At 35.0% G+C, this 71,136-nt stretch overlaps 7 protein-coding genes and 1 long non-coding RNA gene across 8 annotated transcripts in view; 3 read left to right on the top strand and 5 right to left on the bottom strand.

The window, feature by feature from the left end:
* Positions 1-2,771, top strand: part of LOC112038287 (4-hydroxy-3-methylbut-2-en-1-yl diphosphate synthase (ferredoxin), chloroplastic) — a 7,919-nt gene extending 5,148 nt beyond the window's left edge. The window contains exons 15-19 of the mRNA XM_065760664.1: positions 507-584; positions 663-822; positions 919-1,017; positions 1,146-1,250; positions 2,434-2,771. Coding sequence (XP_065616736.1) covers positions 507-584; positions 663-822; positions 919-1,017; positions 1,146-1,250; positions 2,434-2,535 — 544 coding nt within the window. The 3' untranslated portion in view covers positions 2,536-2,771. The remainder of the gene's footprint in view (positions 1-506; positions 585-662; positions 823-918; positions 1,018-1,145; positions 1,251-2,433) is intronic.
* A 2,968-nt stretch (positions 2,772-5,739) lies between these two features.
* LOC112038291 (vegetative cell wall protein gp1) lies at positions 5,740-6,228 on the bottom strand. The gene has a single exon (XM_024071091.2). The coding sequence runs from the start codon at positions 6,226-6,228 to the stop codon at positions 5,740-5,742; it is 489 nt and encodes a 162-aa protein (XP_023926859.2).
* Positions 6,229-21,262: 15,034 nt separating this feature from the next.
* LOC112038288 (protein disulfide isomerase-like 1-4) lies at positions 21,263-26,502 on the bottom strand. The gene is given in 13 exon segments (XM_024071088.2): positions 21,263-21,430; positions 21,613-21,669; positions 22,039-22,113; positions 22,115-22,174; positions 22,257-22,337; positions 22,439-22,507; positions 23,629-23,703; positions 23,825-23,911; positions 24,346-24,426; positions 24,573-24,691; positions 24,777-24,942; positions 25,626-25,755; positions 25,842-26,502. Coding segments are annotated over 13 exon segments (1,743 nt in total). The 5' UTR covers positions 26,417-26,502.
* LOC136062062 (uncharacterized) lies at positions 22,627-23,560 on the bottom strand. Its single transcript, XR_010623886.1, has 2 exons — positions 23,131-23,560; positions 22,627-22,946 (listed from the first exon to the last, which is right to left on the bottom strand). It is a non-coding gene; the product is annotated as an uncharacterized LOC136062062 (long non-coding RNA).
* A 5,823-nt stretch (positions 26,503-32,325) lies between the features above and the next one.
* On the top strand, positions 32,326-38,301 carry LOC112002019 (WD40 repeat-containing protein HOS15). The gene is made up of 6 exons (XM_065760670.1): positions 32,326-32,823; positions 34,860-34,925; positions 35,766-35,819; positions 35,931-36,004; positions 37,589-37,663; positions 37,761-38,301. Exons 2-6 carry the CDS (start codon positions 34,860-34,862, stop codon positions 37,978-37,980), a joined length of 489 nt encoding a protein of 162 aa, XP_065616742.1. The 5' UTR covers positions 32,326-32,823; the 3' UTR covers positions 37,981-38,301.
* A 214-nt stretch (positions 38,302-38,515) lies between these two features.
* Positions 38,516-52,145, bottom strand: LOC112002021 (uncharacterized). Its single transcript, XM_065760660.1, has 6 exons — positions 50,151-52,145; positions 45,919-46,192; positions 45,683-45,767; positions 41,909-42,033; positions 41,750-41,813; positions 38,516-40,599 (listed from the first exon to the last, which is right to left on the bottom strand). Exons 1-6 carry the CDS (start codon positions 52,025-52,027, stop codon positions 38,591-38,593), a joined length of 4,434 nt encoding a protein of 1,477 aa, XP_065616732.1. The 5' UTR covers positions 52,028-52,145; the 3' UTR covers positions 38,516-38,590.
* An 8,729-nt stretch (positions 52,146-60,874) lies between these two features.
* On the top strand, positions 60,875-65,937 carry LOC112038297 (uncharacterized). The gene is made up of 3 exons (XM_024071099.2): positions 60,875-61,009; positions 61,130-61,237; positions 65,607-65,937. The coding sequence occupies exons 1-3, from the start codon at positions 60,989-60,991 to the stop codon at positions 65,721-65,723; spliced, it is 246 nt and encodes an 81-aa protein (XP_023926867.1). The 5' UTR covers positions 60,875-60,988; the 3' UTR covers positions 65,724-65,937.
* Positions 65,938-68,133: 2,196 nt separating this feature from the next.
* Positions 68,134-68,439, bottom strand: LOC112038281 (uncharacterized). Its single transcript, XM_024071080.2, has one exon. It carries the CDS (start codon positions 68,437-68,439, stop codon positions 68,134-68,136), a length of 306 nt encoding a protein of 101 aa, XP_023926848.2.
* Positions 68,440-71,136: the final 2,697 nt, after the last annotated feature.

Genomic DNA, 71,136 nt, shown 5'->3' with positions numbered 1-71,136 from the left:
ATTATTGAAAGAAAAAAGGAACATAAATGCACTAGTAGGGATTGCAGGGAATACCAAGTTCGGACAAACATTCCCCTTTGGCTTTTCATAGGTTCAGATGACCTGTGTCTGTTCAGAACACTGATTGGATTCCCCTTGGTGCTGAAATGATGATTTATTTTATGCAGAAAGTTATATGTATGCTCGTGGAGAGAGAGTTACATCAAACATGGAGTCATGTTTTTAGTACCTGAGTTCAATTATAAAACCATTCTTGAATCAGTCTTCTTGTATTCGTCATTGGGTCCACCTCTATTGTCTATTGGTTTGGCTCCAGTGACCTAGACATTTTTCCTTTAAAAATTGCCTATAAGATCCAAAAACCAGTTCTGGTGTGACCCAATGAAGCATTAGCTTTAGGCAGAAGATAGACTATATTTGAAGAAGTTTTCTCTCTTTCTATCCAGGTGCTTAGTCGCAAATTGTACAAATCTTTCCTATCCTGATAATTTTACTTTTATCTGCAGGCTATTTGAGTACCTAGGAGACAATTCTCTGAACTTCCCTGTTATTCACCATATTCAGTTTCCAAATGGGATTCACAGGTAATTCAGCCCACACTTGTTCAGGCAGATGGAATGAATGAGTAGTTTTTGATCATGTTACTTTTCTTCTGCTTGCAGGGATGACTTGGTCATTGGTGCTGGTACAAATGCTGGAGCACTTCTAGTAGATGGACTTGGAGACGGTGTCCTATTAGAAGCCCCAGATAAAGATTTTGATTTTCTTCGGAATACGTCTTTCAATTTACTACAAGGTTGCAGAATGCGGAATACGAAGACCGTATGTAGTTTCTATGCTGAAAAGAAAAGGATCTAACATCTGAGGAATAAATGACACTATTGTACCATTTCTTAATATGCCTAAACATTGTTTCAGGAGTATGTCTCATGCCCATCCTGTGGAAGAACTTTGTTTGACCTTCAAGAAATTAGTGCACAAATACGGGAAAAGACATCACACTTGCCTGGTGTTTCAGTAATTACTTAATCCTTTTGTTCTGTTATCAGATGATACTGAATATCAACTTCCTGTTCCAAGTAACCAAGATATATAATGTAGTTTCTTGTCATTGGTCTAAATTCTTTCTTTCTTTACTGTGCCAGATTGCAATCATGGGTTGCATTGTAAATGGACCAGGAGAGATGGCTGATGCAGACTTTGGATATGTTGGTGGTGCTCCTGGAAAGATTGACCTATATGTTGGGAAGGTTTGAAATCTTTTTGTGGATTTAACTGAAATATCTTGTAAGAAATTTTGCATCCTATAGAAAAATTGAGCAAGACATGCCACTCTCAATTGCAACCTATGATATGACTTGCATGCATAATTAATTTTTTTTTCCTTTTAAATACAGTTCTATGAATGAAGTGTACTTAATTAAACGGAACTTATTAGTTTAATTATGAAGTTGTAGTTAATAATAAGAAGTATGAAAGTTATCAAGTTTCTGAATTAAATCTGTACATTTTGCTTGCTAAGTCAAGGTATCTAACAGCCAAACTTCAGTAGAGTAGGGATACTCTAGGGATACTACGATACAAGGACACAGTATGTCTTCATTATGACCAGGAAGTAACCTGGAACTTCAATATTGCTCACCTTCATGTGCATATGACCATAAGATTTTATTTGGTCACTGCCTGTTGAGGGATGTTATAAAAGCATGCTGTTCATAGAGATCAATAACATACCAGATTCGGGAACCAAGATAGTTATCATGTGATTGTCAATTACTGATATGATCTGGTCAAATGTTAATTACGAACCACTTGTAATGGAGCTCAAAAAATGTAGGAATGAGTGAATAGTAGTGGAATCAACCCCTATGCTCTTATAAAAACAGACTGAGTATTGTTGCTATGTTTGTCATTTATTAGGAACATAAAAACCCGAAAATCATCAATAGAATGAGGAAATTTTTCAGTTAAAAAAATAAAAAAAAAAAAGAAGAAGAAAGAAAGAAACTATATTTCTTTTCTTGAACACAAATTTGGTAAACCATATTGATGCTATACATTGTTGGCATTTAATCCCTTTTATCCTTTAGAGTCCTAAACCACATGGTGGGACTTGACATGGGCTTTTAAATGAATGTAAGTTCCCCAGATCCTTTGTCAATTAATCATGAGACTACTGAATGTATCTCCATAGCTCAGTTGGGAATTTCCCTGGAACATTTATTTAACCCATGACCACTTTTGCCTATTTAGTGATGCAGTGGAATGGTTATTCTTAAAGTACTTTGTTTTCTTAAATCAGAAGGTAGTGCTAAGACATTTTTGAGTAGTTGGCATATCATTTGCAGTACCAGTACTTTGTTGTATTCATGATAATGTGGTTCACAATCTCAACAATTGTGTGAACTTGACGAAAGTTGGATTGTGTTTCAGACGGTGGTGAAGCGTGCAATTGAGATGGAGCGTGCAACTGATGCCTTGATCCAGCTTATAAAAGATCATGGGCGCTGGGTTGACCCTCCTGCAGAAGAGTAAGCGCTAGCACAAGTAGTTCCGGCTGGCTGATAGGAAGTAAGAGACTGTCTAAGGGAAACCACTGTCCCAATCCTGTTATATAACTCTACTCCCCAAAGTGTAGTCAATACAGGATAAATAGAAGAGAAACTACATGTAAGCTTTGCATATGCAATATATGTTCATCAATTGCTATGCAAACATCCGTGTACTACTTCCATCATTAGAAATAAATTCAAGCTGCATATTTTCCCTGATATCTGTGGATCCCTTTGATGCAACTCTATGATTGTAAAATATCTGTCTTTTTCTCCATTTCCACATAAGAACCATACTTAAAGAAGCAACTTAGTTCATGGTGAGGTTAAGCCAATGATTATGAAGCTTTACCTCCATCAACACCATTTTTAAAGAATTCCCTCCTCATCAATCGTAATCATTACCTTGCCTAGGACGCTATATGCACCCTTCTTCCTTAATTCTTGCACGGTTGCACCACAATAAAATTTAAAATATAAAAAGGGATGTGTCAAATATTAGAGTTTCATTCTTTCGTTTTTTTTTTTTTTTTTTTTTTTTTTTTTTTCACGTTTCACACAACCTTTATGAAGCCCAGCAATTTTGTCAGACCAAAGAAAGTAAGATAGTTGCTGTCACTTGCTGCCCCATAGCTCTTTCTTTTACATTTTTTCGTAGGGCTTTACCCGCAGCCTTTTAAGTATGACAAAACTTTTAAAGTAAAAGTTAGAAACTCTCTTTCCAATCTACTCAGTGGAGAAGAAACGGAAACAAATTTTTGGTAATTTTCTTTTTGTTTTAGATCACTTTGAGACTGACAAGCATGTGATATTGGTTACCAAATTTTCTTTTTATTAATTGAGTAAACATTTGGTAAAGTTGAACAATTAGCGTATTCATCCCCCAAAAAAAAAAAAAGTTGAACTATTACCCAATTAGCATAGCAATAGCAAAAGTATCAAATTTCAACAAATTATATTAATGACTTAATAATAAGACTGAAACTGAAAACAAAAACGCCAAGCTGACTCAATCGGTTGGACTTAAAACATGATGACCCAACACCTAAACCGATCCGGATGTTTAAAAATGGACAGTTTCTACATAAGATCCAGTCAACCCCGGCAGATTTGTGGCAATTTGAATAACCCAGAAGAGTTTATATAACCCGATTGGGTTTGTGAAATTTATAAATTACATCTATAGATCTATTTTATTGACTTTTTTTTTTTTTTTTTACTGTTTAATGTATGATAATATGGTAATTTGAAAAATAGAATACTTAAATAATTTTAAAAATAAAATAAAATGCACTTCTCTATTTGTCTACCTATTTCTAAGACTCTCATTCTATCAAAAGACTATTATGTTATTATGAAACATTGATTTTGAATAATAATTGTCAGTTTAATTTAAGAATATGCCGTTTTTTTTTTAATTTACAAATTTATGTTATAATTTATTAAACTTATTTTCATAAATATTAAATTTTTTTTTTTTTTTGATGTTATGGTTCAATTGATAATCCATTAGTTGAATCGATAACCTGACTCATAAACCAGATTAATGTCTAGACTGAGTTTAATAACAATAGGAATAACAACAAAGAGCATTATTAAAGCCTAGATAATCAAATAACTTATCATATATGCTAGTTTCATCAAATGTCTCTTTCATAAAAACTCACATTTCATAGTTTTGAAAGAACCCCTTCTCACAAGTAGGCAGGATTCACGCTCTCTTAGAGTAGGGAATACTTTGTTTCACGCATTTTTACACAAATGCAAAATTGCACTGAAATCGTAATTTGAAGTCGCAATCACCAAACTAGAAATTGTGACTTAAGGTCATGATTTGAAGCAGCCGTAGCATATGTAGACGTTTGGACAGCAAGTTGTATAATTTTGTAATATTCAATCCTCTTTCTTTTCTCTCACCTCAAACAAACCCTCATCAAAATTCAGATTTCAGACACCTTTCAGTTTCACCTTTGAGAATGAATGAACACAGCTGGCCCTTGTCAGTGACAGCTAAAAACAATTTCCAGGAAAAGAAGAAAAAAAAAAAAAAATACAACACTTAAGCACAATAATAGAGAACAGCGTTGCTTTGTGGCTCTCACGTAATTAACAAGTGGTCCCATGAACAATGTTTTACGCATGGAATGGGGGTCATGTTCTACTTCTACCACATGTGCATTTGCATGACACTTTTGACAGGTCTTGCAAGTCGCACGTTAAAATTGTTCTCCATTTTTCATACCTACGCAATGATATTCCAAGATTTGACAAAATTCCCCATTATAATAAAGGTAAGAATCCTTCGTATTCGCATTAAGAAATTTCTAACACCACAAGAACTCAATCATCCAATTCATTATTAACAAAAATAATTAGTGTCAAGAGACACTATAATAAATTTTTTTTTTAAAGACTATAATAATATGTTGATTACAATTATTCAAAAATTTCATAAGAAATTACTTTTACCTATTTTACATTTGCACATTTCTAAACACCTAATATCATATTAGTGACACTTTGACATCAGATTATATTTCACTAAAATATCAATTAGGTTTCAGATATGTAAAAAAAAAAAATTAAATGTAAAATAAATGGTAAAATTATAGATTACTTAGTTACTATAACAAAGGTGAATTTTAAACTTAATTAGCTAAAATGTGATTTTTTTTTCCCTATTAATCAGCAACAATTTACTTACGTTTGGCAGTCCCTTTTCCTCCACCAAACAAAATGGAAGAAGAATCTAAAAGTAGCTTAAAAATTAAAATTAATAGCATAAACCAACCACAATTAAAAAATTAAAAAAAGAAGAAGCAAAAGGTAAGACTTTTTGTATAACAATATTTTTGAACACTAAAACTATATAAACTCAATATCTGAAATTGTAAAGACATTATTGACTAAAAAAAACATATGAACTCCAAATATCAAATCCAAAAAAATGAAGCATGAAAATTCAATTAACTCCTAAACACCAATTCACCATCTCAAAATAATGTACCAATCATTTAAAAAAAAAAAAAAAAAAAAAAGCTACTACAATGATCTGATATAAACTATAAAGCAATTAATTACTATAAAAGAAATTTATAGCGGTAATAATAAACCTCTAAATCATCAAGAAATTTTTGTAGTGTATGAAGTTGAATTCCATTGTTGAGAGAATGAAGAGTTAAGAGTTTCAGAGAATCTCTCTCCTGGCTCCGTATCCGTACTGAGCTCGCTGAATGTTGTCCTTGCGCTTCTTGTACACCAAGCCTCCCACCGCCACCAAAGCGAACGCGAATATCACTCCGATCGCGATCCCGACCTTCTTCCCTCCGCTCATTCCACCGCCGGACGAGTGGTTCGAATCGGAACTCGCCTTGCTGTTGACGTCGCTCGCCACAGCATCATCGGCAGGCGGTGCCGGTGCCGGTGTCGGAGTAGTAGACGATCCTGGTGCCAGAGGAGGCGACGGAGGAGACGGACTTGGAGACTGATTCGTTGGAGAATGCGCCGGTGCCGGACCCGAAGCCCGAACAGGAGCCGGCGGAGACGACGGCGAGTCGGATCCGGGTTCAGGAACTGGAGACGGCGATGTCGCCGGCGGCGTAGATTGAGAAACGGAGAATCCAACCAAGGAAACCGCCAAGAGTAAAACGACGTAGAATTGTGCGAGTTTCGCCATTAGCGAGATATAAGAACTGATAACTTCGTGGATCTGAGAAAGTTGTATTGAGTATAGCAGTGTGGTTCAGCACAATATAAACAAAACAGTTTCAAAACTTTGAAGCAAAATGTAGCACTGAGAAGTAGATGTAGATCTGAACTTCTCGGGCGGAGAGAAAAGCGGAGGGGGCCTAGATTGACGGGAACGGAAATGGATCTAGCCACGTAGGCAGAGTAGAAGAGAAGGGAACTGAGGCAAAGCAGTGGATCGGAAGTGTTTAGAATTTCGAGGTAAAACGGATTCTTGGAAATGAAGGGAATTTGGAATTTGGGGGGGATTTTAAAATGAGAGAAAATGGAGTTAAGAAAGAAAACGAAATCCGTGAGGTGAGGAATTTTGAGTGAAAAAGGGCGAGTGTGATGTTTGTTTGCGAACTGATGATAAGGCGTACAGATGAAGGGAAAGAGACTGCAGAGGAGGAAAAACAAATTTTAACCCTTTTACGGTTTTCCTTTGGTTTCTTTGTGGTAATCTTGTGTGCGTATATGTAGGGGAGGAAAATTTGTTTTTGTTTTTGTATTTGTATTTGGATTTGGATTTCTTTTCACGGGTTTGGGTTTTCTTTCTTTTCTCTCAATCAAAAGCCAGCTATATGCGTGCTGTGGAATGTGATTAGATTTGTACTTGCAAGCTATTTATGGGATATACTTCGTGAATTCGGGTTTGGCCATTTAAGAATGTCTAGTGGATGATGACCCGTGTATCACACGAAAATTTTTAATTTTATATGGATTTTTTTTTTTTTTTGGGTTTAAATATAGAATTTGCTAATGATGATGTTTATTTATAGAAATTTTATATTTTTATTATGATTGTGGATGTATGAGGAACTAAATATCCTAAAGCTAATATTGGTATAATGTTTCCCTCAAAAAATAATATTAGTATAATATACGATTTAAAGAAAATATGATATAGTAAGATCCTATCTTAAATTTGTAGGGTAAAATTTAGAATAAAATTTAAGTTTGATAAAAATATATATCTACTAGATTCATAGCACACACTTTGCGCATGCAATAATGCTTAAAAGTGATATATAAATAATCATGTGTATTTATTTATTTTTACTTTTTTAAAGAATGAGGTAAGGTAATGTGGAATATAAATAATCGTAAGAAGTCGAGACCCAATGGAACATTTGAATTTATTGATTGAGATAAGAATTGTGATAAGTAAAAAAAATTAAGATTTGAACAAAAGAAAGATGATATACATTAGTGTGTATGGATGGAGATTTGTGATAACTATATAGAATTTGGATAACCAAAATTTTGGAATGTTTTAAAGAATTAAAAAAAAAAATTCGGGATAAGAATGAGTAGTTTTTAGGTGAGATAATGGTTTTTTTTTTTTGAAGTAATTTTTTTTTTGGATAAATGTAATTGAAGTATTTTAATTCAAATAGATAACAAATACAAATAAGAATCAAAGACATTTGATTACAAATGGGTGGTGAAAAAAAAGGTTTTTCTTTTTCTTTTTTTCTTTTGTACGTGAGATAGTATTACTATTTTCACATTTTTTACTTTTTTGTAGGAAAAAAAAATTAAACTAAAGTGCATGTTATTTCAGAATTTGTATGAGGATATTTTGGTATGCCAAAAATTGAAGACGAAACAAATGAATCCTCTTATATATAGTATAGATAGTCAGATAGATAGATACTATCTATAAGAGGATTCCTCTCTTTGAACTGAACTTTTATGTGGTTCAGAAATATCCATAGACCTTAAGTTTTGACTTAGGACAACCCGATAAAAATATATCTCAAACTCTAGTTAAAATACCTACAAAATAGGATATTTTCCTACTAATCCATGTCTTCAAAACAAACTTATCCAAAAAATTAATAAAAAAAATAAAAAAAATAAAAAAAAATTCTCAGTCCACTTTAAAAAATGGTTTATTTATTTATTATCTAAACAGTTTAATATACTGCTCTTAAGTTTTTTTTTTTTTTTTTTGGATTAGGTTGTGTCATAATCTAAAAATTGAAATAATTGTGAGTTCTCCCCCTTCGTCCTCAATAACTACTTTCATTTATGGTATGTTGGGAGGTTTTCATGAATTCCATAGAGTTGAGGCATCTCATGTTGGTAGGCAGGGTAATAGGCCGACACATTTACTAACAAAACATGCTTTAAACATTGTTGATTTCTTTGCTTGGATTTAAGAGTCCTTGTTTCTTAGAACAAGCTTTTCTCCATGATGTAATTGTTGCTTCTCACTTTGGATCATATTAGTGGTCTTCCCATTAAAAAAAAAAAGACACAATATTATGAGGTCAATCAAAAGTCAAATAGTTTCAATTTTATTTATATCATAAATGATAGAATATAGATTATAAATTGGTCAATAACCTGTAACAAAATATGAAATTTGATAATTAAGATAGTTATTAATAATATTTTATTTATTTTCTAAATGTAAAAATTTAATAACTACGGTATTTATAGGAATTATGATCGTAGTTATTATAATAGTTTATTTTAATCGGGTTAATAACTTAATGGAGAGTATAAATACATAATATAATTAAATTTATTTAATTTATTTCCAAAATTTTTTTGAATTGATTTAATATTATATATTTTGGACAATGATGTGTAGAATCGTGAAGCTTCAAAAGCTTATGCAACAAAATATTATGAGGTCAATTAAAAGTCAAATGTCTCATGCTTTATAAATACTAATCAACCCATCATGAAATGAAAGTTCAATAAAATATGATTTTTATCTATAAAAAAAAAATATTGTATCTCTTTTATTTTGTATATAAATCTGAGACTTGTTTATAATTATGAATAGACATTTATTTTGATTATGTTTTTATATTGAACTCTTTATTCTATTAATTAAAAAAATGATGATACAAGATTTTAATTGATAGCTTACATATAGAATAAAATTTAAATTCAATTAATATATTAATTAATATATATATATATATATATATATATTAGAGTATTGATGTGTAAAATTATGAATAACAAAAACTTATGTGACAAAATATTATGAGCTTAATATATATTTATTTTTCCTATACTATCCTTAGATTTGTAAACCCAATATCAAATCACTAATTTAAAAAAAAAAAAAAAAAATCTTACTCCAAATAAATAATAACAAACAAAATATAAACTATAAATTCTAACAATTTCATTAAAACTATAGTCTAACAATTTCATTAAAATTATATCAACAGAGTTGTCTTTCCTATTATGTTGCTTTGGTAGGAAGAGATATTGATAATTTGTTTTTTTGTTTTATCTCCATTAGTTAAACGATAAGAAAAAATGGTTAAAATTGTCAATTTATAACAAATGCAATTTTTTTTAAACATGAGAATTTTGATACCCACCTATTTTAAAAAGAATCCACATTCTTGCAAGAATGAGGTTAAATTAGTTAAACGATAAGAAAAAATGGTTAAAATTGTCAATTTATAACAAATGCAATTCTTTTTAAACATGAGAATCTTGATACCCACCTATTTTAAAAAGAATCCACATTCCTGCAAGAATGAGGTTAAATTAGTTAAACGATAAGAAAAAATGGTTAAAATTGTCAATTTATAACAAATGCAATTTTTTTTAAACATGAGAATCTTGATACTCACCTATTTTTTTTTTTAAATCCACATTCCTACAAGAATGGGGTTGAATAAGAATCCAGATACTCTTGACATCTGATTTTTTGATGTAATTTGCAACCAACCATGTGAATTTTTCAACATTTCTAGAAATCCTAAAATATTACCCCTTACCAAACGCCTAAAAGTTGCTATGATTTTTGAGTAAAGTTCGTAGTGTGACTTTATGTTAGAACTCATTTCTCTCTCATTGTGTGTATGTATTTGTTTCTTTAAAATAATAATTAAAAAAAAAAAAAAAAAGACAGAAAAACTAAGTGCTTCTCCTATGTATATTGGTTCTTTGGGAGTTGAGTTTTATCTAGTTGAGGCCCAAGAATCGCTGCTATTCTAGTTTAAACTTACAAAAGTCATTTTATGGCCACCAAGAGGTAAAAAGCTTTGAAATGATCTTTATATTCAAACAACAAGAACTAGACTAGTAAAAGGATTACTTTTCAAACAACTTTATAAACACCACAAAGTCTGAATTTCACAACGCCCAGTTGAGTAGACCCCGACTAGTAATAAGCAAACAAACTTAACACAATGACTGGATTCCATTATATTCCATTGCACATGGAGTCACATGCTCACCTTCCACTTAACACAATTTCAATCAAAGTCTCTAATTTAATGAGAAAAAAAAATATCCTCCTTAATGTCAGGTAAAATATGATATATATTTGAATTCTACATGTTTTGTTTGAAAAAATCAAGAAGTATTCGTTGAGTTATAAAATCTTTAGCTATTATTCTTATGTTAACTTCTACTAATAATTTTTTTGCAAAAAAATCAAATTTTTTTTTTTTTTTTTTTAAGATTCTTACTGTGGGGCCCGTGGGCCTGATAGCCTCGGCCCATCGGGTAGCAGGCCCAAGGCCTATGCCGAGAAACACTGACTATTCAAGGCTAAATTGGGGAAAGTCTCTTTTCCCAATCCATGCCGAGGACCTCCTCATCCTCGGCCTGACAAGGGTGATTTTCGGGAAAGACCAGACCCAAAGTAAGCTGTCACCCTCGTATTTAATGCATTCACCTAACCCCCCTGGCCGCATTAATGAGGATATAACCCCTTAGCAGGGCAACGTTAATCAGAGTGAACCACTCGAGTACTGATAAGGCCTCTGATGGGACGGACGGCCAGAAGAGAGGCAAATGAATGATCAACAGATGGAATAAGGAGATAGGAAGATGAAGACTATGTAAGGAAAGCAAGTAAAGTAAAAAAGGGAGGAGGAAAAAAGAGAAGAAAAAGGCTTCCTCGGCCCATGGCCGAGGAGCATCCTCCCAGTTGTATAGAAACCCTAGGTATCTTTTTATAAATAAAGGTTCATGCTTGATGAACGACGACCAGCGCCTAAACCTTTAACCCACTCTCTATAAATTTATTGTTTGGGCTTGATTGGGCTGAAAACCCATTCACACTCAGGGTCAATCCAAACTGAGTCCCTACAATTGGCGCCGTCTGTGGAAAGGATTAGAGTGCTGGCCGGCGCACCGGGCGATTGTTCTAAGTGGTCATTTTACAGTAGGTCGGCAAAAAAAAAAAAAAAAAAAAAAAAAAAANTTTGATTGGGCTGAAAACCCATTCACACTCAGGGTCAATCCAAACTGAGTCCCCACAATTGGCGCCGTCTGTGGGGAGGATTAGGGTGCTGGCCGGCGCACCAGGCGATTGTTCTAAGTGGTCGTTTTACAGTAGGTTGGCAAAAAGAAGAAGAAGGAAAGAAAAAAGAAGATTCGACAGCAAAAAAAAAAAAGAAAGAAAAGTCTTGATATTATTATTATTTAAAATAGAAACAGTACAGATTACAATCAGAGGCTCAGGCAGGTGTATTTTCACACACAAATTTACAAGCTAATCCTACCAGCTATCTACAATCAGAGGCCCAGGTGGGGCCGCCCTAAGAAAAAACTAGCCGGTGGGAAGTGTCAAGCCGTCCCTTTATTGGTATAAAGAGAATGGGAGAGCTTGACAAGAGGCAGAGAAAGGGGAGGGCCATCATGTTTCCAGGCCACGACAACTACCTTCTCGGCCAGACGGAGCTGGAACAAAGAGAGGAGCAGATGCAGGGGCTCCGGATACCTTCCCTCATGATGTTCCTTGATTCTCTCCAATCCTCACGAGTGTTGCCGTTGGAGACGGTAACACTCGAGCACCGCCATGAGGTGAATTTGCACGTCTTCTTCGTCGGGTGCCGCTCGAGGAGAGACGTTAGGTACTCTAAACACATCCCTCTGGCCACCTTGTAGGCGCCATTGGGGTTACGCCTAAATTCTGCTGCACCGAAAGCCCAGTGGGGCTGCGGCCATACTGGCTTTTCCCAGTTCCAGTCACGATTCCGGCGGGTTGTTGAAAGGGCTTAGGAAGTTGGAAGAATGTGTTCTGTTTTTCTGTTTATGTTGAAAGGTCCAAATTAATATATATATATATATATATATATATTAGAGTATTGATGTGTAAAATTATGAATAACAAAAACTTATGTGACAAAATATTATGAGCTTAATATATATTTATTTTTCCTATACTATCCTTAGATTTGTAAACCCAATATCAAATCACTAATTTAAAAAAAAAAATCTTACTCCAAATAAATAATAACAAACAAAATATAAACTATAAATTCTAACAATTTCATTAAAACTATAGTCTAACAATTTCATTAAAATTATATCAACAGAGTTGTCTTTCCTATTATGTTGCTTTGGTAGGAAGAGATATTGATAATTTGTTTTTTGTTTTATCTCCATTAGTTAAACGATAAGAAAAAATGGTTAAAATTGTCAATTTATAACAAATGCAATTTTTTTTAAACATGAGAATCTTGATACCCTCCTATTTTAAAAAGAATCCACATTCCTGCAAGAATGAGGTTAAATTAGTTAAACGATAAGAAAAAATGGTTAAAATTGTCAATTTATAACAAATGCAATTTTTTTTAAACATGAGAATCTTGATACCCACCTATTTTTTTAAAAAAATCCACATTCCTACAAGAATGGGGTTGAATAGGAATTTAGATACTCTTAACATCTGATTTTTTGATGTAATTTGCAACCAACCATGTGAATTTTTCAACATTTCTAGAAATCCTAAAATATTACCCCCTACCAAACGCCTAAAAGTTGCTATGATTTTTGAGTAAAGTTCGTGGTGTGACTTTATGTTAGAACTCATTTCTCTCTCCTTGTGTGTATGTATTTGTTTCTTTAAAATAATAATAATAATAATAATAAAAGACAGAAAAACTAAGTGCTGCTCCTATGTATATTGGTTCTTTGGGAGTTGAGTCTTATCTAGTTGAGGCCCAAGAATCGCTGCTATTCCAGTTTAAACTTACAAAAGTCATTTTATGGCCACCAAGAGGTAAAAAGCTTTGAAATGATCTTTATATTCAAACAACAAGAACTAGACTAGTAAAAGGATTACTTTTCAAACTACTTTATAAACACCACAAAGTCTGAATTTCACAAGGCCCAGTTGAGTAGACCCCGACTAGTGTAATAAGCAAACAAACTTAACACAATGACTGGATTCTATTATATTCCATTGCACATGGAGTCACATGCTCACCTTCCACTTAACACAATTTCAATCAAAGTCTCTAATTTAATGAGAAAAAAAATATCCTCCTTAATGTCAGGTAAAATATGATATATATTTGAATTCTACATGTTTTGTTTGAAAATATCAAGAAGTATTCGTTGAGTTACAAAATCTTTAGCTATTATTCTTATGTTAACTTCTACTAATAATTTTTTTGCAAAAAAATCAAAATTTTTTTTTTTTTAAGATTCTTACATTTTGGAATCAATCAATTTGATCATTCCGTTAACTTATTATTGAAAAATATTTATGTGACTAATGAAATAATAATAATAATAATAATAATATATTTTTGGATGAATAAAAAATAGGTAAAGGGGATCAAGGGGCAACCTGAGTTGCATCTTTCATCTGGGCCTGACTATAATGCCACCCTACCTACTAGACATGGGCCTACAAAAATAATGAATTCGAATGATCCATAGTTGTGCATTCAGTAATAAAATTTTTAATATATATAAATGACACATCAGCATTTAAAATTGAAAAAAAAAACAAAATTATTTAGTTTCTCAAAAAAAAATCATAATTAATTAATTTCTCAATTTTAAAGACAGAAAAGGAAAAATAAGGAACATTTTCAGGTTTCTTTTTTGCACTTTCTAAGCAACCAAACACAAGAATCAAATTTATCAACTCTCATTACCGAAATCGTTGGATCCGCCACCAACAAAATTAAAATAAAATTAATTACACCTCAAACAAGGAGAAAGACAGTGGAGCATGTGGAGGAACATGGCCCCAATGAAAATTCGGACTTTCTTAATTGACTTTGATTTACCCTCTCTCCTCTTAAGGTACCACTCCCCTTCTTCACAGTACTTCAAACTCACATTATTGGGTATTCCATAGTCGACAATGAATTTGTTCATCATCTCGTCGGACTCAACCAACTTCTTAAACTTACCCATTCCCCAAAGATGACTAAAAGTTCTAAAAGAAGAAAAGGAGGAGTAAAATCAAGGAAATTTGGGGTCGCTAGAAAAAGAAGACTTACAGAAGTATGGCGATTCTCTTCAGGAAGAGTGCAAGTTGAACTAGACTTAAGTCATACGCATCAATGGTTATAAGCGCGAAAATGATGAAACCAGGCGGTTCAAACAGGTACTTATACCCCCCCTTAGGTCCCCAAATGTAACCGCTTGTTCATAAAAGCCAGAGATCATACCGCTGAAAGTGGAAAACGTGGTGCCGCAAAAATTTAATGTGGACACCCATTAAGTCTTGAAACGCTAAAAACGCGCATCGGGTAGTCAAAAAGCCACTAGTATTAACACGAGCCGAAGCGGGGAGACTCGTCTAGAGGGCTTGTAGGTATCAAAACCCTCCTCCCTGTCCGAGGGAACGTGCAGCAGGGTTTTGAGGGGCTATTGTGGGGCCCGTGGGCCTGATAGCCTCGGCCCATCGGGTAGCAGGCCCAAGACCCATGCCGAGGAACACTGACTATTCAAGGCTAAATTGGGGAAAGCCTCTTTTCCCAATCCACGCCGAGGACCTCCTCATCCTCGGCCTGACAAGGGTGATTTTCGGGAAAGACCAGGCCCAAAGTAAGCTGTCACCCTCGCATTTAATGCATTCACCTAACCTCCCTAGCTGCATTAATGGGGATATAACCCCTTAGCAGGGCAACGTTGATTAGAGTGAACCACTCGAGTACTGATAAGGCCTCTGATGGAACGGACGACCAGAAGAGAGGCAAATGAATGATCAATAGATGGAATAAGGAGATAGGAAGATGAAGACTATATAAGGAAAGCAAGTAAAGTAAAAAAGGGAGGAGGAAAAAAGAGAAGAAAAAGGCTTCCTCGGCCCATGGCCGAGGAGCATCCTCCCAGTTGTATAGAAACCCTAGGTATCTTTTTATAAATGAAGGTTCATGCTTGATGAACGACGGCCAGCGCCTAAACCTTTAACCCACTCTCTATAAATTTATTGTTTGGGCTTGATTGGGCTGAAAACCCATTCTACTAATAATTGGGTTGCAAAAAAATCAAAATTCTGAGTCCCTTAACATTCTTACATTTTGGAATCAATCAATTTGATCATTCCGTTAACTTATTATTGAAAAATATTTATGTGACTAATGAAATAATAATAATAATAATAATAATATATTTTTGGATGAATAAAAAATAGGTAAAGGGGATCAAGGGGCAACCTGAGTTGCATCTTCCATCTGGGCCTGACTATAATGCCACCCTACCTACTAGACATGGGCCTACAAAAACAATGAATTCGAATGATCCATAGTTGTGCATTCAGTAATAAAATTTTTAATATATATAAATGACACATCAGCATTTAAAATTGAAAAAAAAAAACAAAATTATTTAGTTTCTCAAAAAAAAATCATAATTAATTAATTTCTCAATTTTAAAGACAGAAAAGGAAAAATAAGGAACATTTTCAGGTTTCTTTTTTGCACTTTCTAAGCAACCAAACACAAGAATCAAATTTATCAACTCTCATTACCGAAATCGTTGGATCCGCCACCAACAAAATTAAAATAAAATTAATTACACCTCAAACAAGGAGAAAGACAGTGGAGCATGTGGAGGAACATGGCCCCAATGAAAATTCGGACTTTCTTAATTGACTTTGATTACCTTCAAATGTTTGGTTTCTTGACAGAGAAGATCATATCTAAGAGAGCTGCATTTGGGTCTAAAAGCTCAACTCTTTGGTCTTTGCCAAGAGCTTCACTTCTCTCTATCCCACAAAATCGGAGAAATTAACTTCCTCTTCATAATTTGCGACTTCATTACCCTTTCACAACTCTTCCATTCCACCTTTCTCTCTTCAATTCTACTGCCAAATCACGTGTTCTCGAAGAATAATCCACCTCGTTCGTCTGCACCCATAGGCCATAGCCAATGATTGTGAGGTGTAAAAAATTTTGTTAATGGCCGGTGCAACCATATTTGTCAATGTGGGTTGATAAATTTGATTTTAGTGTTTTTGTGTTTGGTTGCTAGGAAAGTGGAAGAAAATCTGAGAATGTTGCTGCATTTTTTTTCCCTATTTTTAGAATTAAGAAATTAATTTACGTTTTAATTTTTTTTTTCAATTTTAAATGCCGATGGGGTGTTTTTGTATATATTAAAAAAATTATTTTTATTTTACGAGAAATGTTATATCCACGATATTTTCGCAATAAATTATAAGTGGTAAGTTGTTATTGGTTCTAATTTGAATCTACCACTAAAATTAATTTTTTTTTATTGGAATATAAATTACTTTTTTTTACTCACTAGTAACAACTTATTACTAAAGATTTGTTGTTGTAGGGTATATTTTTTGTGGCCCAAGCCCAGAAGGTTTGGATTATGAGCACAATAAACCCAGAACAATGAATTTGTAAAGAATGAGCGAAAGAACTAGGCTGATTGTGGACTAAGTAATAGTTAATTATGGTGTTAAGAATGAACTGATGAAAAAACACATTTCACAGTCTTTCAATTTAATGTCCAAAGAGGAATATCATTCAATGAAAAATTTATACAACTCCCCCCCAAAAGTCCCCTTTCTTTCTCTAGAAGCTCTTTCTTTATATAGCATCCTTCCTCATCATCTTCATCGTCCACATGTTCTTCATCTAAGTGTCCACTTGAGTATGTGTCACGTCAGATTTCTTCCTTAGCTTTCCGTGAGTGGTGGTAGCTGGATTGACACTGTTCAGGGGGTTTTCTCCACATTAATACAGCCAGAAAAGTAGATGCAGTGCATTTAATGTGGTGGTGGCAGCTTTTCTTTTTAGATATTTCTCCATTCTTCTTATCTCCAGGCATGTCCAAAATTTATCCAGATTGCTGAAGTCATTAGTAAGCTCATTCGAACCCCCCAGATATTTATTTGATCAAGAATCTTCACATCCGAGGAGAATGATCTCTTCGGAACGCTGGTGCTCTCTTCGGATGAATCTTCTTCACTCCCAAGTATCTTTCTTTCATGCGGAATACTCCTCAACAATTTTAGCTTCTTTGGACATACAGGAACCTTCACATAGGGCTTTGGGCTCAATACATAAGCTTGAGTTTCTGCCCTCCACAGTTGTAAAAATGTTGTAAACATATAATATTAAGAGTGTTAGTTGTGCACGTCGTTAACCATGTAGGTATTTTCCCCAAAATGATATTTTTGTCATTTATAAACTCACATTTTTGGCATCTAATTATTATACCAATAAAAAAAACTTGAAATAATTTACTAATAATAGTATAGTCTTTCAATCCAAATAGATATTTAAAGGTGCAAAATGGGTTCGCATAACCTTTTTTTTGTTTGTTTGTTTGTTGTTGTTGTTGTTTTTGTTTTTTTTTTTTTTTTTGAGAAACATAGTCCATTTTTTTATTTAAGAAGATGGAAGATAAGCATGAAATGCAGAAGTAATATTTGGTGGAACAAACTCCATCCAAATTAATAAAAGAATAGAAAAACTTGCTCTTTTAGCTAAGCCATGTGAAACTGCATTAACTTACCTAAAAGTACGAGTGAAAGAAAAACTCTGCATTCTACAAAGAGTTTGATAACACTATAGTGTCTCTAGCTAGATTACCAAAAGTTGAATTCAACTTATCACCTTTATTAAGAGAGTTAATCACCACCTCTGAGTTGCCTTCAAAAATTGAATTATGAATCCCAATTTCTCTGGCAAAAAGTACTGCTCTTCTAGCTACTAACATCTCCAAAGCAGTCATCGATGAGGGTGACACTATTTTTTCAGACATCGAAGCTAAGACCTCACCGCGGGAGTCTCTGATAATAACTCCTATGCCAGTTGAGCCTTCACTTTCGAAGAGAGCACCATCAAAATTAGTCTTGAAGATTTTGGCAGGGGAGGCTTCCAAGGTTTCCTAGTAGGTCGGAGGCTTTTCACAGCGGGCTTATTGTACTTGTGGAACTCCTGCAGATTTGATCGGGCTAACTTAGGCAATCTGTCAAGAGGTAAAAAGTCTCATCAAGGCGGATTTTATTACGCCGTGTCCAAATCAACCAAGCCGTGACAGCAAATAGTTCTATGGACACAGTATTGCCTAGGATTAGTGATACCAAATCAGAAAATGAGCCAAGAGTTGTCGTGTATCAATTCACCCAATTGAAATATTGATTCCACACAGGTCCATTGGCTTCGCCCTCCCACTGAGCATGGAGAATTTTTTTTTTTTTTTTTTGAGAAACATAGTCCATTTTTTTATTTAAGAAGATGGAAGATAAGCATGAAATGCAGAAGTAATATTTGGTGGAACAAACTCCATCCAAATTAATAAAAGAATAGAAAAACTTGCTCTTTTAGCTAAGCCATGTGAAACTGCATTAACTTACCTAAAAGTACGAGTGAAAGAAAAACTCTGCATTCTACAAAGAGTTTGATAACACTATAGTGTCTCTAGCTAGATTACCAAAAGTTGAATTCAACTTATCACCTTTATTAAGAGAGTTAATCACCACCTCTGAGTTGCCTTCAAAAATTGAATTATGAATCCCAATTTCTCTGGCAAAAAGTACTGCTCTTCTAGCTACTAACATCTCCAAAGCAGTCATCGATGAGGGTGACACTATTTTTTCAGACATCGAAGCTAAGACCTCACCGCGGGAGTCTCTGATAATAACTCCTATGCCAGTTGAGCCTTCACTTTCGAAGAGAGCACCATCAAAATTAGTCTTGAAGATTTTGGCAGGGGAGGCTTCCAAGGTTTCCTAGTAGGTCGGAGGCTTTTCACAGCGGGCTTATTGTACTTGTGGAACTCCTGCAGATTTGATCGGGCTAACTTAGGCAATCTGTCAAGAGGTAAAAAGTCTCATCAAGGCGGATTTTATTACGCCGTGTCCAAATCAACCAAGCCGTGACAGCAAATAGTTCTATGGACACAGTATTGCCTAGGATTAGTGATACCAAATCAGAAAATGAGCCAAGAGTTGTCGTGTATCAATTCACCCAATTGAAATATTGATTCCACACAGGTCCATTGGCTTCGCCCTCCCACTGAGCATGGAGAATTGTTTCTGGAGCTTCTGAGCAAAGGGAGCAAGTAACATCCTGCAAGACCTACGCTTCTTGAGATTGCATCTTGTAGGGAGAGCATTAGAACAAGCTCGCCACATAAAATGACTCACTTTACCTAGTACCTTTAGCTTCCATATACCATTCTAGAAATTTGTTACCCTTTCAATGGATGAACCCGCTACGTCTCCCTTGGTGGCTTCCTCATAAAGAAGTTGATAACCTGTTTTGACAGAATCTATAGATGGTCGGGTTGGTTGAAAGAACTCAGCGGGATGGCCTTCATTTTCTGAGCTTCAAATGACAGGAAATTATTGACAATCAACATAAAATTCCACCAACCCGAGTTCATATCCGTTAGGTGGGAAGCAGTAGCAATGTGGGGGCAGATTGAATTTAGGAGAGATGATCCTTCCTTCATGGTTACCTGGTATCCAATTGTCCTCGTAAATCCGGACTAAAGACCCATCCCCCACCCTCCACTTTGAACCCAAAGTAATAACTTTCCTAGCTTTTAAAATGATTTTCCAAGCATAAATAACCCGAAGACAATTTTGCATCGAATATTTGGCCTTGAAAACCCAATAAAACAGGGAGTCGTATTATATAACAATCTCCAAACTTGCTTTGCTAACATGACCTCATTAAATTTGCATTAAGTCACGAAAACCCAATTCTCCTATTGCCTTTGGCTGAACTAAACATCTCCCATTTTTTTAATATGCATTAAATTATAAGCTAGTAGTCTTAATAATCAAAATTTGCAGAAAAAATGATTCAAAATTTGTCAAGCTCGATTGATCGAAGTGAAGGCTTGACCAATCGAACTGTGAATCTGCATAATTTTAAGAAGGCCCAACAACCCACAAAATGTTTAGGCTTTGAGTCTAACACTGCTAGGTATAAAAGGAAGACCATAATACATGTTTTTCAAGTCTTGAGAGTTACTCATATGGGATTTGTGAGGTTTTGTACTTTCTAACTCTATCAAGCACCTACCAGAGATCAAACTCATATTGCTAGTATCGGTGGAATAAAATTGCAGTTAAGCCTTCAGCTATCAAGTGTACTGAAGATCAAGACATAAATTGGAGGTTCATGTAAGAGCAAGTTCAAGATCAAAGAAGACTGAGAAGTTCAGAGCCCAATTTGGTAACTATGTTAGATTTACTACGAATTGGTATTCTTGACTGTAAATCTTAATTTAATATAATGGATTGTTTTGAAAGGATAGTTCCCCCTAGATTTTTTACCATGAAACGAGTTGTTTCATTAGTTTTCTTAGGTCTTCACATCAAGTTCGCGTAACCTGATTACTTGAGAAAAAACCGATTCAATCCAAATTAATTGGGATGATATGGATAAATATAAAGATGGGTTTCGTTGTTGGGTTTAGAAGTGGTATCGTTGGGTTTAGAAGCGGTAGACTTAATGAAGTGGGTTCAGTCAGTTATTTGGATCAAGGATCAAGATCCTCCACTTTTTTGACCTTTTCCAGCCAGGCTGAAGAATTTCATCACAAACATTATCTATATACAATCCCTGGTATGGAATTGTACTTTTTTGGTATTACAAAAGCTAAGGGCAAATAAAACACATTGGTATACTAATCGAAATATGATTAAAGATAGGATCGTTTTATTGAATTCTTAATCAGAACTTCGGAACATACATAGCAGGTGCAAAAATTAACATTAATTCATCTTTCCTCTTCCTTCCTTTTTTTTTTTTTTTTTTTTTTCCTCACAATTCGTCCTTCAAATCACTGGTGCTGCTTTCTTTGCTCTCTTCAGCATCAGAACTCTCTGATTTTGGTGTTGAAGTTGGTTTCTGGAGCTTGAAAGGGATTGATGCATTTTTCTTAATGAATTTATACAAGGCCACCACTGTGCGATCAGTATCTACAGTAACCTGCCAACACAAAGGAACCAAATATTCTTCATAACTACCGAAATCTATATATATATATATATATACACACACAAAAAAGAATGGAGAATGTATATACATGTGTGATTTGTGTGTGTGTAACGTGTAATCTACACAAGCAAAACAGAGAAAATATATGTATTAAAACTTTGAATGCCACTCACTGGATCAAAGCTCTTGTTTCCTGCTGGGAAGAAGAGAAGTGTGGGGAAACCATCCGCCTGCAAAAACATTTGCACAACCATTAACGACAAAGTTTCTCTTCCTTTGTGCCTTGAATTTTCATCCAATGACCACAATATATACATGACGCTCTTGACTTGAAAAGATGTCCTTGCATGGCATGACATTTACATATTAAAGCTGGGAAGATTTAAGTGCACATGCTTGTTAAATCACCAGGGACCCAGAACCTATTGCTTTAATTTTAAACAAAGAAGTCCCTACGAGTCCCAAGTATTTATTTTTTTCATCAGTACCAAGTATTTCAGTAGGCAATTGCAAATAAGGTCCAAAATGGTGAGTTTGAGGTAATGTAAATCAATGATTCTGTAATCCTTGACCAACACAAAATTTGATTTTGGGATTACCTTTGCCCTGGGATGCTCATTTGTTGTTCCATCCATCTTGGCTATGACAAGAGAATCAATGGAACGTAGATGTTTTGGCGAGCTTGTTGTATGTTGGCTCCAGTGATTGGCAATGCCCACACCAAGGAGCATAAATCTGGTTGTGCAATTTATAAACTACAATGAGCCCATATAAAGGGAAAAAATTTATATATTGGTTATTTAAGCTCTGATGATACCTCAAGGAGAACGTCCTTTGACTCATCCAAAACAATTTCATCGAAGTTATTCCCAACCACAATTTTCACATCCCCATCATTCTGAGTCGATTAGAAATCAAAATTTAAGTTAGAGTAGTGCAAAATGACAAAAAATAAATCATCTGGAAAATGAGAAGGGAACCAAAAAAAAACAAACTTACAGTCTCAGGAATTGGATCCGACTTAAAGAAAGGTTTTAGTTTGTCTTCCAGAAAGTCCTCCCCAAAAGCCTGCAAAACAAACATTCACAATGTTCAGCACACCATGCCTCTTCCAAGCACACAAAAAGATACAAGATAGTAACATCGATACATATAGAATGGGATCTCAAAGGGGGGCGGGGGGGGNCTTTTTCCTTTTTTTTTTTTTTTTTTGGATTGGGGGGTGAGGATTGAATCCTGATATTCTCTCCAGTCACTCTATCTCCATCTATTTGACAACTATTTCTTGTCTAACTCTCTGATGACAGATAAAAGATATTCATCGTTACATTAAACATCCTCACAATTCGTCCTTCAAATCACTGGTGCTGCTTTCTTTGCTCTCTTCAGCATCAGAACTCTCTGATTTTGGTGTTGAAGTTGGTTTCTGGAGCTTGAAAGGGATTGATGCATTTTTCTTAATGAATTTATACAAGGCCACCACTGTGCGATCAGTATCTACAGTAACCTGCCAACACAAAGGAACCAAATATTCTTCATAACTACCGAAATCTATGTATATATATATATATATACACACACAAAAAAGAATGGAGAATGTATATACATGTGTGATTTGTGTGTGTGTAACGTGTAATCTACACAAGCAAAACAGAGAAAATATATGTATTAAAACTTTGAATGCCACTCACTGGATCAAAGCTCTTGTTTCCTGCTGGGAAGAAGAGAAGTGTGGGGAAACCATCCGCCTGCAAAAACATTTGCACAACCATTAACGACAAAGTTTCTCTTCCTTTGTGCCTTGAATTTTCATCCAATGACCACAATATATACATGACGCTCTTGACTTGAAAAGATGTCCTTGCATGGCATGACATTTACATATTAAAGCTGGGAAGATTTAAGTGCACATGCTTGTTAAATCACCAGGGACCCAGAACCTATTGCTTTAATTTTAAACAAAGAAGTCCCTACGAGTCCCAAGTATTTATTTTTTTCATCAGTACCAAGTATTTCAGTAGGCAATTGCAAATAAGGTCCAAAATGGTGAGTTTGAGGTAATGTAAATCAATGATTCTGTAATCCTTGACCAACACAAAATTTGATTTTGGGATTACCTTTGCCCTGAGGGGGGGTGGTTGGTGTTTGGTGTGGGGGTGAGAAGGGGTGGGGGGAGAGAGAGTTTTAACCTTAAGTTTATCCAAGGCCACTTCCCCATCAAACACAAATTTCTTGGAATCTTCATTTCCTGTGTATGCAATAACCTGTACAAACAAATGTTTCAAAATCAATGCACTACTAAAAATTGCAACCAGTTATATCTATAATAAAACAAAATTAGAAATAAGGAGAGAAATTTTTTTTAAAAAGTATGGAAAAGATTACTTTGGGATCATCTCCACTAACACCAAAATACTCTGAAACAGGCTTTCCAACATCTTCGTTATCCATTTCCACATGCACAAAGATAAGCTGCATCAACCAATGAAGTAATTAACTAGACTGAAATTTAGCAGGAAAAAGAAAGGATCACTTCAGATGCTATTCATACATCAACGAGTTAACTTTCACCATCAAATCCTTCGATTCCCATTCATTCCTTCAAATCATTTTCAATACTCAACCTCCACAAAGTTGATAGGATTTCTTACTACATTTCCTTTTTTTTTTTATTTTTTTTTTTTTATTATTATTTTAAATCTACACAAATGGCTATTATTTTAATTAAAATTAAAGCTTAACATAAATTCACTCCAACTGTCCTTTATATTTAAATCATATAATTAATGAAGAACCCCTAAAGAGTGGATCTGAGATCCTTTTGTCACACAAAAGTCTCCCTTGCATTTTCTCTAAAATCATGAACAGGGTATTAACATAAAGGCTTTTGTTGTTAATAATTATACCTTTCCCTTGAAAAGTTTTGCTGCCTCCTGAAATATTGGTAAAACCTTCTCTGTGTCTTTTGATGCAGCAAATAGCAACAACTGAGAATAAAAATTTTACAGATAAGCCAACAAGATAGCATGAGATTGTTAAAATCAATTAACTATGAAAGAGCGACAGAAAGATTCCAAAGTACATTTTACCCTAGTGTCAAAATTAACACTTAAGACCTGTAGAGCACATATACCTGTTTCTTAATGGGACTTTCAAAAATTACAGAGGCACTTTCCCTAGTAAAGAGATTAACCAAAGGAAGCTTGTTTGCAAATACAAACTCAGCTATTGCAGACTTTGCAAATTGACCATCTGCAAAAATGAAAAACCAAATGTCAAAGAGATCACCCAGACAAATTCAATTTGCAATGAATATGATAAACATGAAGACACTAACCAAAGTAGCTCAATTTCTCAACCTCCTTCTTGAGCAGAACCAAAGCAGGTCGTTTAACTTCAGGATCGAAATGGAAAAGCTTTGCAACATCAGGATTCACAGTTTGGTAAAAGCTGACATCATCATCAAGCTTCGAAGCAGCTGAAAGCTCCTCACTATCAGGACCCTGCATCATTAGGATGGTCGTAGTAATTCATAAGATCATAAGAAAAGGCAATGTAACCAAATACAAGAGTTAACTGTAAGAGCTTATTGCAACATGATTTTAGCCTCCATAACCAAAAAAAAAAAAAAAAAGCTAATCATACCATGAGTTTCCCAAAATTATTTTATAATGCGACGTGGCAGCTGAGCCACCATGTCCTGTGTCTAATCTAACCCTGCTAGTAATCTACCACATATTCGAGAGCAATGCTACGGACACAACTATTTTTACAACATTTTTCACAACTTGCTAAGGCGAAAAGTTGTGATTGGGGCAATACCACTTTCACACAACGACACTACTTATACTATGCACCAATCACAACAGGCCACATCAGCCATCGCGAAAAAAGCTGTCGTCTATTTGAAAGAAGATTGATCTAGCATAGATCATTGTGCACGTACTCTTAAAAAGAAAGGAGGTGCCATTTGCATTACTCATCTAAGAAAGCAAATTCTCAAGAATCAGCACCGATAGTTAGCTATTATTTAAACTAATAGGCTTAATGTTTTCTTCTCCTAGTACAAATATCAGGCAGTAATCTTTCCGAATCCGCATAGCACGATCAAATATGTATATGTGATTAACCAATCAAATCGAGCAAAGACAGAATCGAAATAATTAAGACATTGAAAAAGACATACCACCAAAGAGTTGAGGTATCCCAAAACAATTTTACTCTCAGAGGTCAAAATGCGTTCAGCATCCTCCAATGTTGTTATATTGTTTAATCCAGGTCCAGTCTTCTTCTTGATCCATGTCACTATAGACTCTCTGAATTTCAAACAAACAAGTCAATAATCAATAATTAAAGCTATTGATTCAAAAAGAAATAAGGAAGAGAAAAAGGGTTTGATTACTTTGTTCTCTGTCCGGTATAAGGCTTATGAACACCATCTATGAAGAAATACACAGTGGGAAATCCCTGAACATCGTATTGCTGGGCCAAATCGTTCTCTTCAGACGCATCGACCTTAGCCAAAACCACGTTCTCGCCCTTGAGCTCAGTCGCGGCGGCGGCGTACTCCGGAGCCAGAGCTTGGCAATGGCCGCACCACGGCGCGTAGAATTCAACCATCACGAACTGGTTTTTCTCGATGAAGTCGCTGAAATTCCCTTCCCTCAAAACGACGACGTCCTTTTCGTCCACATCGGGGACCTTGTAGTCCTCGTCTTCGCCCTGGAAAGCCGACTCGTCGAGATCGGCGTAGTTTTCGAAGTCTTCGTCGCCGGCGAAGTCTTCGTCGTTTTCGTCGTAATTGTCTGGATCTGAGAGGTGTGCGGCGTCGTTTTTGTCCTCGGGTTCCTCGAGGAAGCTCAGGTCTTCGTCTTCATCAATGTCATTTTCCACGGCTTTGGAAGAGAGTGTTACAGAGAGTGAGGAGAAGAGAAGCAAAGCGGTGAGAGAGAGAAGGAGAACGAGTCGACTCGGCATTTTTTTTTTTTGTGATGTGAGGAGTGAGTCTGAGATCTGAGCGAGCTAGGAATTAGGACTTAGGACTTAGGAGCAGGGTTTTATATACTAGTATTGTGGAAAGTCAAGGGACTAGACTGAATTACTGAACGAAAAGGCCACAGTTAAGGTTTTTACAACGTTTAACGTGAGGTTTGGTTTGGTTTTGGTTTGGTTTAGTTTTCAATTTTCCAATTCCCACGACGTCGTTTTGAATCTTTTGATGTCCCTATTATGCACTGTAAAAAGTTAAAAAAAAAAAAAAAAAATGTTCTGTTTTGTTTTTATTTTGTCTTTTATTATTGGCAAGTGGATAGGATGAAAATACAAACGTTACCATGATTTAAGAATGAAATTCTGTTTCCTTGTTCTCTCAAAAGCAGTTACGTTTCCTTGGGCGTTAGCGGTTTTATTGGGTATTAATATCTACATGTTCAATGGCTTTGGCTTACAAGCAGCAGCGAAAAGAAAGGTTCACCTCCTTCTTTCCCATTAATCTAGAGGTGGGCGGTGTAGCAATATAAAATTCAAATAATATCCGTTATAAATAAATCATAATCTGTCCAATCAAAAATCAAAATTTGGTATCAAGTAAACATCATTTAATTCTCATGAGAATTTTGGTTTATAACTTNTTTATTAATTTTCTATTATAAATTTATCATATAAGTATTTATTTTTTTGGTTTTTTGAATTTTGAAGTTAATAACAATATCAGAAATCTTACAACAATGTATTTCAACATATAAATTTCAAGAAATATGCTTCAAATTTATTATGGACTTGTTGTACTATATGTGCATAATTTTTCGTTTTATTATTATTTTTATTTTTTTTTAAATCTCACTTATAATAAGATTGCAACGATATATTTAGACTAAAAAAAAAATTAATGGAATAGTAAGGTGAAAATATTTTTCACCTAATATTTGACAAAATGATGAAATACAAAAAAGAAAAAAAAAAGTGATTAGGGCTAAAAAGGTAAATTTCCCTTCCCTTCATATATTCTCTCCATTTTAGAGTGCTAAAAATTTGTAGACCTGGATAAAAAAATACACTCCCACCCTGGTGTCAATTGATATCTACTTATAAAAATTTTAAAAAAATAAATAAAAGTAAAAATGCCCATTTACCTGTTATTTTCCTTCCTTCATTTCTACCTTTCCTAAAATCACCTCAACCAAATAGAGTCAACTTACTTTACTTGATTGTGATGACACTAATTAAGATATTGTTTCAAATAAATATATATACATATATATTGTGGGGTTAAAAACACGAACTCAGAAGAACCAAGCTTGAGTTTTTGATCAACACAACTAATTTTTAATTAAGTTTAATTCCACAATGGGAGAATTGGACAATTGATCAAAAACAAAGGTAGTACAAATAGGAACTTTGATTGAAGAAAAATAAGTTTCCCGAGGTACAAATGAAGACTTAAAAGGAAAATACAACCTTTTGCTCTCTCTATTTCTCTCTCTTGTTCTTCTTTGTAAAATTTTCTAGATCCCTCTTCTCATTGCCTCCTCCTCCTTTTATACTCCCTCCCCCTCTACCTCCAGTTGTATCTTTCTTAGCTGGATTTGGGAGATACTTGTCCTATCAACCTTTATTTCTACTATTTCTTAATTATGAAGGTAGACTTTTGGATGTTCTCACTATTCAAGTCAGTCATTCAGCAATTAATATAGCTGACACATTAGGTAGGAGTGCTCATTAATGTGGAGGTGACCGAGAAGGATAAGAGGTAGGCCAAAGTGATGGCCCATAAGTACTAAATCCAACTAAGCTGCGCTCTAGAACCTGGAAAGCCATTAAGAGAGGGAAATAAATATGTGATAAAGGCTCGAAGTGGCTGACTGGGGCAACAACAAGCTTCTGTTTTGGGTGGATAAATGAATGGATGATGGACCAATACGTAGTTTAATACAAGGCCCACTTAATAGGAATAGTTCAGAACTATTTGTCAAGGATGCTACATTGACTGGTAGGTGGAATCTTAGCCTCTGCTCCTTTCAGTTTCCACCGAACTTGTGCTAGAAGATCATGGCCACTCCTATTTCTTAATTTGCTGATGTTAATGACAAACTATCTTGGGTCTCTTCCCCATTGGGTAAGTTTGACGCAAATAATGCCTATTCCATTGCCTGCAACCATTCCCTATTCTAAAACAAATTATGTGGTAATTGGATTTGGAAGGTGGATACTTTGCCTAAAGTCCAGATGTTGATATGGAAATGCTACCTTGGTTGTATACCAGTTAAGGATGTGCTATATAGGAGAGGAATTGAGATTGACACAAGATGTGGTGGTTGTGGGGAGATACATGAAACCATACTCCATGTTTTGTGTGACTGCTGTATTGCAAGCAAATTGTGGAAGGAAGCGGGGGCTACTTCCTATGTCCCTAACTTCTTTAACATGGATCTGTGTGGATGGCTAAAAGTCAACTACACAAGTAAAGAAGTTTCCAAGTGGAGTTGCTGTCTTGGAGAATATTTTTTACCTTTACCATTTAGAGCTTGTGGCTCAATAGGAACAATAGTGTGTTTAAGGAGAAAGCCCCTAGCCAAAATACCCTTTGGATAGCGATGCACATGGCCACAGAGTTCTACTTTTTTGCTGGGAAGACATTTACCAAGAAGTCTAAAGCTGAAACTATTGTGTACTGGAGAAACCTGAGGTGAATTGGTTTAAGCTCAACAAAGATGGATCATCTATAGGGAACCCAAGGAAGGCAAGTGAGGGGGCCTTATTCGTGACCATAGAGGGAACTAGATTTCTGGATTTGCCTGTGGCATAGAGAAGCCATAAGCATTCATGTTGAGTTATAGGCTCTCTGAGACAAACTCCATAGATGTATAGAGCTAAATATCCAGGCTGTGGAAGTGTGGAGACTCTCGTACTTTCTTTGTTTTTGATCAATTGTCCAATTCTCCCATTGTGGAATTAAACTTAATTAAAAATTAGTTGTGTTGATCAAAAACTCAAGCTTGGTTCTTCTGAGTTCGTGTTTTTAACCCCCACAATATATATGTATATATATTTATTTGAAACAATATCTTAATTAGTGTCATCACAATCAAGTAAAGTAAGTTGACTCTATTTGGTTGAGGTGATTTTAGGAAAGGTAGAAATGAAGGAAGGAAAATAACAGGTAAATGGGCATTTTTACTTTTATTTATTTTTTTAAAATTTTTATAAGTAGATATCAATTGACACCAGGGTGGGAGTGTATTTTTTTATCCAGGTCTACAAATTTTTAGCACTCTAAAATGGAGAGAATATATGAAGGGAAGGGAAATTTACCTCTTTAGCCCTAATCACTTTTTTTTTTCTTTTTTGTATTTCATCATTTTGTCAAATATTAGGTGAAAAATATTTTCACCTTACTATTCCATTAATTTTTTTATTAGTCTAAATATATCGTTGCAATCTTATTATAAGTGAGATTTAAAAAAAAATAAAAATAATAATAAAACGAAAAATTATGCACATATAGTACAACAAGTCCATAATAAATTTGAAGCATATTTCTTGAAATTTATATGTTGAAATACATTGTTGTAAGATTTCTGATATTGTTATTAACTTCAAAATTCAAAAAACCAAAAAAATAAATACTTATATGATAAATTTATAATAGAAAATTAATAAAAATTAGAATTTATGTAAAAGGTTTGGCTTTAAACATGTTTGAAGCCTTGGGATTCTGATAAGCCAACAATTGAAAGATAAAATGTGTCCAGTTATTTGTGCAAAGTACATAACTTACTTGATTTGTTGGGTTAAGTGAGTCATGTGTACTGTATATAAGAAGAATTAATGTCATCTTCTTATTGGTTTAGAGCCAAACTTTGTCTATAATTTATTTCCTTTTGTGCTTCTTTTTAGCTAAACAAATGAAATATAAAATTAATTCTTATCCTTTGATACATAATTAAAAACCAAAAAATTCTAGTTACAACTCTCCACATGTCAATCTATAAATGGAGGAGAAAAAGTATTGGGCATAAAAGTAAAAGTTAGTCAATTACAGTCTAACACCTAAAAGAATTGTGGTAAGAGTTTTGAATTCATTTGTGGTACTTAAAGAACTCATTAAAAACAAATTAGGATTTGGTACAATACCTAAGGTGCAATTACCCCCTTCTCCTTTCACAGAAAGATTTTACTACTCTCACTTTTTAAATTTTTACTTTTTTACTTTTATTTTTTAATTTTTATTCAATAATTGGAATTGAAAGTTGAAATTGAAAGACGTTGTTTTTCAATTCTCAGAGCTCGTTTGTTAATGTTGTTCTAGTAACGTTGTTTGTACTTTTTAAAAATACGTTTAAGTAAAAAAATGTATAAAAATATATGTAATATTGTTTAAATATCAAAAACTAATGTATAATAAGTTAAACACCCTAATCTCAGCCATTGACTTGATTTTTTTCTTTTTTCTTTTTTTTTTTCCGGAAAATAGGAACCGAAATATAGTAAAAAAAGCAAAGCTTCTAAAACACCAAAGAAGGCTGAGAAAATACAATAAATGGTTCTGCTCGAGAACAACCATATTTAGCAAGAGAATCTGTAGCTCTGTTAGCCTCTCTGAAGTAATGCATTGCTCGATTTTCACCTAGTGGAAAGCTTGAAGAATGGCCCTGCAGTCAGCCACAAGAGGCAGGGTTAGTCTATTTATAGAATTTGAACTAGAAACAAGTGATATTATATCCGCTGCATCCACATTCATTGACAAATGACAATGAGCTTTTCAATCCTAAGAGATTTTGCCATAAACACGTCATTTCTTAGAGCCCAAAGTTCTGTCAGAAGGATGAAATAATAAAACGAAAAATTATGCACATATAGTACAACAAGTCCATAATAAATTTGAAGCATATTTCTTGAAATTTATATGTTGAAATACATTGTTGTAAGATTTCTGATATTGTTATTAACTTCAAAATTCAAAAAACCAAAAAAATAAATACTTATATGATAAATTTATAATAGAAAATTAATAAAAATTAGAATTTATGTAAAAGGTTTGGCTTTAAACATGTTTGAAGCCTTGGGATTCTGATCAGCCAACAATTGAAAGATAAAATGTGTCCAGTTATTTGTGCAGAGTACATAACTTACTTGATTTGTTGGGCTAAGTGAGTCATGTGTACTGTATATAAGAAGAATTAATGTCATCTTCTTATTAGTTTAGAGCCAAACTTTGTCTATAATTTATTTCCTTTTGTGCTTCTTTTTAGCTAAACAAATGAAATATAAAATTAATTCTTATCCTTTGATACATAATTAAAAACCAAAAAATTCTAGTTACAACTCTCCATATGTCAAACTATAAATGGAGGAGAAAAAGTATTGGGTATAAAAGTAAAAGTTAGTCAATTACAGTCTAACACCTAAAAGAATTGTGGTAAGAGTTTTGAATTCATTTGTGGTACTTAAAGAACCCATTAAAAACAAATTAGGATTTGGTACAATACCTAAGGTGCAATTACCCCCTTCCCCTCTCACAGAAAGATTTTACTACTCTCACTTTTTAAATTTTTACTTTTTTACTTTTATTTTTTAATTTTTATTCAATAATTGGAATTGAAAGTTGAAATTGAAAGACGTTGTTTTTCAATTCTCAGAGCCCATTTGTTAATGTTGTTCTAGTAACGTTGTTTGTACTTTTTAAAAATACGTTTAAGTAAAAAAATGTGTAAAAATATATGTAATATTGTTTAAATATCAAAAACTAATGTATAATAAGTTAAACACCCTAATCTCAGCCATTGACTTGATTTTTTTCTTTTTTCTTTTTTTTTTCCGGAAAATAGGAACCGAAATATAGTAAAAAAAGCAAAGCTTCTAAAACACCAGAAGAAGGCTGAGAAAATACAATAAAAGGTTCTGCTCGAGAACAACCATATTTAGCAAGAGAATCTGTAGCTCTGTTAGCCTCTCTGAAGTAATGCATTGCTCGATTTTCACCTAGTGGAAAGCTTGAAGAATGGCCCTGCAGTCAGCCACAAGAGGCAGGGTTAGTCTATTTATAGAATTTGAACTAGAAACAAGTGATATTATATCCGCTGCATCCACATTCATTGACAAATGACAATGAGCTTTTCAATCCTAAGAGATTTTGCTATAAATACGTCATTTCTTAGAGCCCAAAGTTCTGTCAGAAGGATGAAAGAAGTCCCAAAGCATCCGTATTCAACTTACTCCAACCTGAGGGAGGTTAGGAGGTATAACAGGACCGTATGGGAGTTGACAATAGTGGCATTGGTCAAGGATGATTGGAACAGCTGCGTCTGTAGTAGTCCTCCTCAAACTGTTTGTACAAATGCCTGAACCAAAGTTCCCATCACCAAAACTCATCATCAGCTCTTGGGGTGCGTGAATTTCTAAGTAAACATTTTGTTGCTTATATTGTTTCAAAACACAATAATCTGAACCATGATTGCATAAAAAAACAACTATAAACTCAGCCTTATTGACTTATAAATCTAAATTTTGTCATGTTTTTTGTTTCTGATTATCATACTTCGTTCAATTTAAAAGTGAACACAGTATGTGATTGCTTAATGCAAGAAATTTGAGAACTGTGTCATGTACCAATTTCTGCTATTTGCATTGTTAGTATAATCTGCACTTATCTGTGCTGGTCTGCTGGACCATTATAGGAGCAGTTGGTGATTGGTTCTTCGGTATAAGGGTAATGTTAAGTTCTTGGTAGTTCAGAGATTTGAGAAGGAAGGAATGAGGATTGAGGAAGAAAATCACAGTTACTTTGAGGGAAACCAACCTCCTAAGCAAAGAAAGAAGAAGATAGGCACAAACTTGGGTTAATTCTCTGGATAACCTCTAATTGATCATCTTAGCAGCTTATATACAATGCAATCTCTGCTTAACCAATTCCCACCCAAAAGCTAACTAACTGACTAGCTGCATTTCAGCTTAATAGCTTAACTGACTAGCTGCATTACTGTAACTAACCGTCTTACTGTGCTAACAACACTAGCATACAATACAACACATGGTAGCTTCAGTACATACAGCTGATACAGCTAGTATCCTAACAGGTTACCAAGAATTCCAATAGGCTATTCCTGTTACAGACCTAAAGACAGGTTATTTTATACAGTATTATTTCACAATCTAAACCATTTTATTTAGTTAGTTTCAAAACTAATCTATTAGGCTAGATTTATGATGAAAAAGATTCTCCCCATATGATAAAAAATTCATAAGGTTCCATATATTCTCTCCCCATTTGTACATATTCTGTTTTGTTAGATTTCTTTCTCAATTCTTCTTTTTTATGTTGTTTTTAGCTCCAAAAGAATGTACCAACTTTGTATTTAGTATGTTATTTGAAGAATTTACATATTATGTTATGCAGAGCTAAATGAGATTTTTACCTTTTCTTTTTATGGGTCTCAATTTATGAAATGAGAAGAACCTATAGAACTGGGAACTAGAAAAATCTTTGTCTTGTATTTGAGAAGAAGATTCATTTGACATAATTCTCCCCACTCCAATATATGTAGAATGCTGAATTTAGCTATGTTGACAATGTCCACTATGGCATCATGTTGGCTAATATCATAACATTTCCTAAGGGTTTTTAAAAAAAAAAAAATATATATATATATATATATATATATCAGTCTCCTAAAAATAAAAATATAAAAAAAAAAAAATATATATATATATATATATATATATCAGTCTCCTAAAAATAAAAATAAAAATAAAATTTGTTGTTATTGTTGTTTTTGGTCATAGTTTCCCCAATTGTAACCTCATGTAAGGATCCCTTAGATTAGGATTGTAAGCATCTATCTCAGATTAAGATTGATTTCCTCTGGCCTTTCTTCAATGATAAAGTGGGCTACTCCTTCCATTACAACTACATCTTGCAAGCTTTCCCAAGAACATTTGTTTGCTAAATGAGCTTCAATGTGTTTCAGGGGAAAATTATCCTTGGAAAAAATTTTCAACAAAAACTTATTTTTCTCAGTATGTTAATTAGTTTTTCTTTTGAAGGTATAAGTTAATTACTTATTTTCCTGTGCGCAAATTGGTCTAATATTATTACTGCAGTCGGCTGCATATAATTTCATTCATGTGACATGCTTATTTAGTTTTAAATTTTTTTGCCTTTTCTTTTATTATTTGGAAATTTTATATTTGGTTTGGTAATGAAGGTGTTTCCTTTGTTGATGATAGTACACACTTATCACCATGTTGCTGTGATTGACAAAAGCCCCACAATGACCAACCATCTTTAATCTTGCTGTCTGCAACATCATAGTGTTAATATTTCATAAAGGCCATTAAAATGGATGATTGGTAGATGTCACGTTATTAGCTGCATATAAGAAATGGGAAAAACCTGCAATTTCTGAGAGTTTTTTGGTTGCAGATGCTGCTCAGCATTTGGAGTGGGTTGCGACAGATACATAGGTTGAACATGACCCAGATTCTCCAGGTGGGTACCTAATTATTCTTTCCATATTCCTGAAAGGATTTAAGCTCTAGACACCTGAAGGTTTTGACAGTATGATTTGTTCCCAATCTAATTTCTAGGCCAAAAGGATTATAATCCTGTTGGAACATTTTGCCTACCTTTTTTGCAAATTCTATTTGTTGATAAAAAGATATTCACTTCTATGAACCTCAAGCTCCAGTTTTTCCCAATTGATGATGGCATTAGGAGAGGCTTGGAAATGGTGATATTAAAAATGAAAAAAAAAATTCTTATGAGTTTAGTATAATCCTTGCCTATAGCTCACTCTTATTACCTGGAAGAAGATATTATCGGTATTGGAACATCTAAATCGCAATTTCTTATGAGTCATCTCCCACCTTAAAGTTAACAAAACGATAAAAAGTGTCGCACCCCTTCCTGATCCTCTTCCAAAGACAAACTCTGTAGGGCCCTTGCACAGAATTAGACCACCAACTTCCCCTGCATCTTATGTTCCATTGACATAGATTTTCACTGTTGGTATTATATATGTGCGTGTTTGTGTGTCTGCACTTTTGTCACTGCAAGGGTTGTTTATGGTACTATTATTACATTGATTTGCATCTTATGTTCCATTGACGTAGATGTTTGCTCTTAGCATTATCTCTGTGTGTGTGTGTGTGCCATCTTCAATTTGTATTTCAATCTTTAAATTAATTTGACCTCTTTCATACAGTTTCATCACATTTCTTCTTGGCTTATCTTGATTCTTGTCACTCCGAAATATATATCGTTCTGTTGGTTTTTTCTTTTTGGTGTGTATTTGTTTTCAATTTCAACTAATATATAGCAATGTTGTAGATATGGAGCATGAAGCAGGAAAGGTATGTTCATGACTTAAAGGATCATGCTAAGGTACTGTGGAGATTTTGTTTCTCTTTTTAATCTCAATGTGTTTGCTTCCCAGCATATGCACTTCAGCTCTGACTGGATTGTTCTCAGAAACATTGAATAATTGTTTTGCAGGAGATATATACTATCAGATGGAGTCCCACTGGACCTGGTACAAGCAACCCTAATCATCAGTTATTGTTGGCAAGGTATACGTTGTTGATTTAATGAATTTGAATGCCATTAATTTTCATCTGCTTTTATGGATTTGCACCGGTTACCTAGTTATTCTATTTGATAGTTCTGGAATTGCTTTTTTAGTTGATCATTTAACTTTTTATTCCTTGAAAAGTGAATTTAATATGGATTATGAATTACGGATTTGTTCTAGAAAACCTATTAATGTTATCAAAATTTTCAGAGGCACAGAATTATTAGCTACTGGCATCCTGTAGTAAAACTCAGTTGATTATATAAGGTGCTGTTACTTTGAATCTTTAGTACCCTTGACTTGTATTATTAGTCTTGACTTATCTTGTATTGTTAAAGAAGTTTGTATTTAACTTCTTCATATATACAAAACACATTGAACTTTAATTAGTTTCATACAATATTATTAAGAGGTAGAGTGCATCAGGAGTTGTTAAGTGAAGCCACCATTGTGCTGAAAATATTCCATTGCCATTTGGTCTTCAATGATGGTCAGGCTTATTTTCTCAGACTGTAGACTTCAAAATTTATGACTTGGCCCATCTTCAACTCCTGTCTGTAGTGATGGATAACTTTATTGCATTAATATATCGTGTTGGTTTCACTATTATCATTTAACTTTCCTATCAAAAAAATATATCATGCTGCTCATTGTATTTCTTCATGCCCACCTCCCTTTCATTTTTTGGTTGAGGAGGCTGCTTTTGGGTTAAACAATATATTACTGGTTTAGTTTCACATTTAGTCCTGAACCTTCACCCCATGATTTAAAATGGTCCTCAGGCTTTGAAATGTTAGCTCTTATTTTGATTCTCTCTACTTCAAAACAAAGTATTTTAATGGCCAATCCTTTCCCTTATATGCTGCTATCAAAATCCTTGGGATTTCACTGAACAATCTCTACTCAAAATCAAAGCAGGGGTTAACTGCAAGGACTTTTTTGACACAAACTTTTCTTTTTGATAAGTATTTTTTTGACACAAATTTAAAAATGTAAGAACTAAAATGAAGCATTTCAAAGGATAGGAAATTAGAATACTGCAACACTCATGAGGGTTGCCAAGCACACTTCACAAATGATTGATAGCTCAAAGGTGACTTTCCCCCATTCTTTTCCAAGTATTAGTCATTGGAGTGACCAGCAATTAATGGAGGGAGAGATTCACTTAAATGAACTAACATAGGCATAAATACTTCAAAGCTCAAATGCATTTGAAAAATGAAAGTCCAAAGTTTGAACTCGCCTTCTGTATAATATCTGCGGGATTGAAGAGTGTATGACTCACATGAGAGAACCTCAATTACAGCAGTAGATGCATAGTCCTGTTTATATTTAAATGAATTTGAAACATGGGGCAAAGGTTGAGGACTACATGTGTAACTAAGCCTATATTACTGTGTTAAGATATACTAAGGTTTTGCCAGGACAAGATCTGAATAAATTTTTTTGTGCATCATATTGCATACAAACCTCTCTCACACACACAGAGTTAAAATATTCTGTGTTGCAGGACATATTTAGGTCTTCATTCTTGTTTTACTTATTTCAGTTAAAATATGCTGTTGGTTGTGTTTCTATGTAGTGCATCATTTGACTCAACAGTGAAGCTATGGGACGTGGAACTTGGGAAACTTCTATATAGCTTAAATGGACACAGGTACTGGCCCTTGCTGCTGTCATTGATGTTATTTGAAGGTGATTATAACCGATGAGATGCTTTTAAATTTCACTGATCTCTTATATTGAAACTTCAGGGATCCTGTATATTCTGTTGCATTTAGCCCAAATGGTGAGTATTTGGCTAGTGGATCTCTTGATAAATCCATGCACATCTGGTCATTGAAGGAAAACAAGATTGTCAAAACTTATACTAGCAATGGGGGCATATTTGAAGTTTGCTGGAACAAGGAAGGTGACAAGATTGCTGCATGTTTTGCCAACAATACAGTTTGTGTTTTGGATTTCAAAATGTAAGGTCTTGGAAAATGCTCTACAAATTTCCTGGTTTTCCAAAGCCCTATGACCTCAGGAATGATATTAACTTCTTAGTTGGTCTTCAAATTTTAGTTGTAGAGATGTTACTTTTAATGGGGATGGATAAAAAGTGTATTTTGGGGGTAGATTTTGCGTTTTAACCATAGATCAGGCATTACTCGCTTGTGTTGATCGCTTTTGTAATTGCATTTACTCAATTATCTGTCAGGCTTATGCTTGGTAGGAGTGAATTGTAAGTTTGTAACCCAATTATGTACAGAATTATTTGAATTGGACCATAATTTATGGTTTCTAGTTTACCATTTCTTTTCCCAATGATTGTTATTTGGGACGATGTTTGTTACCCAGTTACATTGCGTTTACTTTGTTTATCCTTTCAGTTTTTCTTTGCTGAATGTTTATCTTTTCAGTTGATATTGAGGAATGAGCCCAACTATCACCAGTCAAACAGATTAGGGGAGTTTGCAGTTGGTTTACAAAAATTATTCAAATTATACTATCAGTGGACTGCTAATTATAGTAAAAGAGTGATATATTACAGTTCATTAGTAATTCCTACAAGAACATGAATAGTTAACAATATTGCAATTCACCAGTAATCCCCACAAGAACAAGAACCGTTCACAAAGTGGTGAAATCGATTACGGTCCCTCATCACAATCTTACGACCAGTTATCTTTGAAATCAACTTGGTCACAGCATGACAGTCTAGACATACACGGAGGTTCTTCACAATCTTGATAGTAGTTCCAGGTTGAGTACTGATGAGCCCAAAAGCCATAGCTAGCTTCTCACTGTGAACTTCAAGGGATTGCTCCTTTTGTCTCTCCCCTAAGTCATGTAACACAATTTCTGTCTGTGGGGTGTAGCCGTGTGCCTTGAGCCAACCATTTATCTCCTCTAGCATCATGTAAATTTCTTTGCTGTTTGGGTGTTTCTTATCTCCAGCAACAAACTCGTGTACCTTATTATTCACTTCAATTGAGCTACAGCCAGGTTCCTTCTGCACTCCACTGTCTTTCATCAAGGTCCTCACCCTTGCCACCCCATCCCAGTTGCCAGCGGCTGCATATATGTTTGATAAAAGAATATACGTTCCTGAATTTGCAAGGTTCTTGCCAACCAGAAACTCTGCAATTTCCTCTCCCAAAGCAATGTTATCATGGAGCCTACAGGCTGCAAGCAAAGTTCCCCATAAGACAGGATCTGGCTCTGTGTTCATGTTTTTGACAAGCGCATATGCTTCTTCTAAATGCCCAGCACGGCCAAGAAGATTTACCATACACCCATAATGCTCAATCCTTGGTTCAATCCCATATTGATCTTTCATTGAATGGAAAAAACTCCATCCCTCGCTGACTAAACCCGCGTGACCACAAGCACTCAAAATGGCAATGAAGGTTACGTGAGTAGGATGGTGACCAATCATGCACATTTCATTAAACAATTGCAAGGCATTTTGGCTAAATCCATGAATTGCATACCCTGTAATCATTGAATTCCAAGCAACGACATCCTTGTCTTTGATCCTATCAAAAACCAATCGCGCCTCCTCCAAACTACCACACTTGCTATACATATCAACCAATGCAGTACCAACATGAACATTGATCTCAATCCTATTATTCTCAATGTAAGAATGAAGCCATCTACCAGACTCCAAAACCCCAAGCTGCCCACAAGCAGAAAGCACAGACAACACCGTCACTTCATTAGGCTTAACTCTTGCCCTCAACATTTTTCTAAACAGTATAAAAGCCTCATTTGGCATCCCATTCTGAGCATACCCATCAATCATCACATTCCAACAAATCACATCCCTCTCCTTCATTTCTTCGAACAACACACGGGCCTTGCCAAGCTCCCCATATTTAGCATAGCAAGTAATCATTGCCGTCAAAGAAACCAAACTCTTCTCAGCCATAGTATCAAACAGTTGTTGCGCAGACACCACATCACCCCCTCTCGCATAAACGTCGACGAGACCAGTCCTAACGAATAAATCCGACACGAACCCAAGTTTGATCGCTTGGGAATGAAGGGCTTTTCCGGGTTCAAGCGGGCAGGATTTTAAGAGCGAAGAGAAGGTGAAGCAATTGGGTTCGACACCGTGAACCAGCATTTGTGCGTAGTAGAATAGTGCTTGGTCGTGCAGAGCGCGCTGTACGTGACCGTTAATAATGGAGGTCCAGAAAAAGACATTGGGGTTGTGGGTGCGTTCGAAGAGGGAAACAGAATAGTCGAGGCGACCGAGAGTGTAGTAAGAGCGCTGGAGCTTGAAATTCAAGATGGAGTGGTGGTGAAGGCCGTGGCGGAGGAGTGCGGCGTGGAGTTGGAGGAGGTGGTTGATGGATTTGGACCTGTCGATAAGAAAGACGAGTCTGTCTACTGTTGGAAATTGGTGAGCGATGGTGTTACCGGTGGGCAGTGGTGGTGGCGGTGGGGTTGAGTAAATGGTGGTTGAGGACATTATGCACGACGGCGGCAGAGAATGCCTTGTCTTCGATGACGCGGGCGGCGGAGGAGGCCTCGTCGGCGGGGACGGGTTAGTAGTGGTTGGAGTCGGAGGATGATAGGTTTTCGGAGAGGCGGACGATCACGGCGTCGCGGATCCGCTGCGAGGATGGCCAAATGCTGATGGAGAATTTCGAGTTATCCGGTTTGGGTGCTGCAGCGTCTGCCATTTCCTTTGTGTAGTACTTTTAAAATGTTTATTATCATTATTTTTTTAATATATTTAAAAATAGTAATTCATTAAAATTCAAATTTCACTTTCTTTCTTAGAAAAAACAAACGGCATTCACAGCTATAATTGCTATAACGTCATTTTAACATTTAAGGGCCGAACTGGTAACATTGCCTAACATTATTTGTATTTTTTGAAATTATGTGCATGTAAAAGAGTGTGCAAAAATATATATAATATTATTTAAAAGTTAAAAATTATTGATCAAAATCTCATACCAAATTGTCCTTAAAACTCTAAAATGTGTTCCACAATAAAGCTGCTATACTTAAACAAAATAACAACTAAGCTACGGTACGTTGTTATCTTTGACACTTGACAGCTTACTATAGCTATAAACTTATAAAAAATTATAATATTTTATTCTTTCTCTCTCCTATTTACTTAAAAAAAAAAAAATCTTCTCTCTTTCTTCTCCCTTTCTCTCTATCGCCGTCATCCCCCCCCCCCTCTTAAAATATATATATATATATATATATATATATATATATCAGTCTCCTAAAAATAAAAATAAAAATAAAATTTGTTGTTGTTGTTGTTTTTGGTCATAGTTTCCCCAATTGTAACCTCATGTAAGGATCCCTTAGATTAGGATTGTAAGCATCTATCTCAGATTAAGATTGATTTCCTCTGGCCTTTCTTCAATGATAAAGTGGGCTACTCCTTCCATTACAACTACATCTTGCAAGCTTTCCCAAGAACATTTGTTTGCTAAATGAGCTTCAATGTGTTTCAGGGGAAAATTATCCTTGGAAAAAATTTTCAACAAAAACTTATTTTTCTCATTATGTTAATTAGTTTTTCTTTTGAAGGTATAAGTTAATTACTTATTTTCCTGTGCGCAAATTGGTCTACTATTATTACTGCAGTCGGCTGCATATAATTTCATTCATGTGACATGCTTATTTAGTTTAAATTTTTTTTGCCTTTTCTTTTATTATTTGGAAATTTTATATTTGGTTTGGTAATGAAGGTGTTTCCTTTGGTGATGATAGTACATACTTATCACCATGTTGCTGTGATTGACAAAAGCCCCACAATGACCAACCATCTTTAATCTTGTTGTCTGCAACATCATAGTGTTAATATTTCATAAAGGCCATTATAATGGATGATTAGTAGATGTCACCTTATTAGCTGCACATAAGAAATGGGAAAAACCTGCAATTTCTGAGAGTTTTTTGGTTGCAGATGCTGCTCAGCATTTGGAGTGGGTTGCGACAGATAAATAGGTTGAACATGACCCAGATTCTCCAGGTGGGTACCTAATTGTTCTTTCCATATTCCTGAAAGGATTTAAGCTCTAGACACCTGAAGGTTTTGACAGTATGATTTGTTCCCAATCTAATTTCTAGGCCAAAAGTATTATAATCCTGTTGGAACATTTTGCCTACCTTTTTTGCAAATTCTATTTGTTGATAAAAAGATATTCACTTCTATGAACCTCAAGCTCCAGTTTTTCCCAATTGATGATGGCACTAGGAGAGGCTTGGAAATGGTGATATTAAAAAGGAAAAAAAAAATTCTTATGAGTTTAGTATAATCCTTGCCTATAGCTCACTCTTATTACCTGGAAGAAGATATTATCGGTATTGGAACATCTAAATCGCAATTTCTTATGAGTTTTTTTTTTTTTTTTAATAATCCATCTCCCTCTTTGTTCAAGTACCTATTTTCCTTCTCGCGTATATGTCAATCATTATCTAATCAGGTAGAAGAGAGGCATGATATCAGGCATTACTTGCATGTGGAAGACTTAAAGCCTAATTGATAAATATTAAATAATTTAGCTTTTATTTAGAACTTGGTACGTCTACTTTCATGAGAAATACCATTTTGAATGGTTTATGATTATTATTTTTGGTTAAGTTTATTCTGATAGCAATTGTGTGACTATCTTTTGTGAAACTGTCAAAGCCTAGTTACAAAAGTACACTAATTAACATGAATTTTTTGAAGCTCATGAAGCTGCCTTTCTTGAATTTTTAACAATTTCATGGGTTTTCAAAATGATTCTATTAGATCTCATGAAGGCTTCATTGCTGAACTTTGAAATAATAAAAAAATATTTAGATTAGATTGGCACTATGAAAAAACAATAAAGAGGAGTAATGTTTTATCAATTGTTGATGAAAATAGTGAAGATCAAAAACCTATTGAAACAAAGTAGTTAGAGATAAGCATAATTACTTTATACCTTTATGTAAAGTTATTTTCCCATGCATCACACGGGTTTGGACTAATTTTATTAATACTTGAGCACTACATACTTTATCACAAGCCTAATCTTATAGGCTTTTATAAATATTCAATAATTGGGTATAAAAGAGGTTTCCTATATAGAAAACAAAAAATGCCTTTAAGTTTACTAATTTTATTATAAAATGATAATGAATATCATTTATACCACATCATGTGCAGCTCTAGGCACAGTCCAGGGGTTCAAATGAACCCCTGAGTTGGGCCAAAAAAAATTATATATATATATATATAATTTATTTTTTAATTTGACCCTCCTAAACTAAAATTTTGAACCCCTGGACCTAAATTTTTTTTAAGCTCAGTTGAAATAAATTTCTTAATTATTTCTTACCACATCTATAATTTAATAAATAAATTTCTTCATTAATTTTTGTTGTCTTTAAAAATTACACATCCATTTATAAGAATTAATTATTTCTCACACACATGCATATATATGTTTGTGCTAGAAATCTTGCCTTAGACATAACCTAGTCACCAAACTAACTTGCTATTTGCTAAAAGATTAGTATCTTAAAAGGATGTGAGAGAAGAATGTGGATAGAATAAGTGAATTACGAAAGTGTCGTGGAGATTTGATTTACACAAAGTTGAGTTCCTTGCACAAATATGATATGTGGTTAGTGAATTTTCACTAGTTCTTTTTTCTGAGTTATTTCTAGTGTGTGGTTGGAGGAATTTTTTATTTATAATAAATAGGATATATGGTTAGAGAAGTTTCAATTGAAGTTATTTTTTCTTAGATTTCTTTTGATTTGTTAAAGAACATTGGGGATTATAGGTTTTCCTCTTTCTTCTAATATAATATTTTTACTTACCACCCCCCTCGCAAAAAAAAAAAACATTCAATTTGAGCTTTGGTTATTTTAGTCATTCTTGTTGGTTTTTTTGTTCGTTTGGGAGAGCATATTTTCATTGGTTTATTTGGCTTAAAAAATAAGCTGGGAAAAAGTACAATTGTATCCTTTTTTTTTTTTTTTTTTTTAAGTTGTACATAGTCCAAATAAACTGAATGGCAGATGCATGGGACTTTTATTCCATTTCCAAAGATCCAGTTTCTCTTTTACAGTAGGGCAGATGTAATGTTATTTTCTCCTGTTTTGTTGTGTTGTTAATATTATGTATAATATCTCAATCTGTTATAATTATATGGATATCTCTTTCCCCAAAATATGCACGTCCAACATACACACATACATAACCTTAGCTTATAATATCTGCATGTATGGACTAGGCCAAATGATTAAGCAAATTTTTTTCTTGGTCGGTTTGATATCTTTCATGTGGTGCATGTCATATTTATGTGGGAACTTGGAATCGTAATTGTATGCTAGTCTTCATTGCATCGCACAAATTTATTTGGTGTACTGATTTTGTTATTATCTTTGTTCAGGTGAATTAAGGAGTACTCTGAGCAAACATAAAGGACCCATATTCTCTCTAAAGTGGAACAAGAAGGGTGATTATCTTCTTACAGGCAGCTGTGATAAAACTGCAATTGTATGGAATGAGAAGGCAGAGGAATGGAAACAACAATTTGAATTTCATGCAGCTGTTACATTTGAATGAATGTTGATACTCATCAGTGTTTGTCTTGTGCAACAATTTCCTTTGTTTGGGTTTAAACTTTAATATTTTTGTATCATCTAGGTCCAACACTTGATGTCGACTGGCGCAACAATGTTTCATTTGCAACAAGTTCCACAGACAATATGATATATGTTTGCAAGATTGGAGAAAACCGTCCTATCAAAACTTTTGCTGGGCATCAGGTTTGTTCTTGAATTCTACTGCTCATATTGCTCCCTAAGTATTGCTTCTATATTTTTCTATTCATGGCCAACCTTGGGGCTTAGTGTGGATTTTTGCTGGGAATTGCCAGCTCCACCTTTAGGAATGTTTCAGTTTACCCAAAATTTATGCATCGACCCTAAGATTAATCAAGTAGCAAAACATGTATTTACCAGCTTAGTGCCTACATTAGTGGTAGTAGTTACTAGAATTGCCTCATTGTGTCTAAATCTGTTCACTTTGACTATCAAGTAGCGAAACCTGTTGGCTTCTGCATGTTTGGAAAGCATTAGATCAAACTGTGTGCATTGACTTATGAAGTGATTTCATTGTAAAGTTTTTTTTTTTTTTTTTTTTTTTTTTTTTTTTTTTTTTTTTTTTAATGCTAATTATGAACTTTGTGCAATTTCAGGGTGAAGTTAACTGTGTCAAATTGGTCCAACAGGTTCTTTGTTGGCCTCTTGCTCTGATGATATCACCGCAAAGGTTGTTTATGCTATTCCTTCCTTTTAGGAAATTGATTTACATCTTATGTTTTATTTTTATTTTTATAAGTAATTACTGCTTCATCAAATAAAAAACAAAAGCACAGAAGGGACCAGAGCACACAGGCAGGGTGCTAGGGGCCAACAAAGAAAACAAAATTATAAAGCAAGAAAATTACAGCTATCAAGTATATCAGACGAAGAGTTAAAAGGAAAAAAACCGGCATTTGTTCTTTCAGATAAAGTCTAGAAGAATAGCAGCTTCAAATCATGAATCAACCTCTTGCTTCCTTCAAAAGTGCAAGTATTCCTTTCCCACCAAATACGCCATATGAGACAATGAGGGATCATGGCCCAATTTCCCAAATCGCTGCATATCTATATTTGTTAAACTTACTTGGCCAGCTTACTAGAGGATCCACAACCCCATTGGCATAACCCACAGAACGCCAAGTAGAGAAAACACCAAATTCCACAACTCTCTAGCAACAGGGCAGTGCATAAGTAAATGATCAATAGTCTCCTCATCTCTCTTATACATTCAACACCAATCGATCACCATTACTCTACACCTCCTCAAATTATCACTACTTAAATCCTCACCAGTGCCATAGTCCAAAGAAAGAAACTAACCTTTGTAGGTACTTTCGGCTTCCATATAGACTTCCAAGAGAGTTGAGTAGAAGAATGTAAGGCCCTATAAAAGGATCTAACATCAAAAGTCTGCTTGGAGGAGGGAATCCAGCACAGCTCATCCACTACATTCTTTCTCCTCAGGCCAGAATCGATCCAATCCATAAAGGAGACAACCAATTCCAATTCCCAATCTTGTGTTGGTTTAACAAAACTGACATTCCAATGATAACTATCCTCTGAAAGAGATAACAAGTCTGCCACTGAAGCATACCTGTTACAAGCAAAGCCATAAAGTTCAGGGAAGTTGTCTTTCAGAGGAAGCCCCCCACACCAAGGGTCATGCTGGAATTTTATAGAAGAGTCATCTCCCACCTTAAAGTTAACAAAACGATAAAAAGTGTCGCACCCCTTCCTGATCCTCTTCCAAAGACAAACTCCGTAGGGCCCTTGCACAGAATTAGACCACCAACTTCCCCTGCATCTTATGTTCCATTGACATAGATTTTCACTGTTGGTATTATATATGTGCGTGTTTGTGTGTCTGCACTTTTGTCACTGCAAGGGTTGTTTATGGTACTATTATTACATTGATTTGCATCTTATGTTCCATTGTCGTTGATGTTTGCTCTTAGCATTATCTCTGTGTGTGTGTGTGTGCCATCTTCAATTTGTATTTCAATCTTTAAATTAATTTGACCTCTTTCATACAGTTTCATCACATTTCTTCTTGGCTTATCTTGATTCTTGTCACTCCGAAATATATATCGTTCTGTTGGTTTTTTCTTTTTGGTGTGTTTTTGTTTTCAATTTCAACTAATATATAGCAATGTTGTAGATATGGAGCATGAAGCAGGAAAGGTATGTTCATGACTTAAAGGATCATGCTAAGGTACTGTGGAGATTTTGTTTCTCTTTTTAATCTCAATGTGTTTGCCTCCCAGCATATGCACTTCAGCTCTGATTGGATTGTTCTCAGAAACATTGAATAATTGTTTTGCAGGAGATATATACTATCAGATGGAGTCCCACTGGACCTGGTACAAGCAACCCTAATCATCAGTTATTGTTGGCAAGGTATACGTTGTTGATTTAATGAATTTGAATGCCATTAATTTTCATCTACTTTTATGCATTTGCACTGGTTATCTAGTTATTCTATTTGATAGTTCTGGAATTGCTTTTTTAGTTGATCATTTAACTTTTTATTCCTTGAAAAGCGAATTTAATATGGATTATGAATTACGGATTTGTTCTAGAAAACCTATTAATGTTATCAAAATTTTCAGAGGCACAGAATTATTAGCTACTGGCAGCCTGTAGTAAAACTCAATTGATTATATAAGGTGCTTTTACTTTGAATCTTTAGTACCCTTGACTTGTATTATTAGTCTTGACTCGTCTTGTATTGTTAAAGAAGTTTGTATTTTACTTCTTCATATATACAAAACACATTGAACTTTAATTAGTTTCATACAATATTATTAAGAGGTAGAGTGCATCAGGAGTTGTTAAGTGAAGCCACCATTATGTTGAAAATGTTCCATCACCATTTGGTCTTCAATGATGGTCAGGCTTATTTTCTCAGACTGTAGACTTCAAAATTTACGACTTGGCCCATCTTCAACTCCTGTCTGTAGTGATGGATAACTTTACTGCATTAATATATTGTGTTGGTTTCACTATTATCATTTAACTTTCCTATCAAAAAAATATATCGTGCTGCTCATTGTATTTCTTCATGCCCGCCTCCCTTTCATTTTTTGGTTGAGGAGGCTGCTTTTGGGTTAAACAATATATTACTGGTTTAGTTTCACATTTAGTCCTGAACCTTCACCCCATGATTTAAAATGGTCCTCAGGCTTTGAAATGTTAGCTCTTATTTTGATTCTCTCTACTCCAAAACAAAGTATTTGAATGGCCAATCCTTTCCCTTATATGCTGCTATCAAAATCCTTGGGATTTCACTGAACAATCTCTACTCAAAATCAAAGCAGGGGTTAACTGCAAGGACTTTTTTGACACAAACTTTTCTTTTTGATAAGTATTTTTTTTGACACAAATTTAAAAATGTAAGAACTAAAATGAAGCATTTCAAAGGATAGGAAATTAGAATACTGCAACACTCATGAGGGTTGCCAAGCACACTTCACAAATGATTGATAGCTCAAAGGTGACTTTCCCCCATTCTTTTCCAAGTATTAGTCATTGGAGTGACCAGCAATTAACGGAGGGAGAGATTCACTTAAATGAACTAACATAGGCATAAATACTTCAAAGCTCAAATGCATTTGAAAAATGAAAGTCCAAAGTTTGAACTCGCCTTCTGTATAATATCTGCGGGATTGAAGAGTGTATGACTCACATGAGAGAAAACGTCAATTACAGCAGTAGATGCATAGTCCTGTTTATATTTTAATGAATTTGAAACATGGGGCAAAGGTTGAGGACTACATGTGTAACTAAGCCTATATTACTGTGTTAAGATACACTAAGGTTTTGCCAGGACAAGATCTGAATAAATTTTTTTGTGCATCATATTGCATACAAACCTCTCACACACACACACACACACAGAGTTAAAATATTCTGTGTTGCAGGACATATTTAGGTCTTCATTCTTGTTTTACTTATTTCAGTTAAAATATGTTGTTGGTTGTGTTTCTATGTAGTGCATCATTTGACTCAACAGTGAAGCTATGGGACGTGGAACTTGGGAAACTTCTATACAGCTTAAATGGACACAGGTACTGGCCCTTGCTGCTGTCATTGATGTTATTTGAAGGTGATTATAACCGATGAGATGCTTTTAAATTTCACTGATCTCTTATATTGAAACTTCAGGGATCCTGTATATTCTGTTGCATTTAGCCCAAATGGTGAGTATTTGGCTAGTGGATCTCTTGATAAATCCATGCACATCTGGTCATTGAAGGAAAACAAGATTGTCAAAACTTATACTAGCAATGGGGGCATATTTGAAGTTTGCTGGAACAAGGAAGATTGCTGCATGTTTTGCCAACAATACAGTTTGTGTTTTGGATTTCAAAATGTAAGGTCTTGGAAAATGCTCTACAAATTTCCTGGTTTTCCAAAGCCCTATGACCTCAGGAATGATATTAACTTCTTAGTTGGTCTTCAAATTTTAGTTGTAGAGATGTTACTTTTAATGGGGATGGATAAAAAGTGTATTTTGGGGGTAGATTTTGCGTTTTAACCATAGATCAGGCATTACTCGCTTGTGTTGATCGCTTTTGTAATTGCATTTACTCAATTATCTGTCAGGCTTATTAGCTTAAATGGACACAGGTACTGGCCCTTGCTGCTGTCATTGATGTTATTTGAAGGTGATTATAACCGATGAGATGCTTTTAAATTTCACTGATCTCTTATATTGAAACTTCAGGGATCCTGTATATTCTGTTGCATTTAGCCCAAATGGTGAGTATTTGGCTAGTGGATCTCTTGATAAATCCATGCACATCTGGTCATTGAAGGAAAACAAGATTGTCAAAACTTATACTAGCAATGGGGGCATATTTGAAGTTTGCTGGAACAAGGAAGATTGCTGCATGTTTTGCCAACAATACAGTTTGTGTTTTGGATTTCAAAATGTAAGGTCTTGGAAAATGCTCTACAAATTTCCTGGTTTTCCAAAGCCCTATGACCTCAGGAATGATATTAACTTCTTAGTTGGTCTTCAAATTTTAGTTGTAGAGATGTTACTTTTAATGGGGATGGATAAAAAGTGTATTTTGGGGGTAGATTTTGCGTTTTAACCATAGATCAGGCATTACTCGCTTGTGTTGATCGCTTTTGTAATTGCATTTACTCAATTATCTGTCAGGCTTATGCTTGGTAGGAGTGAATTGTAAGTTTGTAACCCAATTATGTACAGAATTATTTGAATTGGACCATAATTTATGGTTTCTAGTTTACCATTTCTTTTCCCAATGATTGTTATTCGGGACGATGTTTGTTACCCAGTTACATTGCGTTTACTTTGTTTATCCTTTCAGTTTTTCTTTGCTGAATGTTTATCTTTTCAGTTGATATTGAGGAATGAGCCCAACTATCACCAGTCAAACAGATTAGGGGAATTTGCAGTTGGTTTACAAAAATTATTCAAATTATACTATCAGTGGACTGCTAATTATAGTAAAAGTGTGATATATTACAGTTCATTAGTAATTCCTACAAGAACATGAATAGTTAACAATATTGCAATTCACCAGTAATCCCCACAAGAACAAGAACCGTTCACAAAGTGGTGAAATCGATTACGGTCCCTCATCACAATCTTACGACCAGTTATCTTTGAAATCAACTTGGTCACAGCATGACAGTCTAGACATACACGGAGGTTCTTCACAATCTTGATAGTAGTTCCAGGTTGAGTACTGATGAGCCCAAAAGCCATAGCTAGCTTCTCACTGTGAACTTCAAGGGATTGCTCCTTTTGTCTCTCCCCTAAGTCATGTAACACAATTTCTGTCTGTGGGGTGTAGCCGTGTGCCTTGAGCCAACCATTTATCTCCTCTAGCATCATGTAAATTTCTTTGCTGTTTGGGTGTTTCTTATCTCCAGCAACAAACTCGTGTACCTTATTATTCACTTCAATTGAGCTACAGCCAGGTTCTTTCTGCACTCCACTGTCTTTCATCAAGGTCCTCACCCTTGCCACCCCATCCCAGTTGCCAGCGGCTGCATATATGTTTGATAAAAGAATATACGTTCCTGAATTTGCAAGGTTCTTGCCAACCAGAAACTCTGCAATTTCCTCTCCCAAAGCAATGTTATCATGGAGCCTACAGGCTGCAAGCAAAGTTCCCCATAAGACAGGATCTGGCTCTGTGTTCATGTTTTTGACAAGCGCATATGCTTCTTCTAAATGCCCAGCACGGCCAAGAAGATTTACCATACACCCATAATGCTCAATCCTTGGTTCAATCCCATATTGATCTTTCATTGAATGGAAAAAACTCCATCCCTCGCTGACTAAACCTGCGTGACCACAAGCACTCAAAATGGCAATGAAGGTTACGTGAGTAGGATGGTGACCAATCATGCACATTTCATTAAACAATTGCAAGGCATTTTGGCTAAATCCATGAATTGCATACCCTGTAATCATTGAATTCCAAGCAACGACATCCTTGTCTTTGATCCTATCAAAAACCAATCGCGCCTCCTCCAAACTACCACACTTGCTATACATATCAACCAATGCAGTACCAACATGAACATTGACCTCAATCCTATTATTCTCAATGTAAGAATGAAGCCATCTACCAGACTCCAAAACCCCAAGCTGCCCACAAGCAGAAAGCACAGACAACACCGTCACTTCATTAGGCTTAACTCTTGCCCTCAACATTTTTCTAAACAATATAAAAGCCTCATTTGGCATCCCATTCTGAGCATACCCATCAATCATCACATTCCAACAAATTACATCCCTCTCCTTCATTTCTTCGAACAACACACGGGCCTTGCCAAGCTCCCCATATTTAGCATAGCAAGTAATCATTGCCGTCAAAGAAACCAAACTCTTCTCAGCCATAGTATCAAACAGTTGTTGCGCAGACACCACATCACCCCCTCTCGCATAAACGTCGACGAGACCAGTCCTAACGAATAAATCCGACACGAACCCAAGTTTGATCGCTTGGGAATGAAGGGCTTTTCCGGGTTCAAGCGGGCAGGATTTTAAGAGCGAAGAGAAGGTGAAGCAATTGGGTTCGACACCGTGAACCAGCATTTGTGCGTAGTAGAATAGTGCTTGGTCGTGCAGAGCGCGCTGTACGTGACCGTTAATAATGGAGGTCCAGAAAAAGACATTGGGGTTGTGGGTGCGTTCGAAGAGGGAAACAGAATAGTCGAGGCGACCGAGAGTGTAGTAAGAGCGCTGGAGCTTGAAATTCAAGATGGAGTGGTGGTGAAGGCCGTGGCGGAGGAGTGCAGCATGGAGTTGGAGGAGGTGGTTGATGGATTTGGACTTGTCGATAAGGAAGGCGAGTCTATCTACTGTTGGAAATTGGTGAGCGTTGGTGTTACCGGTGGGCAGTGGCGGTGGCGGTGGGGTTGAGTAAATGGTGGTTGAGGACATTATGCACGTCGGCGGCAGAGAATGCCTTGTCTTCGATGACGCGGGCGGCGGAGTAGGCCTCGTCGGCGGGGACGGGTTAGTAGTGGTTGGAGTCGGAGGATGATAGGTTTTCGGAGAGGCGGACGATCACGGCGTCGCGGATCCGCTGCGAGGATGGCCAAATGCTGATGGAGAATTTCGAGTTATCCGGTTTGGGTGCTGCAGCGTCTGCCATTTCCTTTGTGAAGTACTTTTAAAATGTTTATTATCATTATTTTTTTAATATATTTAAAAAATAGTAATTCATTAAAATTCAAATTTCACCTTCTTTTCTTAAAAAAAAACAAACGGCATTTACAACTGTAATTGCTATAATGTCATTTCAGCGTCAAAAACTCTAAAGGTCCATTTGGATATAGTTGAAAATTGAAATTAAAAATTAAAAAATACTGTAGTAAAATAATTTTTAAATATATGAATAGTATCGTGGAACTCATTTTTAATAAAAAAAATAATTAAAAAGTAAAATTTATGGGTCCGTAAACAGTGCACAGTCACTGTTCACAGCAAAAGTCAAACTTTCTATATGGGAAAGCTGAAAAGTAAAAAGAAAAAAGAAAAAAAAGAGAAATGCAAACGCATCTAGGAAGCGCAAAACGCGCTTACCAAACGCACACTAAGTGCCCGTTTGTTTCAAAATTTTGAGCCCAAAAGTCTGTTTGGCTAGTAAAAAAATGCAACTTTTATTAAAAAGTTGTGTTTTATAACTGTGAAGAAAACACGCAATCCTTAAAAGCTATCTTCAGGTCCATTTTGCAAAACGTTAGTGCGCGTTTTGATATATTCGTTAGGGTGAGTTGGGCAATTACCAAACTGCCCTCAAATAAATGATGCTCATGTCTTTAGATCACGCATAGTTCCTCATTCCTCTCATCTCATCTCATCTCTCTGCTCTACGCAAAGCCAGCTCCCTCACGCCTCTCAGCTCTGCCCTCTCAATAACAAATTTCCAAATCCAAACACAAAAAAAATCTATAACAAATTCCCAAATTAGCTAAGGAAAAAAAAAAAAAATTAATCCCTTGCAAATTAGGATTCCTCAAAATGCAAAACAAAAAAAATCAGGATATAGCAAAATCTTTCAAATGGAGTTTGTACCCATCTTGTGGTGGATGGATTATGGAGGTTTGGAGAAGAAGTTGAAGAGTCTCTCCAAGAGGACGGATGAGTTTCGGTGGCTTTTAGAACACGCCGAGACCGCAATCATCGAAGCGACCGGCACCGAAACAGTCCCCACCATTGCCGTCTCCACCGGAGGGACCCTTCAAATCCCAACAACCACTCGCGACTCCTCCACCACGGCCATCGCCACCTCCATAACCACCGCCGCCAAGAAACGTAAATGACTGTCGAATAGTGAATTCGTGGACATTGTAAACGACGGCAAGGAAGAAAAAAAAAGAGGAAGAAGGAGAGTTTGGAACGTTCAGGAGTTTGGAGGAATGGCAGGGAAAACAAAGGAGGAAAGAAGGATAAAAAAGAAAAGAGTAAGGGTACGTGTGTGGATGAGAAAAAAAGAGGGGAAAAAAAGAAAAAAAGAAAGAAATGCCGTGTGTGGAGGATAAAAAAATAGGGAAAAAAAAAGGAAAAAAAGAGAGTAGGAAATGTTATCACAATTTTTTCACAACAAATCTTAAGTGGTAGGTTAGTATTAGCTAATATTGGCGAGAAAAAAAATAATTTTAATAGTACGTTAAAATTAAAATTAGTATCAATTTTTATCATAATATTTTCACAATAAATCTTAAGTAGTAGGTTATTATTAGCTAATATTTGTGAGAAAAAATAATTTTTTTAGAAAGAGAAAAAACTAATTTTAATAATACGTTAAAATTAAAATCAGTATCAATTTTTATCACAATATTTTCATAATAAGTCTTAAGTGGTAGGTTATTATTAGCTAATATTGGTGAGAAAAAAATAATTTTTTTAGAAAGAGAAAAATTGATTTAAGTATGATGAAGTAGTTGATTTAAGTATGAAACAAACTCCTTTATATTTACATTGTCATTTTTGATAAGTTACCACTCAAACCACCACTTTTATAAGTGCCAGCCAAACACTCAGTTTTTTTTCAAAAATCATTTTTTAACAACTTTTACCAAATACTTAGCTTTTAAAAAATGCACTTTTTCATTATGCACTTTTTGAAAACTCTACTTTTTCATTATGCACTTTTACAAAAAACTGAACCAAACTCACCCTAAAATGTGGTCTACAGTAAAGCTGTTATACTTAAACAAAATAACAACTGAGCTACATTAAGCTATTATCTTTGACAGCTTACTGTAGCTATAAACTTAAAAAGAATTATAATATTTTATTCTTTCTCTCTCCTATTTATTCTAAAAAAAAAAATTGGATAATTACAGTAAACTCACTTGTGGTATGATCCCTTTTTACTTTGCCTACCCGTGTTTTAATCATTTACACTTTACCCACCTGAACTTCAATCCGTTACCCATCTGTTACCCACCTCACCCTCAGACGTTAGAAAAACATCATTTTATTAAAAATACGAACCATTGAATCTTTTCCTCATGAACACAAGAACACAACATTTGTAAATATAGTTCAAAATTTTCAGTTACACACATCCAAAACCAATTAAATCCTTTGAATCCATACCAAAAATTCCTCTCATTTTTCAAACCCAAACTGTAATAAAAAAAAGTTTTAGAACCCAATCATAGAAAACATAAAATAGAAAAAAACCAAAGAGAGAATTTCAATCACAGGCAAATAGCACCATTGCTCATATTGCCAATGGCAGTGGTTGAGTGTTTCGACCTAAAGTTTGATGGTGGCTTGTACGGCGGCTTGGCTGTCGTGGCGGTAGCTCGTAGTGGTGCTAACGGCAGCCATGGAGGTCAACCACCACTAGCAAGCCAAAATCAAATAAAACCCACAACCAAAAAGCCAAAAAAAAAAAAAAAAAAAATTGAAACCCACAAAGCAGTCTAATTGCCTTCATCCTCTCTTTCACTTAGCAAGCCAAAATCAAATAAAACCCACAACCAAAAAGCCAAAAAAAAAAAAAAAAAAAATTGAAACCCACAAAGCAGTCTAATTGCCTTCATCCTCTCTTTCACTCTTGTCCACCCACTCCACCACCACCACTATCAGAACCCATAACTCAGCTCCACCACCACCTCGCCCACAATCCACAACCACCACAAGCCACAACCCATAACCCTAACATAATCAGATCATTATCAAACCCACAACCCAAAAGCAAAAAAAGAAAACCCATGAAGCAAAGATAATGGTCGATCTAGGTTTTTGCTGAGGTCACAACGTTGATGTGAGGGGGTGAACTTGAGAGGGGCGACCATAGAGTTTGTTTGAGAGAGTTTTAGAGATGAGAGAATAGGGGTTTAGAGAGAGCTCAGGCCGAGAGCTTAGACAGATTGAGCTCGGGTTTAGAGTGAGAGAAAGGGCTCGGTGAGACTGAGCTCAAGCCGAATCCGATGACCCCACAACTTGGCGAATCCGACGGCTCTCCTTGCAGCTCCTTAACCCAAATCATGATCGTGATCATGATCATCTTCAGCTTGCGGGGCAACAACAACGAGGAAGAAGCTGGGAGTGGACATGGCGGCGAGTATGAGGTAGCTAATTGGGTTGGGGAGAGAAGCCAAGATCAGAGTACAATTTGTGTGCTATTCCTTCTGCTTTGTTCTCATAGAAGTTCTTAAGCAATCCAAACCCTAACTTTTTTATTTTTGTTATGTTTGTTTTTCTCTAAAAATGTGTTTTTCTAACGGAAAAAGGAGAGGTGGGTAACAAATGGGTAACAGATTGAAGTTCAGGTGGGCATAGTGTAAATGATTAAAACACGAGTAGGCAAAGTGAAAACGGACCATACCATAGGTGGGTTTACTGTAATTATCCCAAAAAATTTCTTCTCTCTTTCTTCTCCCTTTCTCAACAATGGTGGTGGGGGTTGAAATCAACAACAGCTGTGGTGGTGGTTGAAATCAGCAACAGTGGTAGTTCAATGGTCTAGATTGGTGATGAGCGATAGCGGTTTCTTTCTTCTTCTTCTTTTTTTTTTTTTTTTTCAAATTTTCTTTTGCTATGGCCGAAACTTGTTTATTGGTTGATTTGGGTTTGGGTTTGGGTTTGAAAGATGGGATTTTGTGGTGGTTATTGGTTTAATTTTGGGCTGGGGTTTGCAATGGTGGGTGGTGGGTGGCTAGGTTTCGGTTTATGTTGGTGGATGGTGGGTGGTGGATTGGGTTTTTCTGATGGTGGTGATGGTGGATTGAGTTTTTTGATGGTGGTGGTGGTGGCTTGGTTGGTGGATTGGGTTTTCTGATGGGGTGGTTATGGCTTGGGTGGTGGCTTGGATTTTCTGATGGTGGCTGGTGGTATTGCAATAGGATGTTTTTGTTTGGGAGAAGACAAAACAAAGAAAGAGAGAGGAAGACGCATAAGAATAAAAAAGAATTAAAAAATAATAAAGATATAATATTTTAATGAAATGGTAAATATAAAAAAATAAAACTTTTGTTGTAGAGTGTATTATAAAGTGTGGTGTTAAAATAGATAAAGTAGTGTTTTGAGTTCCTAAAAGCTATAATTTTTAGCAACTTTACTGCGAATGCTCTAAGTAAATAACATTTTCACAACAACTATTAGCCGAAAAGTTATTACTAATAGGTAAGAAAGTAATTTTAGTAGTAGATTTAAATTAAAAGCCTTAACAATTTGTCTAAAATTTGGTGTGAAAATGTTGTAGACATAACACTTCTAAAAAAAAAATTACACTTACTAAATGAGTCTAGTTAATGTATGCTCTTATTAATCATTCATTTTATGAAACTTTTTATGAAAAATTTAAAAAACTATAAAAAACTAGTCATTTTTCCCTTTTCTTGTAAAAGTTTTCTAAAGTAAATTACTAATGTGTGTCCTAGATAATAGCATACATTAGTAAAATCCTTTCTAAATTTAGTGAATTTTTAGTTACGTTTTTTGTCATTTAGTCCTTCAACTATAAGTTTCATATCAAATTATTCATTTTGTCAAGTTATGTTTATAAAGTGATACCTCTTTGATCTTTGCTGGAGTGAATTTCGAGAATTTATAAAGATAGTTTTCCTTCAATTCATTTGTAAAACTTGCTTGTGTGATCATTTCACTTGAGCGACTGAATTTTGCTTGAGATAAAATTCCCAAAATATGCATTTTTCAATTTACGTTATTTCCCGTTCTTCCACTTATTTTAAGGAGGTTCCTTAAATTGTGAGGCTTTAGTTCATGTGAAAGAGGAGTTTGTGGAAGAAGTGCGAAGGTCTAATTGTAGTGTTGTACAAGAGTCTTGTAAGAATATCATTATAATTGCTTTTCCTATAGTGATATATATCAATCTATTTCTGGGCATATCAATCTGTTTCTGGGCTAATTGCTTATATATCAATCTGTTTATATATCAATTGTTTATATATCTGTTTCTGGGCATATTTCTTCATTGCTTATATATCAAATTATCAATTGTTTATATATCAATCTGTTTCTGGTCATATGTATCAATTTTTTGCTTTATTGCTTATATATCAATTGTTTTCAAGTTGAGGTATTTGGGCAAGGAGCATTTTATTCTATATTATTTTATCCCATTGTTTGCATCTATCTATAAGCATTTCACTTCTAAGATCAACAAAATAACTTTCAGTTTGTGCATCGCCTTTTGAAGTGATCTTTTAAATTCATTGTAAACTGTAAAGAATTTATTGCTATTATTTGATTTGCTTGTGACATTCATTGATTGAGAGTGAGTTATTTGACATTGTATTTAATATAAATTTTTTTTTTGAAACTTATTTAATATAAATTTTTTTATTTGACATCGTTGTGGAAACTTTGTTTTTTTGTTGGTTGGAATTTTTTTTTATTAGATGGATGTCGATGCTCCACCTGGATTTGGTGCACTTGGGGACCCCTCTCCTTCTAACCCACCTGAACCTGCAGCACCTATTGGACTTGGTACATCACTTCTCCTAGTGCCACCTAAACAAGGTGGTAGGGACCCATCTATTTGATTTGGTGCAAGAAGCCAATGTCTTTCTTCTTCTTCTTCTTCTTCATTTTTTTTTTTTTTTTTTTGAGGGGAAAGAAAGAAGCTAAAGTCTGAATGCAAGTATTGTAAAAATCAATATAATTGCCATGGTAGAATAAATGGTACTTCAGGCATGTTGCACCACATGGAGGTGTGTAAGAAGTGGCCTTTTCCTGTGATGATAAGTAAAAAACTTTGTCTTTCTAAACTAAAAGGGAAAGGAAAAGTGGTTCAAATGTGCTAGTGGTTGCAAACTATAGTGAAGATAGGATAATGTTGGTATTGGCAAGGATGATCACGAGTACTAGTATATAGAAACCCTTAAATGCTTTGCCCCCTTGACCTAAGAAAAAAAAACAAAAAAGTAGTTTCTACTTAAACAAGAAAATAACTTTGACACCAAAGAGAGTGGAAAATTTACATGGCATATAGACATTCAGGGTACTTTATTCCACTTTTAAACCAAAACTAACATTGCCATTTAAAAAAAAAAAAAACTTTTATCTTCTCCTGGGATTTAGAATGTCACTATTCACGACATGTTTATCCCAAATTTTCCTTTAAAAAAAAAAAAAATTTCAATTGTTTATGGCTTTATAACAAAGCATTTGAGTGAGAAAAAAATAGTATGATATATAATTATTGGGTCCATATTCCATATAGATGCATATTAATTGCTGCACTAATCAGAATCACACAACAATCAACCATATTAAAGATCAAAGCTGGGAAAATGAAAAATTAGATTACATGAGTCCCTAAATATGAATAATTTGATGTTTAAACTGTCACTATATTATGAAAGTTTCAAATACAATGGTAGTTGAAAAACAACTATCCTAACTGGGAAGTAGGAAGAAATGGAAATGGAGGCATCAAATAGAGAAAACCTTGCATTACAAAAGTTAAATAGTTGCATAGAACATACATAATACACCATAAATTAGTAAGGTCACAAATAGACAAGCTTCCCTCATGGCAAGATTTGACTTCTAAAGAGGTCTAGATGATAATAAAAGTACAACATGAAAGCAAGAGGCTTCAATATTTACTTTTAGAAATGTTGGACAAACTGATTTTTATGTCTTTATATATTTAAATTAATTTCTTGCTTTGGTTTTTAATTGTTAGTATAATTTTTTATGAAAATGAAATGCAGTTGCTCACAATGGTTTATACTTTATATTGATTTTTTTTTTAATTTAAAAATATATTTACTTTAAATCTTGCCCTCCAACGTCTAAAATCCTGCTCCACCCCTGATTAGGCCTAATATGTCGAGTATTGCATTTCTTGATTTGATGGCTGAGCAAAGTAGATCTTACTCTACTCGGCTTATCCTTATCAATTGCATGTATTCCTAAGTCTGAGAAATTAATGGGAGGGAATACTTTGCATATTCATAATTCCACATGTAGCAGTGGTTTCGAAATTCGTATAGGGACATTTATGGTGTTACGTACGAGCTTACTTATGTGATTACACTTGAGCCTTGTATATGTCATTTGATCATCTTGTTAATTATGATTAGTCTTTTGGATGTTATATATGCTTTTCTCCATCGTCTCCTTTTTCTTCTTTTTTTCTCAACATCATTTTGTTGTGAGTCCTTACTGATGCTTTCTTAGTTCTACTAGTCTATGAGTTATTTCTTGATTAAGTACGTACTTACCTTACTCCTCTTTAATTTCTTAATGTCATTTTGCGTTTCTATTTGTATCTTTTGTATTCTTGAATCACACAGTGCTTCTCTTGGGTTCCATTTCACTGGCTTTGGGAATTTCTTCAAAGTGCAACATTGTCCCTTGTGATTTTCAAGGTTTTGTCCTCAATCAGTCTTTCACTTTTATTTTCTTTCTCTCGCTCAAGGTATATTGTTTCAAATTCATTTCATAAATTCTTATTGTAAGTTTCGTGCACTACTAATGAAGAATAGAGGGGATCTTTTCAGAGAGTTCCGCGTAATAGGTTTGCTTGTACCGTGTGTGTGGAGTTTTGATAGTTTTGTGGTTGGTGGGTAGGTGCAATGCATTGAAGAGGATTCAGACGGAACATTAAAGTGTCTTGAAGGCATTCTGCCACCGTAGTTGAGAGGAAAGAAGAAAGCTGAAGAGCACAAAAATGGCCGTTGTGAAGAGCGCACCATCTTGAATGAGATGAGTTGTGCTTGTGCAATGAAAAGGTGCGTCTCAGCAGCATTTCAGCTCTTTTCTTCAATTCATTCCTGATAAATGTTGCTGGCTTTTCAAGAAGTGTCCATGAACAGTACTTCAACACTGGTTTTCCATTTAAATGAAACAATGCGTTGAGCTTGCGTTTTAGCTCTTTCATTGCTGCGTTTATTTAGCATTCATTCCTGTGTTTATTCAGCGTGGGTCCTAGCAAATTTCCAAACATAAATGTGAAACGCAAGAGTAAACGTGGATCCAAACATATACTACACCTCTTTTGTGCCTTTCAGCTTTCCTAGTCATGCGGGCAAGATGCACGATTCACTCGATCCCTCTCTCTGCAATTGAGTTTATTATTATATATTTTAAACAAGTCATATCACTCATTAAACAACTTACACGAATAAAAATATACATAAATGATTTTTTCAATAACCACAAAAACGGATGGGAGTTAAACTTTTTCCTTTTTCCTAAATCATCTAACTCAAATGAACTAGAAGCCTAGAACACTGGGCTGAACTTTGCCAGTAGCCCAATATTCGAGTACACCTTTGGACCTAAGCCCAACCACCATAAAAACCAGGCCCTAGGCTTTTAATCAGCTCTGATATCTTACGCTATTGCTGGCAAGGCAAACAAAAATTCTCTTCCTGGTTCGCACAATTACAAATCAAACCCAGCACCATGGTCAGCGTTCTAGCTCAGGTGGTGCCCATTCATTCCTTAAAAATTATTTGATTCTTTCTTTCTAAGTTTTTTCGTTTTCTAAGTTTTCGTATGGTTTTTATGGTTTACTTATATTATTAGTGTTTGGGAAAAATGCAGGAGCGTCTACTTGGCGCAGCGCTGGGAAGCATATTGACGGGGATCGTGGTGTTTGAGCAACGCAGAACCATCTATAGATCCATTTCTCAATCCGATACCCACTCTCACGTAATTCCTATCTCCCATTTCTTTCACATTGCAATTTTTAATTTCGCTTTCTCAAAACCCTAGAATTTAATTTCTGCTTTTTTATTTTTTTAGTTGGAAATTTAAATTTTGATTTTGCTGTTGTTTTTATTTCTATAGGCGTGCTTCAATTTAATAGATTAGATGCCAAAACCAGAATTTTTTTTTTTTTGAATGAGCACATAAATCTAATTATCATAAGTATTCCTCAAACAGAGTGTGATAATTTAGTTAATATGTACACTTGTTGCTATAACAAGGTTGAAGCAAAACAGGGTAGTGAGGGCAATGGGTTTGTTCTCATTTATTTAGGGAATCGAGTTTAATAATTTTCCTGTGCCTTACACGAGGGTTTCCAAGAGTCTAGAGTGTCGTTGATTAGTGTAAATCTCCCGGTAGTTATTGATCCTTGGGTGATAAGCTTGCGAAGTGGCGGATTTTATACTTTAGTCGTCAATTTATTGGGAAGTCTTGATCATGTAATAATGTAATCACATAAGAAGCTGATAAATGTGCATTGAGATCATCCAATTGGTGTCAGCCAAGACCAAATGGAAGATGGGATATAAAAACTTAGGTGTGCAATATTGGGTGGTTGACATCACTTTGGCTCTATCACAAATATATTTTTGATAAGTCACATGTATCATACATATGAAATAACTTAACATCAATTTGGGTGTGTGGGAGTGTTGGATAGGAGCAGGCGATTGTGGTTGAAATTTTTTATATGCTGATGGTGTAAATAGAGAGATTTATTCTACGTGGGACTTCAGGAAATTGTCTCTGAGGTAGCTTATGAGAGGAGGTGGTCTTCTTTTTTATTTTTATTTTTAATTTTTTTTTTTTGGGGGGACAATAGTTAATTAATATCTAGCTATTTGTTCTGCTACCAGTTTGTCTGTAAGATTATGCGATTCTTATTATAAAAATGTCGAGCTTTTAATCAGCACATCTTGTTTTCACATCTTCAATCTTGTTCTGCAACCTTTTATGGTCCTGCCTTCCAGGGACCAAAGAGAATATAAAAGGAGATATCATTGATAGATCAAGAACAGATTCAAAAGAAAAAAAAAAGGGGGAATGGGTAGGGGTGGGGGAGGTGGGACAAGGGAAAAAGCTTGCAAGTTTTGCCATACGAATCTAGAATGTTGTTGGTTGGGACAGTCTTAGGAAGGGAATCCTTCATGCACATTCCTCTTTGGCAACTTGCAAAATTCCCTTTTAAGTTTTGTAAATATTTTATCTTGGATGTAGGATAAATTGAGGAATTTGTTTGTGTGCTTGTTGTGGGTTTAGGGTTAGGAATTTGTGGATCTAAGGTTCAGAATTGTTGAAGAATGGCAAGTTTGATATTCTTTAGTAAAAGGCGAAAGAATAGTTCGCTCTGTGCTCATCGCGTGGCTACGTGGCAAGTTTGATATTTGGTCCTATTACAATAAAATCCGGGGTGGTTCTATCCTTAGTTTCCCTTGGAAGGGTATTTGGAAGATTAAGAATCCTAAAAGGGTGCTTTTTTCATGTGGATAGCAGCTCAAGGTCAAATACTTACCTTGGATAATCTGATGCTCCGGGTCTCCCTTTGGCAAATCGGTGTTGCATGTGCTGCTGTAATGAGGAAATTATGGATCATCTTGTCCTACACTGTCCTATAGCTCACTCGTTGTGGGTACGAATGTTACAGGGTATATGGGATCCAATGGGTCATGCCAGGTTCTGTGGAGAGTTTGGTGTCTTGTTGGAGTTTTTGGCTGGGGAAATTTTCTTCGGACATTTGGAATATGGTTCCTCATTGTTTGATGTGGGTTGTTTGGATGGAAAGAAATTGGCGCTCTTTTGAAGCTAAAGAGAAATTGATTGTTCAATTACAAGCTCTATGCCCGAGTACTCTGTTTGATTGGTCTAGGAGCTGGGGCTCTTCGACTTGTTCTTCCTCCATTCAGTTTCTTTCTTCCCTTAGTATTATCCTTAACCTGTTTTTCTATCTTTGTTGTTGTTTGTTGCCTTTTCTTGTGTTCACCATCATGAACACCTTGTACTTGCTTTATTCGTTCTTTCTTCATGATTAATACTATTCTTATTACTTACCAAAAAAAAAAAAAAAAAAAAAAAGAATTGTCGAAGAAAGGGTTATGAGGTTGTGATAGGAATTAAAAGGTGATTTGATGAGTTATTTGGTAAAAGAAAGAATGCGAGGTTTAGGATTTTGATAGGTAAAGGAAAGGGCTTGATATGGGGTTGTAAGGAAGAAGGAAAAGAGAATTTTATGGTGTCAAGGGGCTTCATGAATGGTGCCTGTGAACAGTACCACAAGAAAGAGAAGAAGAAAGGACTCAAACCACATGATTTTTACTTCAATTAAACTTCACACTTGGACCCTATAAAATAATTCTTGAATTAGCCAATTTGCAAAGTACTAGCTAATCAGTCTTTCATGGCTGCAATATTGACTCAAATGGAACTTCCTCCTTTGACAAATGTGGGTGAAGGTTGACACCGGATTGTCCTAAGTTCCAGCAAGCCCAATCTGATACTAAGCCCGGCCCAAATGTGCTCCTTGAAGAACAGAAGTGCAGCCCATCATTTTGAACTTTTATCATTAATAAAAGAAGTCAAATAGCATTTAATTGGGGTTTTCCTAGGGAATGGTTACCTTTTATGTTTTAGTTCTCTTAGGCAGACAACTCATTTATTTTGTTATAGTTCCTCTGAGTCAAGGTCTTGAAAATGTAATCTTTTAAATGCTATTTTCATTTTCTCTATATAAGCCTTTTGGTTGAATTAAATTCAATTAGAGTGTATTTTCAGATAAAAAAAGCTTTGTGTTTCAAAAGATGGATTTCTTCTATTAAGCTCTTATCCCATTGGTGGATTCCTTGGGTGGTGAGTTCTGGTTCTGTATCTTTTTGGGTGGTGCTTCTCTATGAGTGGTGAACTATTTATCCCTTTTATTTATTAAGTGTTTGGTTCAACCCATCATATCATATTACATTCTAGCCATCCTTCACCCCCTTATTGGATCTGTTTGGTTTTTTTTTTCTTACAAATCCAGTATTCGTTTGGTTTTTAACAACTGACGGATTTGTAAGGGAAAAACCAAACAGATCCAATAAGAGGGTGAATGATGGCTAGAATGTAATATGATACAATGGGTTGAACCAAACACTTAATAAATAAAAAGGATAAATAATTTACCACTCTATGGGATATAGAAACACCACCCAAAGGGATACAGAACCAGAACTTGCCACCTAAGGAATCCACCAATGGGATAAGAGTTTAAAAGAAGAAATCCATCCTTTGATGCACAAAGCTTTTTTTATCTGAAAATACACTCTGATCTTATTTAATTCAGCCAAAAGGCTTATATAGAGCTTAGAACAACCCTCTAAGCATGGGAAGACGAAAATATCATTTAAAAGATTACATTTTCAAGACCTTGACTCATAGGAACTATAACAAAATAAATGACTTGTCTGCTTAGAAGAACTAAAACATAAAAAGCTAACCATTTCCTAGGAAAACCCCAATTAACTGCTATTTGACCTCTTTTATTAATGATAAAAGTTCAAAATGGCGGGCTGCACTTCTGGTCTTCAAGGAGCATATCTGGGCTGGGCTTAGTATAAAAAAAAATGGCTTCACATGCCTCATTAACCATCCTCAATGCTCTCAATATTGTAGGCCCTTCATGTTGTTGAGAAAGTTATGTTGTTATTATCTTTATTGTAAGAACTTGCAGTTTCTTCATTGCCTTGTGGGAAAACAGCAGAAATTTGTTGTTCAGGGGTGTCAATGTAAGGGCAAAATTGTACTTAGCTACCTGATGCCTCTACATCCACAAACTTAAATTTCTCAATAGCTCTAAATAATTGTTGTTAGTGGGGAGATGGAAATAAGGTGACTACGTAGGAATCTGATATGATTGAGCCTCTCATTATGAATCTGATATGATTCATTAGGTGGGGCAGCATTTGAGCATCAGAAAGAATTCCTTTCTTTATGCTGGATTTTGGGGAGTACAATGTATTCAATGCCTCTATTGACAAAAATGTGAGTTTTTTTTTTGGGTATATCTTAGAGATAGATTCCATCAATACATATTGTTGGAATTTTGATTGAGGTTGGGTTTATGTGTTACTTCCTCAGGAACTGTTTATGTTTAATCTGTTTTGGATCTTCTTTATCAAACTCAGCAATAATAATGTGATAATATGAATTTCATTGAATAAACAGATGAGGTTTGTATGATCTTTAATACATCAATCATTTTCTTTGAAATGTTTTAGTACATAATTCAAACAGTGCTAGGCAGTAAATTCTAATAGTTTCAGCTTTGAACTTCTTCCAGGTGAGAGAACCCATATTTGGAAAGAGATCTCGCTCAGAGTTAGCACATCTATGGAACAAAGCTGTGGATCGGACGTTTGGACCCGTTATTGAATCCCTTAGTTCACGTGGGTGGTAGAAATGCCAGGGTATTTCACTACTGATGTATCATGTATGAGCGTATCTCTGTTTTTGAATACAGATGCTACGGCTTACCCACATTACATGTTCTTTGTTATGAATGGAACATGCAGGGTTATAGGCCATGATTGAGGACCTCCATAATAATATTACCTGCAATTATTATTTTCTTCTCGTTAAATGAGCAATGATGCGTGGTATAGTTGTTTTTACTTCTTCAAGCATCTATTTTGGCCAAATTGGGCAAACACAATGCAAGTCTTTCCTTATAGCATCTATTTCTCTTACATGGAATGCATTTGATACAATTTGGGATAGTGATGATAAGGTTGAGTTTGGATTGCACTGAAATTATTTCTCTCCCTATAATTGGTGTTTTTCTGTGGGTCCTGTGCACTATTCATGGGACTTGCAAGTATGGATTTTAGCAAATCTAACTTTAAAATTGGGTCTCATGGCATTATTCACACATTTAAAAATTATTTCGTTACAGTGTTTTAGTTTTCAGCAATAAACGGTATCCAAACAAACCCTAATTGTATATAGTAATTGAATCTATGGTATTGCATATGATCCACACTATGACTTACCTTATCACTTGATTGGGTGTAATGTGTTTGGACATTGGGAGAGTTGGAGATTATTTTCAACCAACATGTTTGTTTCAAGCTCATTAAACCTTACTCGTGGTAGATCTACAACTAAATGATGCTAGTTATAGTGATCTGTAATTGTTGGAGAAGTAGTGTTTTGAGAATGAAGCTTCTCGCTTCCTATTTTCCTCCTAAGTTCATCTAGTTACACATGCATCACTCTTATTTTTGTTCCCTTTTCCAACTGATGAACGTTTGTGAGAAATAGTAAATATACCTAGATATTTCACTATTTCAGTTTCTCACAAATCAAGTTGTCATCAGGATCTTGTTGCAAGTTGCTAGGCAATTTGGAAGGAGGACAAAGAATTTGAGTTGTTATTGAATTTGAGTGATTGATATTTTGTTTGCTGCTGAGGGAAAAAATAGAGTTGGAGAAATAAATTATGAGAATTGAGTTCGAGTGAGGGAAAAAATAGAGTTAGAGAAATAAGTTATGAGAATTGAGATTGAGTTTGAGTTATGAGTTTTGAGTTTTAGATGATGCTCAATCCAAATAGGCCATAAACTAGGTTTTTCTTGTGTTCAATTGGTAACCTCATAGGGAAGAATGTGACTTCTAGTATTATCCAATCTATTTATCGCCGTAATTCACGTGATATTGTTATAGTATTCTCTCGGGCAAATTTAATTCTATATACTTTTATTATTCAGATTTAAATAACAATAATAATACTGCTCTTTACTCTTTAGAGTGTTGTATTTGTTGACTTTTAGAGCCTCTACTTCTCTGCGTCTCCCATTCTCTTTGACTGAAAATGTCATATCTAGTGCACATGGAGCTTTTGCTAGACCTATAAGAAGTAATTGAAAGGTAACTTTACCTAGGGATAGCAATTTGTATTTGCGTGTTGGTTCATATCGTGTCGACTTATAAGTATTTAACTATATGGGTTAACCCTAATCTGACATGTTTATTAAACGGGTAAGGAATTCTCAATCCTAACACAACCCATTTATTAAACGGGTTAGTCATGTCGACCAATTTATTAGATTTTATAAAAAAAAAAAAAAAAAACTAATTTTAGTATTAACCAAATTGATATGAATTATGAAAAACCAAACAAATAAATATTTTTAACACAAAATTCAGAACTAAAGAGTAATTGCATCACTAATAATCATTCAAAACTAAAGCATATTTCAATATCACAAAATAATCAATCATAATATATCAAAAGAAATAAACCCCAACAACTAATAAGTTTATATACCTACTGTTTTAAAGAGTATATTGGTAAAATGTCATTTAATTAAACGGGTCAAACAAGTTTTATGTGCTGAATAATAACTCAACTCGTTTATTAAACAGGTCAATCATGTCAACTCGAATATGATACGAACTCATTAAGTCTCAACTTATAACTTACTAATTTCGTATCATGTTGTGTCGTGTCGGGTTCGCAAGTGATGTCAAATTTTTCCACCCCAATCTTTACCCAATTTTGGAGATATTGATTCACTTCTTTTTGACTATAGCTTAGTAATCATTCAATAACCTTTATTGCTCAGGTAGCAAAAGTGGAACAATAAATGAACCGAGAGCCTTTTCTTTTTCGTTTTTTTTAAGGAAATCATGAGCCTTAATTATCAAGTACCATGCAGTTGATTACTACTAAAAGTTAATAGTTACATTCCATAACCCAAATAAAATATATATGGGAATAAAAGGAAAATAGGTAAAGAAAGAGACAAGAAGAGGAAAGAGGGAGGTGGGGGGGGGTTCTGGTCTAAGTTCCACAAGCTTCTTGCACATCAAGCATCAGGTTGAACAGAATTGGCTCGATTCATGTTGCCTCGGCGTGTGATCACTACGTAGTAGACACCCATTGCCAAAAGCACTACAAATGCAAAGCCAAAAACAATGCCAGCGACGCCACCAGCTCCCACTCGACTTCCACCTTTCTGGGACGATGATACTTGAACATCATTCGCTTTAGTGGCTACTACTTGAGCTGCCATGGGCAATGGCGAGCAACTGGCTGATGAACAGGCATCCTTGGTGTTGGATTTCTGCGTGTTTGGATGGAAGAAATCATATGCCGATGGTGAAAATGCCATTGGGTTCTCATTAGCAAGGCCATGAGGGGCTCTTTCTTGAGCTCTAGTAATGGAGAGTATAGTTAGGGAAGAGAGGAATAGCAAGAAAGAAATCGAGGGAGACATATCTCTCACTTCGTATTTAACTTGAAGCTAAGGTTCGTTGTTGCTTTTTGTGAAATTTTTGGGCACATTGGACCGGCTTTTATAAGGTCCTTAGGAAGTGGTTGTTGCTTCAAAGCGAGTTTTGTTGATGAAAAAGAGGTGGGAAGGAGGGAACAGAATGATTGGGAACGTATATTTGTCGTGGCTAAGCTAAAAAACTGTTCACACTCCCCAAACTGCCCTTCTGATGGTCAACACTCAATAAGGTGATGATTTTGATGAATTAATTAAAACTTCATTGGGATTTTTCGTGTCAGTCCTTAACAGGGTTATAATTATAAATAATGAACATTATCCAATAGAAAAAAAGAAAAAGGGGGCTATAAATAAATGAACGCACTGGACTAATTTAGTTGGTAATTTGATTATTGCCTATATTGGTGGGATTCCTGTAGTTTACATGATTATTTCCCATTTTAGTTGGTAATTTGATTTTGTTGTTAGTTGGTAATTTGATTCTCATTAGCGAATTTGTTGTTAAGCTGCTCTCCTTAACGTGGCTTTGAGAATTAGGTAATCTACTACTTGAGTGCCTTCTCGAAATCATGTTTTTTACATTTTTTTTCCCCTTCTCAAGTGCATTTCTCATACAAATACATGAGTGGGGACTGGGAATAAAATGATTTATGCATTAATCATCAACGATATTTATTTACTGCTTGATATTAATTCATCTACTTGAAATCCCATGATGAATTGATATGTATTAATATGCTTGCACACAAACTTTTCCTACTTATGCTGACACTTGAGAATGAGAACTCTTTCTCTCTTTTAACAAGCCTGTGCTAAAGCAAAAATGACCTTCCCACTAAAGAAACAAAAAGGTGAAACCTCTTTTATTTCCTTAAAATTTTCATGGCTGCTGCTCTCCTCTCACATCAATTTAACATGACAAATTACAGTTATCATTATCTATGACTATGAAGTTCAAACCATGAAAAAAAGATGGATAGCGTGAAAGAATTTTTTTCTTTTATCCTTGTGTCTTTCTTCTTTAAATGTAAAATAAAGTGAGCATGAGGTTTTCTTAGCTTGGGAGATCAGCAAAGAGGTCTTAAGATACCATATATTATGCGTGTAATCATAATGGCTGTATATGATATATCTATGTCACCTGACTGGACATTATTGCAAAGGGTCCAACGCATGCTGTAGCTTAAATCAAGCATTCTTCCTCCCCCACTCTAATACTAGAATCATGTCAGCCTTCACTTTTTTTACCTTGTGTTTTTCTATTTCCAACTTTTTTCATGGCCTATCTCTTTCTCTTTCTCTCTCTCTCTCTCTCTCTCTCTCTCTCTGCAAGGCCCGTTTAATATTTGCACAAGATCCTTGCTTGTGGTTAATCGGTTGTTAAGGGCTTCACATGTATTAATAATGTACCTCTCAAATCACAGACTCGTCTCTCTCGTGTTTCCTATCAAATTTCAAGACTTGTCTACTTCTATTCAGTGTATGCTGCTCTTGAGTTTTTTTTTTTAATCAAATTATTTATGGAAAGCAAATTTTTAATCCAATGAATACCCAATGAAAAATATTTATAGCCCACCATCTTGATTTCAATCTCAAATCTCTAGTACAATGATAAAAAAAACTTACTAGTGAGTTGGCTCAACGGTAGAAAATTCTCGAAAGTCCAATTTGTTCAAAAGTTTGAATCCTAGCTCTTGCAACTTTGTGTTGTGGCCTACTTTGATAGTTGGTCCTAACTAACTTGACAGTATAAGACGTGAAAGTAAGTAGTGGTATGTCATGTTGTGTGCTGATAGTACCCTTGAACTTACTTAACCTGTGCCTTGAAGTGTAGGGTGATAATTACACACCAACCCCTGTTTTTTCTCCTCAAAAAAGTAAAAATAAAAACTTGCTGTAAGTTAGGTGGCACCCACATCTTGGAATAGTTGGAATTTTCAGTTTTATACCTTGCCAATGTTGGGAAAGAAACAAGGTGATTGAGTTTATTCTTGGTAGCCCATGAAGCATTTTTGGGCTTGAAAGGAGACTACTTTCAAGATAAGGATTCGTAGTCCTACCTTTCAACTTCTTAATGCAAGTTGACTTTGGGACCTTTGAACCAAAAACTATCCAAAAATTTTGAGCAGTGGATGAATGACTCCACGAGCATCTATGGACCTACACATGTCTTAATTAACATAATACGCAAACGCGACATGGGAACTGATCATGGGCCTACTTCTGAAATGCATGGCCCATTACATTTTTTTTTCTTCATCTGTTTCTCTTGAAAAATTAAAAAAAGGGGAAAAAAAAAAAAGATTTTAAAAGGTGTCATCTGCATAGAGGGCTAAGGATATTAAGAATTTTTTTAATAACAAAATTGGAAATTAAAATTGTACGTTGACCCCAAAACTCCAAAAAATTATGATATTACCAAAAAAAAGGGACTTGGTTAAACTAAAAACCAAGCAAAAATCAATTCATGTTTCAACCATGTATGTAATTGTTGTTTGATAGTTTTCTTTTTCTCAAAAGTGAAGATTTTTTTTTTTTTTTTGAAATTTGAAGGTAGAGAGGGTTAATCATTTTTTG

The sequence above is a fragment of the Quercus suber genome, unplaced genomic scaffold (genome assembly GCF_002906115.3).
Source record: "Quercus suber isolate HL8 unplaced genomic scaffold, Cork oak 2.0 scaffold_377, whole genome shotgun sequence".
Classification (NCBI taxonomy): domain Eukaryota; kingdom Viridiplantae; phylum Streptophyta; class Magnoliopsida; order Fagales; family Fagaceae; genus Quercus; species Quercus suber.
Note: the sequence above shows the minus strand (reverse complement) of the source record. Positions and strands in the feature narration are given on the sequence as shown.

Excerpts from the sequence above, each read along its gene's own strand:
- LOC112038281 (XM_024071080.2), bottom strand. The coding sequence starts at position 68,439 with ATGGCATTTTCACCATCGGCATATGATTTCTTCCATCCAAACACGCAG.
- LOC112038291 (XM_024071091.2), bottom strand. The coding sequence starts at position 6,228 with ATGGCGAAACTCGCACAATTCTACGTCGTTTTACTCTTGGCGGTTTCC.
- LOC112038297 (XM_024071099.2), top strand. The coding sequence starts at position 60,989 with ATGGTCAGCGTTCTAGCTCAG. Across the intron at positions 61,010-61,129 it reads TGGTCAGCGTTCTAGCTCAG|GAGCGTCTACTTGGCGCAGC; the intron begins GTGGTGCCCATT and ends GGAAAAATGCAG. Across the intron at positions 61,238-65,606 it reads AATCCGATACCCACTCTCAC|GTGAGAGAACCCATATTTGG; the intron begins GTAATTCCTATC and ends AACTTCTTCCAG.
- LOC112002019 (XM_065760670.1), top strand. The coding sequence starts at position 34,860 with ATGCTGCTCAGCATTTGGAGTGGGTTGCGACAGATACATAGGTTGAAC. Across the intron at positions 35,820-35,930 it reads ACTTAAAGGATCATGCTAAG|GAGATATATACTATCAGATG; the intron begins GTACTGTGGAGA and ends ATTGTTTTGCAG. Across the intron at positions 37,664-37,760 it reads TATAGCTTAAATGGACACAG|GGATCCTGTATATTCTGTTG; the intron begins GTACTGGCCCTT and ends TTGAAACTTCAG.
- LOC112002021 (XM_065760660.1), bottom strand. The coding sequence starts at position 52,027 with ATGTCCTCAACCACCATTTACTCAACCCCACCGCCACCGCCACTGCCC. Across the intron at positions 45,768-45,918 it reads AGCCGAAAGTACCTACAAAG|AGAGTTGTGGAATTTGGTGT; the intron begins GTTAGTTTCTTT and ends CCCTGTTGCTAG. Across the intron at positions 41,814-41,908 it reads AAAACTCTCAGAAATTGCAG|ACAACAAGATTAAAGATGGT; the intron begins GTTTTTCCCATT and ends ATGATGTTGCAG.